General features: G+C 35.5%; 1 protein-coding gene across 1 annotated transcript; it reads left to right on the top strand.

Moving 5' to 3' along the window:
• The first annotated feature begins 26,529 nt into the window (after positions 1-26,529).
• LOC145693179 (dehydrogenase/reductase SDR family member 11-like) lies at positions 26,530-55,112 on the top strand. The gene is made up of 6 exons (XM_081768949.1): positions 26,530-26,706; positions 35,347-35,518; positions 39,729-39,858; positions 42,047-42,176; positions 50,525-50,677; positions 55,002-55,112. Exons 1-6 carry the CDS (start codon positions 26,575-26,577, stop codon positions 55,041-55,043), a joined length of 759 nt encoding a protein of 252 aa, XP_081625075.1. The 5' UTR covers positions 26,530-26,574; the 3' UTR covers positions 55,044-55,112.
• The last annotated feature ends 16,977 nt before the right edge of the window (positions 55,113-72,089 follow it).

Here is a 72,089-nt window from a genome sequence, read left to right as displayed (position 1 = left end):
TAAAAAAAAATATTCGACCCCTTAGAAAAACTAAGAAGGTTCGAGGACAGTAATGAAACTAGAATAGAAGTATTATCTAAGATATCCCTAACTAATGATTTGCCGAAATAAAAAAAAAATTAAATAAACTGAATTTTGGATCGGTGATTTCCATGCCAAACTTCACCGATAGCTACCCTGCGCAGACACGCCACGGTCTGGGATGTCGTTAATTTCCCTCGTCTAATTAAACTAAGAAAAGAAATGAAAATACTTAAAGGGACTAGGGGTCGACATCCGGGTACGCTAATGACATGAATATTAATTTAGTAGCGGTTGATTTAATCGGATAGTCCGAACTGAGTTATATGAACACTGCACAATAAATAAATAAGGTAAGCAACGGAAAAAAAAAATCTCGGAGAGGCTATGAATGTTAAAGGTACAAATGACCGAAACCTGTACTTTTCAATGATCACAGGAAATAGCAGTTATTTTTCTTAATTATCATTTTTGTCAACCTTTAGAAGTAATTCCCACATGATGCTACCCTATCTATTGAAAGGCTTAAGATCCGGGGCTGTTATTATGAGGTACTTAAATGCGAAGTAACACACAATTCCCAACTACAATTTACTATCCAAGTAGCAAACTCGGTTGGATGAATGTACTGGTGTAGAAGTCAAAACGCGAGAGATTTTTTTTTTCGTAAACGTATTCATATTTTCACTATATAACATACACTAGGCCTATCCATTTAAATGTAGGTGTCATATCATCTCATTCATATTATTTTATATCATATTATTAATATATCATTACATTCATTCATTATCTACTAATTTTTGCGCGAAGTAATATTTTATAGACACCCTATTTCATACATTTTACACGCAGGCCATACACATATTTACATTACACAGTAATAAATATATATAATTATCACAATCTATCACGCTCAAACTACTACACGATAACATTCATCGAACCACGTACTCTTTGTTTCGAAGCACCCAAATTGTATTTACTTCGCAGTTTTAAAAAAAAATCATACGTGTATTCACTGAAAGTTAAATTGTCAACGATTAATCTATTTCTGATTTTCTGATAAAACTAAAGCAACAATGGAATTTTCTACAGCCACGGGAAAAGAGAATTTAATACTACATTTTGAAACAAACAGTAACAGCATATGGGCTTTACTTCTATTAAGAAAATAGGCATTCTTTATTTTAATGGATATTTCGGGTTCTAAACGACATAGCAAGCTGTAATTTTCCAAATAGTAAGATCTCATGCTATCTTATATGAATGTATACTCATCTGAACCGAAAACCATGTCCACGGGATGTAATTTGAGAATAAATGTCCAAAATCAAACAATCTAGATCACTAAGTCATGCGATGTCGTAATGTCAACAAACAATTGACTACCGAAAACAGACACTATGGCGCTGTGGTGGAGGCATAATTTACCGTGTACTGAAATATATACACTTGTACTCATTAATCAGAAATTTAATATTTACACTGGTTTAGTATTCTTCGAGTTAGACAAATGGTACTAAATTAACGCATATTTATACACTGTCCTAACCGAAAATTCACACACTCACACAAAACTACTAACTACATACACCACTGTTAGTACTATACATAAAGACAACTAACTAAACCAAACATGCACCATTGAATTACATGCATATTGAAGAAAGTAACCTAACATATTAGATTTAAAATACATTACTCCCTCGTCGGTATATACAGTCGGCTCTATTAAACTTAAAGGGGGGCAAAATGAGAATGGTAACCCTAGGTCCAATTGACCTGACCAATTGTTTACATAATGGTTGCTAAAGATTGATGCCCTGGGGGCACCTTAACGAGGTTTATTAAGGGACCCTTCCCCTGAAAGGGGAAAAGGCCCTAAAACAAACAATAACTAACCCATTCCCCCGCTAGAACTGGTTCAATTTGGAAAAGGGGATAGGAGCCCTTTTAAGCTAGCTTAAGCTGCCATTATGATAATTAACATTGCAACTATAAAACCTACTGTGTACATGCAATTACTAAATAGTAAAAAAAATCACATTTACTATACACGCTATAATATATGTACAAAACCAGGTCGTATTTCCCTAATCCTAACTGAGTTTTAAAATGTCAAAAATTACTTTCCTATATTGTCTATTCTTTGGCTTGGATAACGAGCAATATGGCGTCTGTAAACACAAATCCTTATTTCACTGAATTGCAGCTTCTTTACCAATATTTGTGGATTTTCCGGGCTCCTATTCCGTTGTAAATCTTTAACTATTGAATTACATTATATGTTACCTTAGTTTTCCTTGGAAATTCAAGACCTTCCCGAAAAATATGTGGCACGAAACTCACAAACTGCGCCTTGTAAGGTGTCTTCGACTATTCTGATCACATTGCGCCGAAAACGCCAGAGGTAGGAGAATTCCTCCAATCAGAACGAAAACTTTAGCCGCGGAAATTACAAAGCAAATAGAAATTTGGCAAATCCAGATATAACCGGATCTGAAAGTGACTATGGACTAGTGAGAGGGGGTGAGGGAAAGATTTGGTACCTGACTAAATTCTACATTGGTCTGAAATTAAGAAAATTTATATCCAATGACGGAACTATGTTTCGGTATGACGTCAGAATGGTAAACCTTGTAACTATTCAACTTATATATCCGAAAATGGGATTTACACTTAATCAAAATATAAATAAAATATATTATTCAGTGGGAATATGGTTACTAATGAAACCTTTCGATTCATTATATTTAATTCGAAGTAAAGAGAGTAAATAAATTGTGTAACTAAACCGAAATTGAATAAAAAAAATTACTAGGTACAGGGTGCGTAAAAAAAATTGCCATTACTTTCAACTGTAATGGTACATTACAGTTTTCCCCGGCCCATTAACAAAATTTTGTTAGAATAACAAAATTTTGCTAATTGGGAATACTAACTACTGATGCTTGTTAAATTAACACACTCATTCATCCCATTCAAACGTTACCAGTCTCACTAGGACAGTATATTATATCTACTTGGGGTATTGCGCGAGTAATTCACTACGTTTATCTTCTGTACAATTGAAAATCTTTAAATTTCGAAAATTGTGAGTTCCGATACTTTCACCTTTGAGATTATGCAAAACAGCGCAGTTTTTTAGCAAATTTTTCACGACAAACGGGCCAGTGAAAATTTTCATCCATTTGGCGGATTCCTGCTTTATTATTGACGATAAGTTGTGTAATTTCAGCATTACTAGTTGACCTTCTTCCAGAGTAACAGAATGTGTTGACCGTTTACTAGAATTTCGCGAATTTATATCTACCTCCGTAAATTTAAACCTATTTTCAACGGAATCTAATTGTTTTGGCCATGGGAACACCTTCCGGTAGTTGTCAACAGCAGAGTAACTCAGAAAGCGTTCCGCCGGCGTGCAACCAATACTTGAGCAATAAGAATTATTAAGAAGGTCCTGTATTTTTACAAGATATCTATACCAGGTGGTTTGATCTTCATTACACCATAACCGAACTAACCTATTGAGCTCTTTATGGCTGCGCTCTGTTATGCTGTTACCCTGAGGAGAATAGCTAGCTGTTTTCTTGTGTTTAATTTTATACTTAGCACAGAAATCCTGCCACAGTTTAGACTGGAACTGTGGTCCCCTGTCACTTAAGAATTCTTGAGGATATGGTAAAAGGTGAAAGTATCTTCTCTCTAGTACCGTTATTATTTCTTTGGTATGAGCTTTTCTGAGCGGAAGAAAAGTAACAAAACGAGAGTAAATATCTATTAACGATAAGATATAATAGTATCCCTGGCTAGGTGGTAATTTCCCAATAAGGTCCACCCCCAGAGTCTCATGGGGTACATTTGCTCTTATGTGATATTCTTGCTGAGCTATGGTTCGGTTTGTGAACTTTGTTTCCGCACATTGGATACAGTTTCGGATGAAATTTTTTATGGTAGATTTTTGATTTTTCCAATAAAAGATTGCGCGACAAAAGCGATAACATTTTTGAACTCCAAAATGACCTGTGGAGTGAACAATACTGATAATTTGGTGAATACAAGCCTGAGGTATTACTAAAAGCCATTTTTGAACTCGCAACGGTTTTATGTACATTAACCCACAATGCATTGCGATTCTACTCTGATTACCACTATTTTCATATTGCCTTAAGAACGTTTGACATAATTCATCAGTTTCTTGATTTTTCTTTATATGATTTAAATCAATGTCAGCATATTGTGTTTTCGTTAGGAAATGCACATAATGGGTTTCGGGTTCAAGCAATACCTCAGGCGGGTACCTACTAAGTGTATCGGCGATAAGGTTCTCGCGGCCTGGACAGTGCTGAAATGTTAAGTCAAATTTCTGTAATTTAAGTAGGATCCTGGTGGTTCTTGGTTCAAGGTTCTTCTGAGTGAAAGCATGAGTAACTGCTGCATTGTCGGTATGAACATACGTGATACGACCCATAATATGTTGTTCAAAGTGCTCACATAGGAACAGAACGGACAGTAGTTCTAACTGAGAGATCGACAGAGACAACTCGTAAGGCTTTACCCGTCGACTAGCATATCCGATGACATTAGGATCTTCTTGACCTGCGGGATATTGTGCAAGATAGCCAGCCAGATTTTCCATACACGCATCACTGTGTATGTGAAATGGCAGGGAGAAATCTGGCTGACTTAGGGCAGGCGGATTGCTAATAAGCTCTTTTTAACTTATGGAAAGTTTCCAATGTTTCATCGTTCCATGTGAATTTTTGATCCTTTTTTAGTAGTTGATATAATTTAGCGGTAAGTCCAGAAAAGTTTGGTACGAACTTTCTCCTCCACCCTATGAGGCCTAGGAACTTTTGTAATGCCTTCTTTGATTTCGGAACCGGAAAACAACGAATGGGTTCGTTTAATTTAGGGTCGACTCTTATCGTTTTGCCACTAATGATATGACCTAAAAATTTTATCTCCCGTGCGAAGAACTTACATTTTTGAAAATTTAAGGAAAAATTTGCCCTCTTGAAAATTTCAAAGGTTCTTTCTAAATGAGATAAGTGTTCTTCTTCCGTGACCGATTTTACCATAACATCATCAAGGTATAAAACTACAAAAGAACGAGTTGAGTCGTTGAAAAAATTAGTCATAACGGATTGGAAAACAGCAGGACTGCTCTTCAATCCCTGTGGCAAAACGGTAAGGCAATATTGCCTTCCTTTATACACAAAGCTAGTACATTGATATGATTCTTTGTGTAAACTGATCCCATAATAAGCACTAGATGCATCAAAAGATGAGAACCAAGTGGCTTGTGAAACACGATGTAATAAATCGTCTATTGGTTCAACCTGTGCTTGAGGGGAAATAATTTTAGAGTTGGTAGCCCTGAGGTCCAAAACGGGACGTACGCCCCCAGAGGCCTTTCTGACAACATGAATAGGATTTCTGTATGGGGACATCTGTTCTATAGCAATTCCTAACCGTAACCATTTATTTAATTCGGCCTCAAACTCGGGTTGCATTGCTTGTGGGACAGAATAGCAAGGTCCCACAACTGGTTCGTTATCTTTTAGTTGAATTTTGTATGGAGGCGCATTAACACGACGTGGGTACTCGGAGAAGAGAGATCTGTACTGTAATAATAGTTTACGGAGACCTGATCTAATTGGTGGTGGTAAGTCATCCCGAGTAGTAATGTAAGTATCGATATCTTGTGGAGAGACATTGCATTCGGCATTCAGGAATGGATCCAGCTGATCGTCCCTGTTAACCTCTCCCCCATTGAGAGGTGTCACTGGACAGGCAGCTTGACAGATAAACCTGGGGTCAAGCATGGGCTGATCCATCACTGGCCGCCCTGACTCACCGATTGCAATCTCTCTTTCCGGTATTCCCACTAACATTACATTTGGTTTATTAGTTGAAACAGTAACTGCATTCCCGAGACTATCTTTCATACGAATTTCTTTCTTTTCACGGTCGATGATACAATGGAACTTATCTAAGAATGGGCAACCCAAGATTAAATCCGTTCGCAAGTATTTAATAACAAAAATAGCTATTTCAAAAATATGGTTTTGAATATTAAGATTGAAATTTTGAACCCCTTGAACTGAAAAACTTTCCTTCCCAGCAAATGCACCCAGTGTAAGACCCGTGTACGGCCTTAATTTTGCAGAAGGGAAGCGCTGTTTCAATCTTCTCCACACCTCCCAGTCCATTAGGCAGAGCTCCGAACCACTATCTATGGTAGCAACAAGTTCAACGCCACCGATACTTCCCTTTAGGCTGGGAGATGCCGAGAAATAGCGTTCTTCCCCCACCGCAAATGGCTCTTCATCGATTACGAATTTTATTATAAATTCTAAGGAATTCGGCGAGGGGTATTTTTGTATCTGAAACTCGGATTTACTATTATTAGAATATTGCATTTTGTAGTTAATGGGGTGTATGTACCCGCAGTTATCCTCCCCCATTTCATCAGGTAACTGCGGCGTTAGTTTGTCGACTTTACCGCAGTTTCGCGACTATCACTCCCATTTAATATTGTTCTAGGCTCACCGTTACCACGCACTTGCGAAGGGACTGAATTCTGGGGTCGATTTACATTATTGTTACTATTATTGTTATTATTATTGCCCTGACTATTACCGTTCTCCCTTCTTCCGTACGTCCTGTTAAAATTCCTCCTGATGTTATCGCCCCTATCCGGGTTCGATTCCATGTTGGTACGGTCATAGGGACGATAACTCCGGCGATTGTTGAACATGGGCCGATTCCTGAATAGTCGCCGGCCATTAGTGTTGTTTTCTGAGCCATACCCACTAGGATAACGAGATCCAGCTTGGGTATAACTCAGGAAATCTGTCTGGCAACTTGCCGTTACCTTCGTCTTCGTCGGTTTTAGAATCTTTGCCTGTCGGGCGAAGTATCGTTTTGGTGGACCACCAACTTCCTTGCCGCACAAGGCAGCTAAACGTGAGGTGACTTCTCGCACCGTTTGGCACAAGTGGGACGCTATGGCCCGGGACTCATCGGGTGGAAGAGCGTTAACTATAATATCTACCAGTTCGGCCTGAGAGGGATGTTCAGCTATCTGATAATATAGTTCGATGATTTTCCAAGCATAGTCCAAGAGGGACCCATACTTGGAGCGATCATACCGGAGTGATTGTAAGTTTCTCTTTTGGAGCCGCTCGATGTGCTCATTACAATACTCTTCTTTGAAAAGAATCAAAAAATCACTGAACGTCCGGATTTGGTATTTAACAGAGGCAAACCATGCGCCCGAAGCGGCGATCAAACATTTTTCGACTATTTGTAGGCGTTCCCCATCAGTAAGTTTGTACATATCTAGATATTGCTGCAATCTTCGCAGGAAAACTCGAGGTAACCCGTTAGCAATGTTCCCATCGAAAGTGGGAAAACATTCAATATCCCGGAGGGAAACTTTAGAGCTCATACTATACGGGGCAGGAAAAGAATCTATTGGAATCAACGCGTTATCCTGAGCGGTTGGGGTTGTCACCGGATTTGCCACCGACGGAGTGGTCACCGAACTGAACGCTCCCATATGACCAAGAGAGGTTTTATAATTAGTGTTGACCATGTGAGGTTCGAACTTAGGACCCACCACGGCAGTAACCGACGGTCCGGCACATCTCCTTTCCCCTCCTGGCAGCACGCTGTAAGATTGTACCATTCCAAAGGTAGAGTGAGCATTTACGCTAGTGACTGTTGTAGTCACAACACTCGACTGCATCGGTACATCGAAATTACTCAACCATGATTTCGAGGTTGGCTGATGCGGGGGACAATACATTGCTGTGTCCCGTGCATCAGGCAACACTTGACTCTTTCCCGGGAGGACGTTACTTGTTTCTGGGAAAATTTTCCCTGGAGAATCGCTATCAGGAAAAGGATAGGAGATATCAGACTTGACGAGTTCCAATTTAGTAATATTCCCCTTAAGACTGTCTACTTCGGTTTGAATTTGACTAATTCTTTGATCAACCGACTCTAGTTTGTTTTCTATTGATAGGTTAGATATTACAACATTTAATTTACTTATTTCAGCCTGCTGCTGTTCAACCTTTTGTTCGATGTCACCAAATCTTTTGTTTGTACTCTCAAACCTTACATCTATTTCATTTAATTTTTTATTTGTTTCGTCTCTGAGCTGCTCGGTAGACTGTTGGGCCTGGTATCTAACCTGCTCTAGTTCAGTAGACGATTGCTTTTTCAATTTGCTAATCGCAGAAGCAAAGTCTAAACAGATCTGGTCAAATTTATTGTTTAGTACCTCGAATCGAGCATCGGTCTCTCGTTTCGAGGTATCAAACTTTTCATTTATTTCACGTCTCATTTCTGCATTCTCACGCCTCAGATCTGCACTATTCTGATCTATTTTAACTTCCATGTTAGTGAATTTTTCGTTCATCATTTGCATCATTTGGCGAATTAATGCAGACGTGTCAGACCCTCCAGATGACATTCCTTCCTTCGGGTTTGCCGTCTGATCACGAGAATCATTGTGATTTCCATTCTTTTCTTCATCATCGAGGTCAGATATCTCCGCTGGAGATATTTGGCCTCGGTCCTTTTCACAATCCTCACAGTATTTTATTATTTCGCCGGTTTGAACCTTTTCTGCATTTTCAGCAGTATCATCCAAATTGGAGCAAGCAAAATGGATCCATTTTAGTCCACAACCGGTGCATCTTATTAATCTCCGCGGGGCGCGAGATCTTTTCTCTTTTTCATCTAATGTGCATTGAGTGCACGTGACTTCACATTCGCCCTGTGACACAACAACCTTTTTTGTTGCCATAGCTTTGAGACACTTTACAAAAGACAAGATATATATCAAAAATACACATATACTATAAAATACTTATTTGCTATCAAGACAAGTATTATTCATGAATTAAAGGACTCCCATTCTCTTTCCTTCCTTGAAACCCTTCTAGCGTTTAGTTCTAATTTAGAAAAAATTTTGACACTCCTTCTCTTTTTCCCCCTTAGAAAAGGAAACAAAAATTACAAAGTAGCCAACGACTCTACTTGTTTCATTTGACTATAAAATTTCTCTTATTAATTTCAATGTTGTAATCAATTCAACATGCCTTCAACCTCACTCTTTGACATTCTTAAAAAAAATTTCAAATCTATCGGTCGCCATTTAAACTGAGATCCGTTGCCATGGGAACAAACGTTGCCATGACAACCATTCTTGTCGCGGTTCACCAATTCAAACTGATTGGCATGATAACTGGTATTATTCAATAAGCATTTTCAGATCCGTTACCACAGCAAACATGCGTTACCATGGCAACAGTCTTGTCACGTGTCGCCACTCTAAAACTGAAAAAAGGAAGGGCCGTTGCCATAGAAACCACCGTTTCCATAACAACGAATCCTGTCACCGCTCGTCAATCTAAAACTGATTGAGGGAAGAAAGAATCTGCAACAAATGTGATGCACGGAATAAGTCGTGAGTGGGAACCCTTCACCCCTGGTGGGGATGTTCATGAAGCTATCAGCTTATGTCTAATTATATTGGACTATAATATCCATTTCTTAATTTCGAACATACTAGGTTCGATCGAAATAAGAAAACTTTTTATCGGACTTCTAAAGAAAATAAAATAAAATAAATAAATACATGACCGTGTTTATTACATATAGAATTCCCAGTCACGACCCCCTTTTCAGTTTTATTTAAAAATAGAAGAAGATGAAGAAAGGAAAAGGAAGATAGAAGAGGAAAGAGGTAAAGTAAGAAGGTGATAAAGAGGAAACTGTTACTGGATATTTTGAGAAATATGGTAAAGGGAAAGTGAATAATTATCGAATTGGGATTATTTCCGATAGCTATTGGGTGAATGTTTGGTATTAAGGTGATCAAAGGTAGACACATGTTAACCCATACATCCCAGATCTAGATCCATTTAACCCAAACTACCGAATTATCCCAATCTAGCTCTGAGATAGATGAGAAAGTTTAATTTAACCGTTTATTCAATATTTCCAGAAAGTTCTAGACTAATATCCAATATTTGAAAAATAAACGACGAAGTTGATGGCATGCTAGAATCAACCACAGAGAAAAAAAAATCAGAGTATCACATATTTGTCGAAGATTTTGACTTTCACAGTTCTCCCATGCTGATCATTCGTTCAGGCTACTTCGGTCCTTTTTACTTCCTTCATAGAGCCAACTTAAATTAAGTTAGTATTAACATTCAATGAGTTTAATTGCTAACTACCATTAATTATAATAAGTCACACATATATGTCAAAATAATGGATGCACTTAATACTAAACCTACATTTCACTCACACACACATTCATATAGGACAATGTATACTTCAGGTTATATTTAGTTGAATTAAACTAACCTAACTACATTTCTATAGACATTTATTACATTTCAATAAAAGAAAACTTAGTTTGACATAACAGGAAAAATTTAATACATGAAAAGAATGTTTCATAAGCATGCACAGAAATCTGCTACTTTCAACAAGATCAAATAACACATTTCTCTTTCTAGATATATTAAAAGTTGGATTACATAAAAAAGAATTCGACAAAAAAAACGAAAGACAGAAAATAAAGAAAGAGAAAAAAAAAGAAAATTCAAAGGTCGATATATTTAAGATTCAGTGCAATGAATACATATCATTGCGGGAAAAAAAAAGAAAAAAATATAATTGGTTAATCATTCTTTAAAAAAAAACACTTTAGTAGCATTTTATTGAGTCTCTGTCCCAAGAGGAGACATTTCGACAATTTTATGAGTCTTTGTTCTCACGTCGATAATAACTCCTTTTTCAACTCTCTTTACGCACTGTGATTTGTGTCCATGAGAGTATTTAATCGTTTTTTGTTTTAACTATAGACAAATAGTTGCTTCATATCACATATATATTTATATTTCTCATTTCGTCACTTGACGCACTTGATATAAAATTTAAAAGTTTATCAAGATTAAAGAAAAATTATCGAATCCAGTCACAGACATTGGGAACATATTTCCATATTCCGGTATTCACATTAAATTATTAACCAAATTTCAGTTCATTCAATTTAAGATCACTATTTTATTTATTTTTTTTTCTAGTATAGATTGTGTAGTCAAAAGATTCTAGTCACTGAATAGTTAGGTTTCCGATCGTAGGGGAAGGATTTGTTTCATAGTTTACTGATAGAAGGATTCGTTGGAGGGGCACACTGTTTCGTAGCTTACTGATTTCACTATGATCTCGCAAATAAATTTGGATAAGGATTAGGGTTATTTTTACTTATCTTACGACCTGCTACTTGTTTTATTTACATGCAGTATTTAACATGATATTTAACTTTAATAGTCACAAACATCAATAACAACTCAACAAAATGTCATTTATTACAATTTACGCGGTAATACTGTATATCACAAATAGTTGGTAAATGTCGGGTGTCAAAAATCTATGGCAACCTAAAACAACCAGGGTAAATACCGAGCCCTCTACATACATACTCACATATATATATATATTCATATAACTCAATATAATAAATTTCATTTTAATATCCATCTTAATATTTCGTCGACATTTAATATCTACATAACCTTTTTATATTCGATAAGTATTCACATTTTATTGGCTCAAAATAAACAAAAACCCTGACTATAAAAATTCACTTTTTTCCCTCATAAGGTTGCAACATTGTACTTTATATGTAAACCCGATAATCAATAATCATTCTCAATTTACTAAAGATCCGCGTATATAAAAAAAAATAGTTGGTATTATTTAATAAGTTGACATAAGAGGTGGAAATACAACAAATAGAGCAGGCACGTAACTTTTCAAACTATGTAAGTACATATATATAGATGTATATACAGAAAAAAAATCAATGTTATTCGAAACTAGTGGGCCCAAACTATTAATACATACACACTATATGACCAATCAATAGAAACAAAACCAGAAATCAGTCGTCAATGGGTATAATTTGTTCGATCAATGAATAACAAATAAGTTTCTAGGAATCTGAAAGCATAGTGTACCTTCTCGTCAGTTTCTCTCGTGGTGGATTGAATATCGCGAAAATGGTCCTGAGTTGTGCTGCAATACCTCCACGAATTGCATCCCTCGATGTCTCAGTTAGTACATACGATCGAAATAAGTGATATGAATATTGTATGTTTTCATGAGTTTCAGAAACCGGGGGGGGGGAGGTTGAAAAATTTGAAAAAAAAATCTCGAAGTAATGAAGACAGAGAGAGAGATAGAGAAGAAGGAAGACGAAGAATAGGGGCGCCAAAGACTTAAGTGGGAAATAACTAACGCTACAAAGATAAAAGTCGAATTTCGCTCTCAACAAAATCCATAGCCAAAATATTCTTAACATGCCAAAAGGGTGGTCTACTCAAATACGTAGACTCAAGGAGCGCCCTGCTGCCAAGGATGCAAGTTCTGTGTCCATCAGATCCCAATCCCACAAGAGTTTGGTTGTAAGATTGAAATCCGATCCCCGTATCCGGCCCAGACCAGCAGGATAAAAGGAGAGGGGGAAAGGGACCAGGTGACTGCGTCCCCAATTTTGAAATCTCTAAGTAAAAAAAAAATATTCGACCCCTTAGAAAAACTAAGAAGGTTCGAGGACAGTAATGAAACTAGAATAGAAGTATTATCTAAGATATCCCTAACTAATGATTTGCCGAAATAAAAAAAAAATTAAATAAACTGAATTTTGGATCGGTGATTTCCATGCCAAACTTCACCGATAGCTACCCTGCGCAGACACGCCACGGTCTGGGATGTCGTTAATTTCCCTCGTCTAATTAAACTAAGAAAAGAAATGAAAATACTTAAAGGGACTAGGGGTCGACATCCGGGTACGCTAATGACATGAATATTAATTTAGTAGCGGTTGATTTAATCGGATAGTCCGAACTGAGTTATATGAACACTGCACAATAAATAAATAAGGTAAGCAACGGAAAAAAAAAATCTCGGAGAGGCTATGAATGTTAAAGGTACAAATGACCGAAACCTGTACTTTTCAATGATCACAGGAAATAGCAGTTATTTTTCTTAATTATCATTTTTGTCAACCTTTAGAAGTAATTCCCACATGATGCTACCCTATCTATTGAAAGGCTTAAGATCCGGGGCTGTTATTATGAGGTACTTAAATGCGAAGTAACACACAATTCCCAACTACAATTTACTATCCAAGTAGCAAACTCGGTTGGATGAATGTACTGGTGTAGAAGTCAAAACGCGAGAGATTTTTTTTTTCGTAAACGTATTCATATTTTCACTATATAACATACACTAGGCCTATCCATTTAAATGTAGGTGTCATATCATCTCATTCATATTATTTTATATCATATTATTAATATATCATTACATTCATTCATTATCTACTAATTTTTGCGCGAAGTAATATTTTATAGACACCCTATTTCATACATTTTACACGCAGGCCATACACATATTTACATTACACAGTAATAAATATATATAATTATCACAATCTATCACGCTCAAACTACTACACGATAACATTCATCGAACCACGTACTCTTTGTTTCGAAGCACCCAAATTGTATTTACTTCGCAGTTTTAAAAAAAAATCATACGTGTATTCACTGAAAGTTAAATTGTCAACGATTAATCTATTTCTGATTTTCTGATAAAACTAAAGCAACAATGGAATTTTCTACAGCCACGGGAAAAGAGAATTTAATACTACATTTTGAAACAAACAGTAACAGCATATGGGCTTTACTTCTATTAAGAAAATAGGCATTCTTTATTTTAATGGATATTTCGGGTTCTAAACGACATAGCAAGCTGTAATTTTCCAAATAGTAAGATCTCATGCTATCTTATATGAATGTATACTCTTCTGAACCGAAAACCATGTCCACGGGATGTAATTTGAGAATAAATGTCCAAAATCAAACAATCTAGATCACTAAGTCATGCGATGTCGTAATGTCAACAAACAATTGACTACCGAAAACAGACACTATGGCGCTGTGGTGGAGGCATAATTTACCGTGTACTGAAATATATACACTTGTACTCATTAATCAGAAATTTAATATTTACACTGGTTTAGTATTCTTCGAGTTAGACAAATGGTACTAAATTAACGCATATTTATACACTGTCCTAACCGAAAATTCACACACTCACACAAAACTACTAACTACATACACCACTGTTAGTACTATACATAAAGACAACTAACTAAACCAAACATGCACCATTGAATTACATGCATATTGAAGAAAGTAACCTAACATATTAGATTTAAAATACATTACTCCCTCGTCGGTATATACAGTCGGCTCTATTAAACTTAAAGGGGGGCAAAATGAGAATGGTAACCCTAGGTCCAATTGACCTGACCAATTGTTTACATAATGGTTGCTAAAGATTGATGCCCTGGGGGCACCTTAACGAGGTTTATTAAGGGACCCTTCCCCTGAAAGGGGAAAAGGCCCTAAAACAAACAATAACTAACCCATTCCCCCGCTAGAACTGGTTCAATTTGGAAAAGGGGATAGGAGCCCTTTTAAGCTAGCTTAAGCTGCCATTATGATAATTAACATTGCAACTATAAAACCTACTGTGTACATGCAATTACTAAATAGTAAAAAAAATCACATTTACTATACACGCTATAATATATGTACAAAACCAGGTCGTATTTCCCTAATCCTAACTGAGTTTTAAAATGTCAAAAATTACTTTCCTATATTGTCTATTCTTTGGCTTGGATAACGAGCAATATGGCGTCTGTAAACACAAATCCTTATTTCACTGAATTGCAGCTTCTTTACCAATATTTGTGGATTTTCCGGGCTCCTATTCCGTTGTAAATCTTTAACTATTGAATTACATTATATGTTACCTTAGTTTTCCTTGGAAATTCAAGACCTTCCCGAAAAATATGTGGCACGAAACTCACAAACTGCGCCTTGTAAGGTGTCTTCGACTATTCTGATCACATTGCGCCGAAAACGCCAGAGGTAGGAGAATTCCTCCAATCAGAACGAAAACTTTAGCCGCGGAAATTACAAAGCAAATAGAAATTTGGCAAATCCAGATATAACCGGATCTGAAAGTGACTATGGACTAGTGAGAGGGGGTGAGGGAAAGATTTGGTACCTGACTAAATTCTACATTGGTCTGAAATTAAGAAAATTTATATCCAATGACGGAACTATGTTTCGGTATGACGTCAGAATGGTAAACCTTGTAACTATTCAACTTATATATCCGAAAATGGGATTTACACTTAATCAAAATATAAATAAAATATATTATTCAGTGGGAATATGGTTACTAATGAAACCTTTCGATTCATTATATTTAATTCGAAGTAAAGAGAGTAAATAAATTGTGTAACTAAACCGAAATTGAATAAAAAAAAATTACTAGGTACAGGGTGCGTAAAAAAAATTGCCATTACTTTCAACTGTAATGGTACATTACAAACCTAAATCACTTATCGTCAAAGTCAATGGACTCCGATACCAATTGTTCAGACTGAAGAAAGGTGAAATCGAATCTGGGCAGTTGTCACCACGTGCGATTACACTGTACCTTCACGCTAAGAGCTAATTATCAGGCAGTTATTTGGAAGAGAAAATTCGAAAAGTATACCAAAATTCTCACCCCAGATGGCCATGGATGACTATTCGAAAATGACGAACTACAAATTGAGTAGATGAAAGGTCCTCCAATTCTAGATGCAAGTTGGGAGTTCTTGGCGTGCAAATGTACCAAAGAGTGTAGGTCTTCTAGTTGTCAGTGTATTAGCAACAAAATGAAATGCACACCTGCTTGTAAATTTCAGGCATGTAGTAACATGTTAGAAGAGCATAATCTTTACATTCAGGAGAACACAGATGAGGACAGTGATGCAGTGATGGAAACATGTAACACGATAGAGTGATGCATCAAGGTATATACATGGGTCACGTAGAAGCAATACTAGATTTTACAAATGTGTAGATAAAATTTCGTATAGTAGCATATGCATATGTATTCTATTTTACAGATAGAGTAACCTATAAAATATGGTGTGAAACCAGGTATAGTAACATCCATATAATACAGGATTATTATAAATGATGGACCCATTTTTAAAAATTCGTAGTAATTAAAGTACAAATCCAAAATGAACAATCTTTATACCAATGGAAAGAGGAAGATTGAAAGTTTCGGTGGGCAATGATGGTTCCCGAAGCGGCCGGTAGAGTTTGCGCGGCAATAGGCCCCCATTCGTTTCCCTCTCAATTGTGAGTGAGATGGCTACCGTGGAGCACAAGGTTTTCTGCGTTCTTGAGCTCGCACCGAGATCTCCTGATCTCACCCTATGTGACTACTTCTGGTGGGATTATGTTAAGGAAACTGTTTACGTCCCACCTCTGCCAATAACTCTGGACGATCTGCGGAACCGTATCACAGCTGCCGTTCACTCAGTAACAGTAGATACACTTGCTCGTGTGTGGGACGAGTTCAACTACCGCATAGATGTTTGCCGTGCAGCAGACGGTGGACACATTGAACATTTATAATGTATTACAAAAAAAAAAAAAAAACTGAAATTTCTACTTTCCATTGGTATAAAGATCATTAATTTTGAATTGGTATTTTAATAAATACACATCTTTAAAAATGGGTCCATCATTTATAATAACCCTGTACTTACGAGGCATAGTAAATTAGATACAGAAAGTTTTCACGTATACTTTAAAGATGACTTCAATACCATTATTTATTTTTTTACATTATACAAATATTTTGGGTTGTATTAATATATTCTAACTATATATAAAACTATATGAGCTGACATAAATTATTGAGCACTTCCTGTAGGGCTACAATGATTAAATTTGGAATGATTGTAGCTTTCCTGAACTAACCCACCGGAAAATTGCCAAAAGTGAATATTTTTAATTTTTAGGGGTCTAAAGAGGGGATGAAGAATTTCCCTGTTATTTAAATGGGCCTTTTTTTGGATCTATAATCTCATGTTTTAGGTACTTAGAATTGGAATAAAAACTTGAAGTTTTCTATGCTTGTACGTTTTTGTTAGCACTACATAACTAACTAACTAACTAACTCTATGGCCTATGGAACCCGGACGTTCAATGCCGCGTTCACAAAAGCTCTCCACTGACTTCTATCCTTAGCTGACTGCAATCCAGTTTCTACTTTGGATTCCAATCTCTGCGAGATCCATCTTAATATTGTCCTCCCATTTGCGCCTAGGTCTTCCTAATGGTCGTTTTCCGATTGGTCTGCCAGTCAACACTTTGAAAGCGTTTCTACTTTCTTCCATTCTAGCTACATGACCCGCCCACCTAAGCCTCCTAGACTTGACGACTCTAACAATGTTGGGTAAACCGTATCAATTATGTAGTTCCTCGTTATGAAGTTTCCGCCATTCCCCATTCCCGTTTCTCTTGGGTCCGAATATTCGTCTCAGGATCTTGTTCTCAAATACTTTCAGTCTATGTTCTTCCCTTAGAGTAAGTGACCATGTTTTGCAGCCATACAAAACAACAGGCATGATTATCGTTTTGTATATTTTAAGCTTCAAATTCCTCGACAGAATTCGCGACGACAAGAGATTTTGAACCGAATAGTAACACAAATTCCCTGCTTTTAGTCGACATTTAATTTCTTCGTGGATATGATTTTCCTCTGTTAATATTGATCCTAGATATATGAAACTATCCACTTTATCAAAAGTATTATTTAATATTTTAACGCATCTATAATTTGCTGTATTACGGTTCCGACGCACTTCCATGTATTTAGTTTTCTCTGCATTTACTTCTAAACCCATGTCCCTGCAAGCGTTTAATAAGATCTCTGCATTTCTCTCTATTGTTCTCCTATCATCCCCTATTAAATTTACATCATCAGCATATGCCATAACCTGGTGAATACCGTTCAACTCTAGGCCCTGGTTGCTACCTTTGATTTTTCTTATAGCGTATTCCAGAACAAAGTTAAATAATAATGGCGACAACGCATCTCCTTGTTTCAGGCCATTTTCGACGTGAAAGCTCGTGAACAAAAATTTTCCTACCCGGACTTTACTTTGGGATTCATTTAAACATATCTTAATTAATCTAATTAGCTTTCTCGGTATTCCAAGTTCTGTATTCTTTTATGTTCCAGATAAGGAGAATGAGTTTGTGTATCCCCTATTAAATTTACATCATCAGCATATGCCATAACCTGGTGAATACCGTTCAACTCTAGGCCCTGGTTGCTACCTTTGATTTTTCTTATAGCGTATTCCAGAACAAAGTTAAATAATAATGGCGACAACGCATCTCCTTGTTTCAGGCCATTTTCGACGTGAAAGCTCGTGAACAAAAATTTTCCTACCCGGACTTTACTTTGGGATTCATTTAAACATATCTTAATTAATCTAATTAGCTTTCTCGGTATTCCAAGTTCTGTAAGAACGTTGTATAATGTTTCTCTCCTAACCGAGTCGTACGCCTTTCTAAAATCAATAAATAGTTGATGTACCGGGGTATTGTATTCCCACTTTTTTTTTTGAATATTTGGCGAATGGTAAATATTTGGTCGATAGTTGATCGATTTCGTCTAAATCCGCACTGATAATCTCCAATAATTTCATCTGCGTATGGGGTCAGTCTTGCTAATAGAATATTTGAAAGGATTTTATAGGATGTTGACAGAAGAGAAATGCCTCGATAATTATTACAGTCAGTTTTGTCGCCTTTCTTGTGAATTGGAACAACGATTGATTCTTTCCACTCTTGTTGCAATTCTTTTATGTTCCAGATAAGGAGAATGAGTTTGTGTATCTTGTTCCACAATTTTTCGCCTCCAGCTAAAATTAACTCAGCTGGAATTGCATCTTCACCCGGAGATTTGTGTTTCTTTAATTTCTTTATAGCGGTTTCTACTTCTATTCGGTTGGGTTCTGGAATATACGGTTCTGCGGTGTGTATCTCCTTTTCTCCACGTACACTAGTTTTTGGTTGCGTGTTAAGCAAGTCGTCAAAGAAATATTTCCACCTATTTAAGATGCTATCCGTGTCAGTGAGAACTGTACCGTCAGATTTCTTTAATATATAAGCACGAGGTTGATAGCCTTTCTTAAATTCGTTGATTCCCTTATACATGTCCCGGATGTTTTTATTTTTACTATTATCTGCGAGTTCCTTAATTTTAGCTTTCAGAAAATCGCGTTTCTTTGTTGTAAAAGTTTTGGAAGTTTCCCGCCTGATATCTGCAAAATTTTGTGTAGTTATTTCATTCGGATTTTGTAGCCAGCGTAATTTTGCCTGTTTTCTCTTCTCTGCTAGTTTTATGCATTCCTGGTCGAACCATGGTTTGTTCCTACGTATTTCCACGTGTCCCAATTTTTCTTTTGCTGAAATTTTAATGCTATCTCTAATTTCAATCCAGGTATCCTCAACACTAGTGCACTCCGGATCTTCTAAAGCCGAGAATCTATTCGAAACTTCAATCTGGTATTTCTCTCTTACCTGGCTCTCTTCTAATTTCTTTAAATTAAATCTCTCCGTTTTCGGACAATGAATATTACCTTTATTCAACGATAACCTCTCTCGTATTATTGCTGCTACCAGGTAGTGGTCAGTGTCACAACCAGCCCCTCTAAACGACCGAACTTCAATTATGCTAGATTGCCTTCTTCTATCTACTAAAACATGATCAATTTGATTATGTGTTTTCCCATCTGGTGATGTCCAAGTGTATTTATGAATGTCGCGATGTGGGAATTTTGTACTCTTCACGACTAGGTTTTTGGATGTTGCAAAGTTCACGAGTCTAACACCGTTGTCATTACTTTCCTTACTTACATTACTTTCCTTACATTACTTATGCAGACTTTCGTTCCCTATAATCGGTTTGAAAATATCCTCTCGTCCTACCTTCGCGTTGAAATCCCCTAATAGAATTTTCATATGGTATCGCGGGAATTGGTCAAATATCCGTTCCACTTCTTCGTAAAAACTGTCTTTTATATCGTCATCTTTATCTTCAGTTGGGGCATGTACATTTAAAACAATAATATCACACCACCGTCCCTTAAGAGTAATAAAAGAAAGCCTGTCAGTAACAAATTCAACCCGTTTAATTGCTGGTAATATACGTTTATGAACGAAAAACCCTGTTCCTAACTGGTGATTTTTATTTCCTTCCCCGTAAAAGAACGTAAAATTTCCGGAATTTGCAGATCCATTCCCATCCCACCTAACTTCCTGAACTCCTACTACGTCCATCCTGTATTTCTCTAACTCACTCGTTACGGATTTTAACGCGCCTGCCCTATAAAGACTCCTAATATTCCATGTTCCAAATCTCATGTCCATTTTCTTTTGCTGAGGTCGTGCCAAGTTATCAGTCCTTGTCCGAGGCTTTTGTGAATATTTCTGAACAAGTGCTTTATTTTTTTATTTTTTTATTTTATTTATTTATTTTTTTTACAGGATGAGGTTGTTAGCTCTACCCAAACCCCCAAGCTGGAGGACCACTCCTAGTCGGCTGTCCGCGACTGCTTATTCAGTATATTCGCAGCTAACCTCTATATCTAGAGGCCTTCTCCTCGATCCGCAACCTGAGGACGCGCCATGCCGTGGTGACAGGAACCCACGTTACACGGCACTACATAAATAAATCAGTAAAAATAAAAAAAATCCAACTTTAAAGTGGTTTTATAGGAAACTGAAAATTTTTTCCCATGTTATTTATATGGAACACCTTTTACACCCCCCAATTATTGAGCATTTCCTGTAGGGCTACAATGATTAAATTTGGCATGATTGTAACTTTTCGGGACAAACCCACAGGAAAATTACCAAAAATAAACATTTTTAATTTTTAAGGGATCTAAAGGGGGGATGAAGAATTTCCCCATGTTATTTAAATGGGCCTTTTTTGGACTTATAATCTCATGTTTTAGGTACTTAAAATTGGAATAAAAACTTGAAATTTTGTATGCTTGTACATTTTCGTTAACGTTGCCAAAGTAAATCATTAGAAATAAAAATTTCCAGCCGCAGAGTGGTTTTATGGGGAACTGAAAAATCCTTCCCATGTTATTTATATGGGACGTCTTCTACACCCCAAAATGTTTAGGCACTTCCGGCAGTATTAGAATGATGAAATTTGGCATGATTGAAGCCTTCCAGGACTAACCGACAGAAAAATTACCAAAAGTGAATATTTTTAATTTTTTAGGGGTCTAAAGGGGGATAAAGAAATTCCCATGGCGTTTTCTTGGGATACAAAATCTTATCTTTTAGATAGTTGAAATGGGAAAAGAAATGATAGAATTGTGGGTTCAAGAGGTGCGAGGCCGTTGGCCGAGCAAAGACTGTGTACGGGTGAAGCCCCCGGATGGGGAGATTCAGGAAATACGAAGAGCAAGTTCACGAAATTCAATGTTGATGCAAAGGCTGATAGATAAGAAATGCCAGGCCGTAGGGCGAGCAGATTCGGGGGTCTGAGAGCGGAGCCCAGCCAAAGGCTAGTCATCATATAAAAGTATTATGTGTGAAAGAGTAATTAATAAACAATCTTATGATAAAATATAGAAAATAGTTTTAAAATAGTGTATATACACTTTACAATATAACATATTACTTAAAATCAAATATTTATGTACTTCGTTAGTATAGATAGACCTATATACTGTATGTATGAGTTTATGTGTGTGCTTGTCAGAATGTAGAGTTTATGGTTATTCATATGAATACTATTCAATATGCCTCGTAAATAATATTTTGTATCTTCAGTATGAGTAATTATGTAATTTACAGTTACATAATCTATTCATACTCTCTTAGTAAATTTACTGTGTATGCGTGTTTGCTTAATTTCCTTCCATGTTTTGCAGCATATTGCAATTGTAAAGCTAGAAATGCAATAAAGGTTAACAACATATTTAACATTACATATCTCTGCCTAAATCAGTATCACAAATGTTTCATTCATATCGTGTAATAAAAGTCAGAGCCATATGTTGACAACGTAATATTTCTAATATTTGAATTCTTAGAAACCTACATCTAGAAGTGCATAAAATGAATTATTTCCGTTATTCGTAAAGATACAGTTATGATTTAGGTGTCGTTTGAAAGCTCTTGAAATGCATAACTTTGTTTATTCCATAGTGTTTTTGTGTAAATATAGCCGTGTCATAGTTATTCGCCATTAAATGTTGCAATTGAATTATGACAATGACATTTCTCCACTTTCAGGCACTACATTTCAAAATGGCGGCAACGTTTAGAATAGTTTTGGTGTTAAAATGTAGGCCTGGGATATATTCTCGACAATAAAGCAAGAATTAAGTTTCTATCTTGAACGATAGTGTAATTATAATCGTTTAAAATTGCTATAATGAAATCCGTAGGCGGCCATATTGATGACGTCATATTTGGCATAAAGCTGTGCCGGATGAAAGTGCACAAAGCAGTTTTGACATACTGAACCACGTATCTGTTCAAAAAATATTGGGGGATTTTGCTCCCCGAATGGTACCGTTGAACAAATTTTTGGGAGTCTGGCTCATGGACTATATGTTAATAAAATGGAACATGAAAAACTGCAAAGTACTACCTAAATAATAAAAAGAAAAGCGTCAAATTCCACGCTTCTAAAGACAAAGAAACATTCATCCTCACCAAACACCCGAACTAGTTTCACATCCGGAGTTTAATTATACCCAGTGCGTTTTCTTATTACTCCGAGCATTATCGCACTTGCTTTCCACTTGATCCAACTAACTTTCCTTATTCGTCTTCACAGTAGTACTTCAAAAAGTTTATATGACCGTGAAGCCTCACTTTTCTATATGATCCATATTTTTGCTCCATTTATTACGACTTTCACTATTTGTTTAGATAGACGTTTATTATTTATTATATAAATAATACTTATTATTTACTTATTTGTGACATCATTCCCGTCGAACTCGTCTACCAGTACTCTCACCTCTGTCACAAATAAGTACTTGATTCACTTATAACTTGCTGCAGAGTATTCGAGCCTTCCATTTAATTCAAACTTCTAGCATTGATACAATCAGCTACAAGACTCGGTCAAAAGCTTCACCTAGATCAAAAACAATATATAATGCCTTGCCTCTCCTCAGCGAACATTTAACTAACTACATTTAATAACCCTATAAAGCATTTCTAGAACTTTTATCTCTCTTTAACAAATAAATAAAATAAAAACTTTTTTTCTTAAATCCAATCTTCTATTCAGTATTTGAAGCATGGCAGTTATTGCGCACGATATGCGGTCAATGATACTGTAGTCCTCTGATCTTTCCAACATGAGTTGAGGGGCTCGGGGAAACGTAATGGCAAGATTCAACATTCTCATGCAATTCAATGCAATAACACATACCAAACAAGCTTTTCTTGTCATCTGCAGGTACATTTCAGAAATTAAACTACCTACATACTGTTCTATGTTTCTATCTCAACCCACTCCACTTAATAACTCAATTTCACCGGATGTGCTGCTTAACATCATGTAGGCCCAAATCGCTCATTTCTTACTAGCAATATCAGTCTTCAAAAAGTCTGTTAGTCGATCTACCGTTCCATACATGTTGTAGTACAAAGTAGGAATTATTCTTCCTTGCCCTTCTCTTCCATATTCTTAATGAAATAAATTGATAAAGTGTATATTTCGGTGGTCATTTCGCATCTTTTCTCGGCTAGCGTTTTCTGAGTTCACTTCAAAGTATTGTAAATCCTACGGGCATATTAAGTGATCACTGTTGTAAAATGGTATGCTTTCTCTGTATACTTCCTCTCACAAATTTGGATCACGGCTCAATGTCTGGTACCATTAATAACATTGGGCTTTATGCAGAGTTGTTCTGACACGTTATTAGTGAAATACTAAAGAGATCGACTAGCTCTCTGCAGTAGTCAGGCATTTAGTATGACGCTAATCATATGTCAAAACGACTCTGCATAAGGTGGATTGAGTCGTGCACCAGTTTAGTGTGAATGGCTATCGAACATAGAAAGCACGTAAGGAAATCGACAGGCGAGAACACATCAGGAACATAACATATGCGAAATATGTTAGACATTAATGAACAATAGTAGAAGAAATCTTTCTATATTATGTTGACTTTATTACAACGTTACGTAGCTTAATACTGGATTTTTACATCTTACCAATGCATGAGCACACGTGTGGAATAAGTCATAAAGATAGAACTTGGCGCTATGTACAGAGCATAAACCATTAACATCACATCCTATTTCGTTCATACACAGCACCTAATTAAGCACATTGCCATTTCATAATCGCTGTAATAAACTCAAAGTATTTCTTTATATGCTAATAGTATTTCATTGCAGCATTTAATATATCAACACTTTTCATATTTCTTAAAATATCATTATCATAATAATACGAATAATGCCTAATGATAATTACATAGCGACCAAGAGAGCAGAAGTGAGCAATGTCATTATATGCCAATATTAGAAATTAAATTAGCTGCCCGTTTATAGTTCCGTGTTTGTGTCTTATATGTATGTATTTAGCTTCGATACTAGTATCGACTCTTGGAAAAGCATACGATTGCGAACAAAAATCTCCTTATTACAATACATCAACATTAAAATTAAAGAAACATCATCAGCAGTATTCCCAAGGATCTTAATCCTTTTGAAAGATGAGCGCCGGGCTAAGGCCTGGATTTTACCCAACAACATGCAAGTCTGACACGTCCGAGTTAAAATGAGTTTTTCTTTCTTCACAAAAAAACACTAATTAGCAATTTATCCACACGAATTTCTCTTACTACTGTCATGAAGTAACAGTACATAGGCTATACAGGGTGTTTCAAAACAACACCGACAACCTTTAGGAGGTGATTCCTGACACCAAGATAAGACGAAAAGTATAGACCAACCTGGGTGCACAAATGCTTCCTTTCGGAGTTATAGGCTGCCGAAAATATGAAAAAAATAAATTTAAAGGTCCATAGCTCCAATACTATGAGACCTACCGTAGTCGGGTCAAGACTTTATTTAGGAACTAATATGTGCCCTATCCAAATATTCAAGTTTCAGAATCCTGCGGTGCTTCCTTAATATTTTTTATAGAGGTAGCTGATGAGTGCTTCAAACTACATAGCCGTAGCCCAACTCCCTCTATAAAAATTGTTACGTCGAACTCACAAAACACTATAAACAAAACTCATCCGATCAAGACAAAACTTGACTTTGACATGCTATACAAACATAATTAAATATTATGGTGAATAGATTTGTAGTTCAGTTCATCGGGCTTATTAAAAGGTAATGATTAACAATTAACAATTATCATCGGTATTCTTCGTCATTATTGGCAGGTCACGTGCTGCAACTGAGAATCTTCCATGTTCGACGATCTTCCACTAACCTCTTCGTCTTCACGTACGTTTGATAACGTCCATCAATTGTACTTTCCTTCGCCCCTTCCTCTCTTTCCTGCTACCATACCCTCTAAAACGTTCTTCATGATACAGTTCCTTCTTAGCCAATGTCCCAACCAGTTTCTCTTCCTCTTCTTAATAATATCTAAAATCGTTATTTTCTCCCCTACCATTTCTAAGATCGTCTCATTCGTTTTCCGCTCGACACAGTTAATTCTCTCCATTCTTCACCACACCTACATTTCGAAAGTGGCCCCGCGTAGCGTAGTCGCTAACGCTTTCGCCTTCGGTGCGAGCTGTCCCGGGCTCGATTCCCGGTGGGGCCACTCGGTCAAAAATTGTACCACGATTTTTCAGGCCAGCCACCCTGAATGAGATTTTCCTGGGTTTTCCTCATTCACACCAGGCAAATTCCGGGGTGGTACCTACCTTATAGTTCCCTGGCCGCTTCCTTCCTTCCCCAATCTTTCTTCCTTCCCTTTCCCAGGATAGTGTGCTCTCCGAGGGACGTCATCCCTCAAAACGTGACGGGCTAAATGGCCATAGATGCTGAAAGTCCAGAAATCTAAATTCTAAACCCTACATTTCGAAAGCTTTCAGTCTTTTTTCATCATTATTGCTTAATGTCCATGTTTGCTAACAACGGAAAAAAGTCACTTTAGTATAGAAAAAAATTATAACAGTGAAATGAAGAACTTTTATCTTGCGACTATGCGTTTTTTTTTTAAGCAATAACTAGGACTCAAGACTCTAAACATTTTAGCCCACTCTCATAGCTTCGTTATGACTTGACTTTTAAGCATATCATTGTTTTAATATTTTGTAAAGTAGATATTTCTACTTCCTTTCTAACTATTTTTATTTTCTTATAAGTTTTGCTGTATGAGATAATGTAATTTACACTATTCATGATTACTAAGCATGTGGACACTTTATATCCAACAGCGACAACAGGAATTCATTCTTTAATGGGTTACGTAATACCTAAGATGAGGCATCTTTATCGTATAAAGAGGCAAAACAGCTCGTTGTGAAGTTTCATTGCACACAGTGTTGAGATGGAGCGTTGGAACGGCCGAGTGGCCTTAGTAACGGGCGTTAGCTCTGGCATAGGTGCAGAAATAGCAAAAGAACTAGTCAAACATGGACTCAAAGTTGTTGGATGTGCAAGAAGGGTAGAAAGAATCGAGGTAAATATCTTTACTTTCTTCTACTTTCGTATATTTATTTATTTATTTTGTTTTAACAGTCTGAGTTACTGAATCCACAATCTCGCTATACTGTTTCTGTATATTTAATGAAATAATCTCTACAAATGTTATAATAGTATATATATACGTATATATATATACCCTAGCAGCACACACAATAGACTCAAGAGTATAAACGGTAGCCTAGCACAGTGATTCCCAACCGGTGTGTCGCGCTATCCCAAAGGGAATTTCGCGAAATTTTTGAATTTAAAAATCATCAATGATTTAATATTTAGTGAAAATCAATTTTGAGGCAGACTGTTACAGTTAACGCCGTTAAGTGCAGCAAGAGCGCTTAGTAGCATATTATAGAGTAACTACTTTATAGAAACTCATAAGCTTACACCAGTGGCGTGTGTATAATGTTATCAAGGGGGTTCAAACATACAATTTCATATCCTTTCAGCATAAGCATATTTCGTAATATACAGTGGTGAACAACATCGTGTCCGTGAGTTTTCTCAGTAGGTACTCCCTATTCCGCCCACATTCTCATTCCACCAATTCTTTCATCATTCTCTTGTAAAATATTTCATTTTTCATTTTTTAATATAGTAAATTCTTGTTTTCCATATCTTGCTCAAGGAGAAGTAAAACTCGCACTTCCCCTTGCGTACGACACTGGTTTACACTTAGTGTTGCCACGAGACGAGACATTTCTCGTGTCCCGTCTCGTCTCGTCTCGTAAACGAGACGAGACGGAGCCCTTTTAGACGAGACACGAGACGGGACAGACTACTTGTCCCGTCTCGAAAACGAGACAAGACACGAGACGAGACGGGACGTCTCGTGAAATGTCTCGTCCCGTCTCGTGTCTCAAAAATGCAAACGCTGGCGGGAATGACCAAGATTGAAATTGCCAGTGGTCATATAGATTGCAAAAGGAAAATCCCCTTCGTGAGAAAACATGTTGGAAAGCCTTCATAGAAAATTGTCCTCTGTCTATTGAATGAATCAATCGTGATACATGAGCTTCCAGGAATATCATCCTTAATGTCTTGTCCCCAATTCCCCTTGCTGTAAACTGAGGAATTCTCTTTTTTTTTCATTTCTGGCTGGAATGATGACAAACAAAATCAAAGACAGGGAAGATTTTTACAAGGTCAAGAAACCGAACTACCACCCCATCTATTCAATTTGAAAACTGGATAAGGTCTACACTCATTACAGGCTGTAGTTGAAAGTTCTGGTTGAGATGGCGGATTCTCTGGTGGCGGTATTCTTTTTGCTATATGAACTGAAATTAACCGAAAACGGCAATTGAAGTATGTCATCTTGCAACTAAAATTTTGTCTTCTCTCTCTCTCTCTCTCTCTCTCTCTCTCACACACACACACACACACACACACACATACACATAAAAATACACTTTTACCATTTTACCAATCGCTCGCTTATTATACAGCAGTCATGTTGTAAAATTCACCTCTTCGTTTGGAAGGCGGGCGCAGGACAAAAAAAGCAGATATTATCGACGAACCCTTCAAATTGTTTGCTTTCAGCAAATTTATGATACTAACAATAACACTTTAAATGAAGATGTTTTGCAGGGGGACCTTCGTTTTGTTACGCGGAAATGTTTGATCTGACCAGTGTGCGAAATTGCCCTCTGCTTCCAAGGTTCGCCGACCCTACTGTTCCTTTCCTCTTTTAAGGTCGCGTCATAACTACCCTTCTTTGAAAACCGAAGATGCAGTAAAATTGTGACGTCACGGCGGGAGCAGAAACAGCTTTCGCCCAAGGTCCTTGTCATTCACCCTTGTTTGTTTCTTTGATTTTTGCAGGAAAGTGAGTGATTCTTGCTTTCCTGTATTAAGAAAACATTAATTACTGTAGTGCTCGTGTTAGCCTATAAGCATGTCGAATTCTACACTAAGTATTTGTGTAGAATTATAGTAGAAATACTACGGGTTCCAAAGTTATTTATCATGTATTTCCCTCGGTTCCTTTGCGGAAAGTTTGGCGAAAGAAATGCTGTCGGAAAGATATCTTTAAAGTTGAAAACGCCAGCGTCTATTCCGATCATGTTATTGCCGAAGCTTATGGACATAATTTAAAATGTGAGCTTCTAAATATTCTACTCAAGAGAAAGTTTAAACAAGACGTGCCTTCACTAAACTTACCTTTACTATACGGAACCGTGTTGATGTAAATAATGAAAGAATTAAATGTACGGAAGTTAGGTGTTTAAAGAAAAAACAAATCAGACATTGGGGTGCAACCAGATGAAATAACTATTGTGACTGAAATAAAAAAATAACTCTTTGTTTATGTTATTTTTCGTTTGTTTTGTGGAGAGTGAGGGGCATAAACCAAAGGAAGAGCTCTCCTTTTTGCGTAAAGAGAACGAAAAACTGAAGTCTAACAGTATGTACAAAGCCAAAATAATATGTTTACAAACGAAGTTAAAAGAATTGGAAAGCAAATATAATAAAGAATTAATTTCAAAGGCCAGTTCTAAAATATAATATTGTGATCGTTTCAATAAAGTGGTTAATAACCGGTGGTGGATATATTACAAAAAAGTTTTATACAGGGCCAAGTAAATATGCTAATGAATGGCAAGAAAAAACTAAGATGGATTGATTAAGATATCATTCGTGCATTAACACAACATGCCTCATTGATAAATTATACAATCATTTGCGGTTACAAGTTCGAATCCCCGTACCCAATGTGTCAACATTTCGACGTTGTATGATTGCGAATAGATCACGACAATATAAGAAACTTTAATCCAAAATGGCCACCCAAAAATCAACTTTTTTTAGACCACTAGCTAATCTGGGTGTACTGTCATGAGTTTGTTACACAAACGGGGCAACCACCATATAGTGGCACACACCCCGCGGTTATGGGAACAGATTTGTACCATGGAGGTGAAGACTGGCCCCAAGCATTCTTTGGTCCGATGTGTCGTTCAGCTCCCATTACTATGGCACTTTAAGTAGAGCTTACTGTGCAGTAACATATAAAATTTCAATCAAATACTTTCCATTACTCAATAAAATTATTTGGTTCCGAGCTTTTTTTTAAAAAAAAAAAAAATAATTGCAACAAATCTAAACATGCTAAAATGAAAAGTAGTTTTTGGATTGGTATGGAAACCTAAAGGCTGGAATATATGAAATCAAAGTGTACACACATATCTATCTCTCTATTTATCTATATATCTTTCCATCTCTCTGTCTCTCTCTCTCTTTCTCTCTCTCTCTCTCTCTCTCTCTCTCTCTCTCTCTATATATATATATATATATATATATATATATATATATATATATATATATATATATATATATATATATATATATATATGTATGTATGTATGTATGTATGTATACAGACACTATAAAGCAAGTGGGCTGATAATATACGATAGTGTCGTGGACGGTGACACCTTTACATCGAACTTTGCTTGTCGTGTAAACAATATTTGACATTAGTGTCTTCATCTTCAACGTACCTATGAGCAATTTACTGTATATTCGTGTATTGAAACTGGTGAAACAAATTTCAATGTTTCAGAATGTTTAAAAAAAAAAAAGCCAGGGTCGAGAAGCCTCAGACAACTAACAGCAGAGGTATATTATCTTGTAAATTATTTGTCCTTGCCTTGTGAGCTTATTTGAATTTTATTTTAAGACCTTTAGGCAACTTTGGCCCACCCCGAATGGATGATGATGGGAAAATTAGTGGAATGAAGAAAGTGGTAGGATACTAGACAACTTCGAGAAAACACACACATTCGAAAAATGAAATGAAATATTTGAGTTTTAGGTCCCACGGTAATGCCGGTTAGGCTAAAGGAGACGGTGATGATGAGTAATGAATGAAATAGTGGAATGAAGAAAGTGGGATGAAACGGGAGAACCCCGAGAAAACCCACGCACACGGTGTTTGTCCACCACAAAGTTCACTTGGCAGGGGCTGGGATCGAACCCGAGACCCCAAGCGCCAGAGGTGAACGCTCTACCACTGAACTACCGCGGCCCCCACACACATTGATGTTTGTCCACCACAAAGCTCACATGGCACTAACCGAGATCGAACCGACTACCACATACACCAGAGGTGAAGGCTTCACGGTGTAGTTACCGTGACATTTCTTGTCTTTGTGTTCTGGTTAATACTTGTAACTTAGTTGTATCTTGATTAGCATGGTGCAGCCTGCTACATTTAACTTTCGTTCCCATGGTATGCTGCTATATTTTTTACGAGACAAGACGAGACAAAACGAGACAAACGAGACGAGACGATACGAGACGGGACAGAACCTTTCGAGACGAGACACGAGACGGGACGAGCGCATTTTTTCGAGACGAGTCACAAGACGAGACATGCTTTGCACGAGACAAGACGAGACAGCCTGAAGTCTCGTCTCGTCTCGTCTCGTGGCAACACTATTTACACTATTATAAGTTATGAAAAATAATACAAGTATGGCGCGATGTTGTCGGCCTTGAGTAAAATGTGTCAGTTAAAAAAAAAGGTTGGGAACCACTCGTCTAGCCACTTGCTAACGTTGACCCGACAATCTGATTAGCTACTTTGTCGACGATTTGCCAAACGTAAGCTCCTACGGAAGAAGTAAAATTGCAGTTGGGAGTACGAGACCGAAATTGTTGGACAAATGATGGCGAATTGTTGGTTGACTAACATACAATATTGGGTTAACGTATTTTTCAACTTTAATCTTAAAAGCATACGGACTATTAATCCACGTATTCTATTTGTGTTGACTAAAAATAAGGTTTTTCGTCTCTTTTCGTCTCAATTCTAAAAAAAGGCTTTTCTAGTCTCGTCTCGTTTAGTAAATTTATATACAAAATTTATTTGGTGCTTGGGGTCCCGAGTTCGATCCCAGCCCCCGCCAAGTGAACTTTGTGGTGGACTAACACCGTGTGCGTCGGTTTCCTCGGGGTTCTCCCGTTTCATCCCACGTTCTTCATTCCACCATTTCATTCATTACTCATCATCATCGTCTCCTTTAGCCTAACCGGCATAACCGTGGGATGTAAAACTCAAAGATTTCATTTCATTTTTTCCCAGACCTTTTTCAGATCCAACAAAGGATGTGACATAACAGTATTTAAACCATATTTATTATTAGACTATTTTTAGCAACGACTTAAATATCTTTAAAGGTTGATAAATGTTGTTTATTCCAATTGTATAATAATTTTATCTAATCATGTACCGTTAAAATAGTGTTTGAGATCTTGCTTACGAAACTCGCGACCTTTCTCATCTTGTGGTCAGTATTAGCTATCATTTCGCCCCTATCACATGTTTGATTCTTTCTCAGGGTATAGATGTTGTGCATTGTCCCTTAATTAATTATTATTATTAATTCATTCTCACCATTGTATGTAGCCCAGGGGCGCACCCACAGGAGGGGGTCCACCAGGTCCAGACCCTCCCCCATATTTGCTAATTCAACATACATTTACATACTTTCTCAATGAGACTACACTTGTTTATACACATACCACATTAACTTGATCCCTAGTTTTCCTTTGCAAGCGCTGCCTGCTATCGGCTGAAGGAACTCCACGCGCTTTCTCTCGCTTAGCAACAGCTGAACCCTTATTGGCTCAATACGGGGGTATGTGAGGGTGTGAGCTTTAGTTCGCATTTTTGCCACGGTTCAAAACATTTTGGCAGCAGAATAACAGGGAAATGATTGGTGTAGCATGAAAATTTGATCTTACACTTCATCTGTTTTCTTTTTTTTTTTTTTTTTTAAACAATCTAGTTCTAACATTTTTTTCTGAAAATGTGGGTGGAATTATTTTACAATTACTTATCGTCTTTTCGGGCGCAGTATAATACCCGTTCAATACTACATACGTAGTAGCTTGTAGTATTGGACGCCTCCCAATAAAAATTTCTGCTATAGGTGGGAATTATGTTACGTAAAAGTATATAAAAAAAAAGCCTCTCTAATTTTTCAAACCACAGACTTCAAAAAGGGAGTACTTCGAGCGTAACTTTTAGTGTTATTTATTACGTAGTATGTTCTTTATAGCCTTACGCTTCTTTCGTATATCTGCAGTTCACGAATCTTCCAGCAATAATCAAATATAACAGTAAAAGCAGGCATAACAATAGCCCGTTCAGAATGATTTGAGTTTGAGACACTGAAATAACTGTGTAGTTTATAAGCTTACGCAAATTGCATTGGTATAAAGAGTCTGTACCTGGTATCTTCTACACTTTTGAGTATGTAATGGCTTCTTATAATATTTTAACTTTAGTTTCAAATTCTGTCAGTGATCAAGACATTGTGGTTAAACTATAGACTACTACTTAAAAGAATAGTTTTATGGTAAAAGTAGTGTTGCCCATGAGACTCGTGAAATTTCTCGTTATGCCTCGAAAACGAGATGAGAAATTTCATGAGTCTCGCGGGCAACAATAGTTCACTCAAATACTGTTTTAAGTGTTATGTGGTTGATAAAATGAAAACTATAAATTGATAAAATAGTGTAGTACAAACATAATGAACAGCATTAAAACTACACAAATCAATACACAGAATATTTCAATAATATATGTTCTAGGGTGAATATTTTTCTAAGCGCTAGTTCCAGTGAAATTGAGTTATTACGTGGAATGAGTTATGATCGAACCACAGAAAAATATGTGGGTAGTTTTAGTTTAGGGAATGTACCTGCAGATGGCAAGGGAAAGTTGTATGATACGTGTCATTCCATTGAATTGCATTATAACTAATGAATTAAGAGAAATCTTGTTCAACGGTTCTCCTGTAGAATTTTCACGTAATGCCTTTGTATATAGAGGTCTGGAGTATGTCCAGTTTTCCCCTAGAAATGAATGAGTTTTAACCGTAACCAAGAAAATATCCGTGTATAGATGGTAGGAAATAGAGAACGTTTTAGGCATTGCAGATCCTAAGTTCTTCCAAAATGAATCTCTTTTAAGTTGAAAAAAGCAGTTAGTGATCTACTTCTATGGTCGGCTAGGAGCTAAGAGAACTCAGGTTGTACCCAGGGTTTTGAATTTGTCCTGAGTGAAGGAATATTTTTGAATGCAGCATCAATTGGATTTGATTCCCATATAGGCCGTTTGCATGAGCAGTGCAGGCCTATTGGTTACTTAGAGTTTTCAGACTGCAACTTCCATGTAGAAGAGTTTGAGTATGTTATGATCTTACCCATGATTCCTTCGCCTTGAGTGCAAGGTGGTTCGATAAACTCAGCCAGGAGAGAAGGCTGTTGCATCTATCCTAGTAACCAAATCTATCTTTAATTTTAGTTAGTCCCTTGACGAAAATCTCTTAGCTCAGAGGTTTCGAACACTGTGAGGTCAGATTGTTCCAGAGATCAATTGAATAGTATTTATAAGTAAGGAATATGGAATCAAAGTAGAGAGAGTACTGGCTTTTCGTATATCCACAGGACCCAAGAAGTTAGAGCGAAAAATCATTAACAGGAAGTATAGGACAATTAACATAAATTGGCTCTTTGCCCTCTCTTTATCAATAATTGGTGAAGGTGAGCAACTTATTATTTGGGCGAGAACTAACTTAGGTTCTCCATTGATACTAGTTCTTCAAATCCTAAAAACCGAATTTAGTGAATTTTAAGTTGTAAATAAAACATTACCCTCAGCTTGAAAGACGTAACATTTTCGTTTACTTTAAAGATATTTGAATCGTTCAGAAGCCTCCAACGAAGCCAGAAGATGTATTATGCTGTCATACCTTTTCTCCCAATACAGGAAGCGATCGTAGCAGAGCAGGGCCCGTTTACTTTAAAGAAAGAATTCATATACCAGTTTTCATGCTTCCAACTTTAGTAGTCCACTACATTCCTTGAGGACTGGAATTTCTGGAGGAGGATTTTTTTAGTGGATCCACACGTTATATGAATAAAGCACACCGAAATTTGGTGTCTGAAAGTTTAGTGCTTTAGGGGCAGACAAGGCGCCACTCAGGACTTCATGTTGCAAAAAGTGTCAGTTTTTTAATCAATACTATTCTCTTTTTGATATTTCAAATAACAATCATTGAATATAAAATAGTAGTAAAAATACCTTTGAGGTCGCAAGTCACATATAATGGTTTCCCAGGCCTAATGTGACTGGCGAGCCATGGATTGGTAGACTGTTATATTTTAGTTAGTACTCTTACTTTAATATTGATATGCAGCAGTCATTTAAGTTTTTCCATTTAAGGCGTATTTCACAGGTGAAGTAGATTAAATTCAACAGTTGCTTTCTTGACCCTTAATCCACGCGAGAAATTCAATGAGAACAGTTGTTCTCATGTGGAGGAGCTTCCGAGTTTTAACTTCCTCTCTTCAACAACATATTATGAAAAACTGTATTAAAATTACCCACTAAGTACCTGAAAAGATATGAATATGGGACACTTGAAATTCCACCTCCTTGATGAAACTGAATACTTCTGAATGAAAGTAGCGAAATGGTTTTAAAGTTTTTTTTTTTTTTTTTTTAATAATTATACTGTGTACTTAATTTTACTAAAGCTTAAGTCATGCATATTATAGTTACAGCAAATTATAATAGAACTGGCTTTATACATATTTTTAGGCCCTCGCACAAGAATTAATAGGACAACCAGGGCAATTGCTCCCACTAAAGTGCGATGTGTCAAAGGAGGAAGATATTCTTTCCGCGTTCCAATGGGCGAAGCAGAGGTTCGGAGGAGTTGACATTTGTATAAATAATGCAGGAGTTCTCGACGTAACTGACTCACTCACAGGTGAGTTGAAGGAAAAGGAAATAGACAAACTAAACCAGAACATAAATCAGGGGCACACCACGAGGGGGTCTACCAGGTCCAGATCTCCACCAAAACTTCCTAACTCAACATACATTTGTACACTTTCTCAATAAAACTACTTGTTTAACAGGGAAATTATTGTTGTAGCATGAAAATTTGAGCTTACAGTTCATCTGCACTCTTTCTCTTAAAAAGCAATCTAGGTCTAAGGTAACTACAGGTATATACGCCAGTGCAGCTAAATATGCCAAGTGTTCAGTGCTGGGACGTTTCTGGTGAAATCAGCTAGAATGTGCCTTTAATATGTACCACGGGCTTGGACAAGTCCGGTTTGAAGAATACTTCGGAAGACCGCGCTGAGGTCGCCACGCCGTGCAATGTTGTTTGCTTCGGGAAGGTTTCGTGGAAGGACAATATTATTTCAACAGACATAAGAATCCGTTAGAACATTGCCGATTGTTTACAGCAATGTACGCCTTGTTTAGTGTCAATCTAGGGACATTTAGTTTTGTAAGTGTAACCAAAGTATTTGTGATTCCACGGCTACTAAATCAATGCCAAACATGGTGCAGCAAAATACACCAGGACTTGTGTAGGACTGACTGCAGAAGACCAAGATCTTTTCATTTGTCCACATGTTCCATGTAATATCATTGTAGTTTTTTTTCTTACGTCACAGTACAGTGACACTGTTTGTTTATCTTCATATGGACTAAAACCTTTCATTTTGTAACTTCATTTCAACTTTTGAGATTATCGATTTTACATTTTATCTTTTTATCTTCATCTTGCACTTTGGTGATTCTATTTCTTCCTTCAGTCATGTTGTGTAGTATACCTAATATTTGAGTTAGTATAATACAGATGATGTAAGCACTTGCAAGATTTATTACAGGTTTCTAGTAGTATCCTAGACTTGGATTAATTACCTGCACGTGTTGGTAAATGCGCCACTTGGTAACACTTTTTTCTTTTACCTTGGGTACAAAACAAATGTAAGTGCCATCATTGCCACATTTTTTCTAACGAGAGAAATGTTACTCTTCAACGCACATGTGTTGTTCTTTTGTACTTCATAAAAATTAAGACCTTAAAAAATCCAACACCCTTAACATGGCGTATTTACCTTTACCTACCTTATCATTTTCTTCTGAAAATATAGGCGAAAGTGTTCACAATTACTTATAGTCTTTTTGTGTGCAAGTGCCTCATGGTATTGGGCCCCTCCCAACAAAAATTTTTGGGTACGCGCCTGGCATATATATATATATATATATACAGGCGCCGGATCCAAGGGGGCTATAGGGTCCTGGATATACCGTGCACCCCTCCTTCGTTGTAAATATACACTACCTAAAGTGAGAAGCTGGCAGTGAGTTTTTCAAAAATCAATAGTTTCAGTCGATTTTCTGAAGGTTTGAAGGAAAATGATTCATCCAGAGCAGACATTTAGCATTTCCAGGGCAATTTCTCATTCACACCACAGATGCCTAAAGGCATCTAAAAAACTCAATTTAATTCAAAGGTACCTGGCAGTTATTTGATGCACCCCCTCAGAAAATCAAGGATCCGGTCTTGTATACATACATACATATATATATATATATATATATATATATATATATATATATATATATATATATATATATATATATATATATATATATATATATATGTGTGTGTGTGTGTGTGTGTGTGTGTGCGTGTGTGTGTGTGTATAAATATATGAGTTCAGTATGTCTTTAAAGTTATTGTTTTAGAAAGCTCGGATGAAATTTTAGAAGACACTTCGCTATTATTATTATTAAATATTCTGCCTTTCGGCAGGTCCTGGGACTAATGAGGATTTTTTTTTTTTAATTTTAGATTTGGTCCTGGAAATGTTTCTTCCACTTTTGCCGATCTTCAGCTTCCTCTTTTAACTCGCAATATTTTCTCCTATCTGTCAAATCATCAATCAGTTGTGTTCTTCTTCTTAATATTCCTCGCTTACCTTCAATCTTTTCCTCTATGGCGGTATGAAGAAGACAATTTCTTTGCAAGATGTGTCCAATCCAATTGGCCTTTCTACGAAGGATGGTGGCTAGAAGTGTCATCTTCTCTCCTATCTGTTTTAAAACATCTTCGTTTGTTGCTCTCTCTCAGTCCATTTTATCTTCTTTATGTTCCTCCAAAACCACATTTCCCCTGAAAATCAAGAAAGAAACAATAAGAATACTATGAAGCAAGGACCAGAGCACAACTTCAACCAACACAGTACAACTTCAACAGAGCCGGATTAACCCATCTGGAGCTCCGGAGCTAGAAAAATATATGGGGCTTCTGCTGACTTCACCTAATACATTTCTGTGAAAATACAATAGGAAAGTTAAGGGAATACGCGCAGTTCTACATCAACCATGCCAGATGCATATTATAATGGAATTTTATTATAATGGAATCTAGATGATATTATAATGGAATTTTCTAAATGCATTAAAAACATACAAAGTTACCCTATTATATAGATGTAGTAAAAATACGAGTACCTCCAAAATTTATTTTCTTAGTTTTCGTCCTAGTGAAGTTTTCTGTCACATCCTAGAAGTCAACGAAGAAATTTGTTATATATTTTTGGTCATATTTTATTTTACGATGATGATTATTATGTCTTGTATGGTTCTTTTTAGAAAGCCAGTTGAGATTTTGATCAGGGTGGAGGTCCTCGTCCACCTGGAGGCCTGGGGCCAAAACCCCCCAAGCCCCACTTAATCCGGCCCTGAACTTCAAGTATAATACGACTCCAAGTTTTCTAGATAATCTTCGTGGGAATAAAAATATTCAGCATAAATTACTGCAGACATTTTGAAAGTGTTCGGTCTATATAATGGAAAACTTATCAACTGACAGCTGTTGTTAAGATCTTAATCCCGTCTTTATTATACTGGTGGTTATTATTGCTTATTTAGTACCCTCGTGGTACATTCAAATTGAACTGAATACCCCATGGAAGTATAGTGAAAATAATTTCATTCTTACCAAATTTTGCGTGTCAGTCAAATCGAACCATAATGACAAATTACTATTAACTATCTCCTATATATATGACACATTCAGTGCAAAAGGTAATCAAGTCGTGTTTTGGTCTTTCCAGACATAACTCACCTTTAGGATGTTCATCTCAAACTTCTTTTAGAGTTTAAAAGATTCATATCTAGATATTGTTAATAACTCTTTTAACGTAAAAAGCAATGTTAACTTTTCTATGTACTTAAGATTACCGTGCAAACTCTCTCTCTCTTCCTCACAACTTTGGTTATTGGACTTAATTCCATTGTGCTCTAAATACCTGATACGTTGAACCTTGACGAGTCACGGAACAGCACAATAAGATCACGGGAGCGTAATATAGATGATACAGTCATATGTGGTACGAAATAAATAGTTTTCTTAAGTGTAAATTGCTAGACTTTGATTATAATCAGTGGCGGCTTTAACGGGTAGGCCGGGTAGACACTGGTCTATCCAAAAATTTTGAAAAATATATAAACGTTGAAAGATACAATAAAGAGTAAATATATTTTCCATTATTTATATTAATGGTACATAATTATTTAACAAATAGCATCAACTACTACTGTAAACGTAATTTCCAACTGCCATTAATCAATCAAATGTGTACTGTATATGTATCCATAAGCGAGGGAGCGGGCCTATCCAAAACTAAAATCCTAAAGCCACCCCTGATTATAATACGAGTGTGGTTTTACGAAACTACTACATTTATTACAGAAATATTGTGCTACCGGGCCAATATAATTTACTACCTCCTGATCATACGACAAATGAAGGTATACGGTCGGCCAAATACAGAACTCTGAACGTTGTGACTGATCAGCAGGCTGCGTGTGTGTACAGATCCAAATACTATTACTTCTATTTTCCTTGACTATAGTTCATTGGTTCTTAATACAAGTAATTTCTAAATTGCCTCACCGTGCTGAGTTAATATCAAAACTCTTGTGTGCTGAGTTAATATCTTTCACAGTAGTCAAATCAAAGACTTGAACAGACTCGAGTTTGTCTTAAACGTTTTGCTTTGCTTTGTGTAGTGATCTATATATTTCTAAAGTTTCTAGAGTATATTTCTGTAAGAAATATAGATGTATGCATACTTCTTAATAAGCCTTTGATTATTTCTTAATTTTAGATGGAAAGACTGAATCGTGGCGTAACACTTTGGATGTGAATGTCTTGGCTCCCAGCATCTGCGCCAGAGAAGCCATAAAATCAATGAAAGACAAAAATGTGGATGATGGGCATATTATTAATATTAGCAGGTAAGATTTTCATTTTATTCTAGATTATTAATAATAGAATCTTGTATAAGAGCAAATAATAATAATAATAATAAATAAAAATTAAAAACTGTATCACTGAATATATTAGTCCGACGACTGCACTCTAAAAGAAAATTAAGGCAAAGTTACAAATTTTTATAAAGGTAAGTGTCAATTCAAATATGACAAAAATAAAAAAAACAATTAGAAATTATCATAGAAGTGCAACACAATAAGACAAAATGCTGAAATGCGTATTGTTAAAACGAAGACAGAAACAGAAACAAATTCTACTAAAAAAAAAAAAAAAAAAAAAACGTGATAATGTGTATAACGGATCAAACTAGATTAGATTAAAAATAAGGTTTCCTCGTCTCTTCTGGATTCTTGAAGAATTATTTCTTATCTTGTCTCGTTTCCTAAATTGAATTGTACAAATTTTATTTCTGATTTTTTTTTTTTTTTCAATTTCATCCAGAAGCTATCAGAATACTTCCGCATCATGAGAGATGTGATATAACAAACATTTAAACTATATTTATTATTAGAGTGCATTGTCTAATGACTTGGGTATCTTTAATATGTTAATAAATGCTCTTCATTGTATTCGTACAAGTATTTTATCACTTTATAATTTTTATATAATAATTCACATAAAATTGAAACACCGTTTCAGATCTAACACTTGGATGAAGTAGTGTTGCCCACGAGACTCAGGAAATGTCTCGTCTCGTATCGTCTCGAATTTGAAAATGTATTACTTGTCTTGTTTTCGAGACGAGACGAGAAATTTCTTATCTCGTGAGCAGCATTAATAGAAAGTATTAGGATGATTAATTCCTAGTTTCTAATCTCAAAGTGAAACTGCAAAATGTTAGAGCAGCCTTTCCCAACCTTTTCCAACTTGCGATACACTACAGGTGTAACTTGAATTCTCTCTTATAGAATTATTATTATTATTATTATTATTATTATTATTATTATTATTATTATTATTATTATTATTATTATTATTATTATTATTATTATTATTATTTGTAAATATAAAATATCGTGGTAATTTTTTCTGTGATTACAGACATCCTTCTCACAGAGAAGAAAGCTCGATCACTGTTTTTCGGCCGTGGTAAATCATTATGCTTATTTTCCATTTTAATTTTAAAATAGAAAACAATTGCAATGAGATATAGGACTCAAGTTTTTTTATTTTTTTTTTAAATTGTATCCAACCTTTCACTAAGAAGGAAGATAACTAAATAACGAACAAACAAACAAATTTCATTTACTTTTAAAACAAATGTAGGTAATTTGATGTAGGTAAAAGTTACGAAAGCTTTATTAATACATATAACGGTAAAAATATAATCTGATAAATTTTGAAAATTATTATAGTATTTTTAAATAGAAATGTTACATGAATATCTGGAAATTGGCTGAATTTTGGCGTTAAAGACCAATATCTCATATGATTATACTATAAATGTCGAGTCAAAAATAATTTTTAAATAAGTATTACTTATTTTAACACTAGTATCCTGTTGATCTAACATTCGTAAGAAAGTCCCTCCTAATCTTCAAAATAGGTTTTATTGTGCCACAAGTTTAGCTATAAATTTTATCCATTCTGACTACTATCCTAAAACTCCATTATAACTACCCCATAGAGGAGCAAACTATAAAGTTGCTGCAAAGCGCAAATATGTAGCGTTTCCGGAGCTGGTTGTATATATATATATATATATATATATATATATATATATATATATATATATATATATATATATATATATATATATATATATATATATATATATATATATATATATATATAAACATCTCCAAATTATTTAGGCTATTCAGTTTTAATTTTACCAGGTGTTGCGCCCTCAAGATAAAGTATCTCCTGAGTCCCATTTCCCACGTAACCTTTTCAAAATATTTACAACATCAAGGAATAATGTTATAATTTCTCCTTATGATTTTCTAAACAGTGCAAAGTACAACTTATAATAAACTAGTTAGTAGTTATGAGGTAGTCTTCAGTCTTGCTCAGTATATGACGTCATAATTCGTTTGAAGTGGGTGATGTCGGACAACGAGGAACATATCGACAACAACTAGTAAATTATTTTACAGAGATAAGTTAGTATGATTAATTTAAAATTATTTTTTTGCATTATAATTACAGTATAGCAGGCTTTTATGTGTTCCCGTTACATGCAGTCCATTTTTATTCCGGGAGTAAGCACGCTCTTCGAGCCCTGACTGAAGGACTGCGTCAAGAACTAGCTGCGATGAAAAGCAACATTAGAATAACGGTGAGTTAATGAACAGAAACTGCAGGTGAGTTATTTCCAATTCAACGTAAATCGTTGCATACGTAATTATAACTCTTTAGTTTTGTATGACGTGTAGAATAGAAAACGAATGAAAAGTAAGACCGGTCTTCTTTTCAATTAATTTTCCAATTCAGTGGCGGGTCTAGGAGGTAAAAACTGGAGGGCACCCAGAACCCAGACTCCGATAGGTATCGTATATCATGAGTTTACTAGAAACTTTCAAAAAATTACAACGAGATACTTTGTATCGTTTAATAATTACCTGTACCTTGGGCAGAAAGTGCTCATACTCAAGCACTATACTTGATATAATGTTAATTTAAAAATAACAAAAGAAGAATGTTTTTAATATATGTAAAGAAATATACATTATTGTATAATTCGTTGCTATGTAGTTGTTTATAGATACCTAATCAACATGTATGTTCGCAAGACAGTTTGAGTGAAAATACGTTAAAAGAGTATCAACTAATAAACCATTTAATACCGATCATCGACTTGTAATTTCGATAGAAAAGGTGAGAATAATAGTGTATATAATTATTGAAGATATTTTTATGTGTAAACAATTACTACCACTCAAGATTTACTTATATCATTAGCCGAACCAGGTTGACGACTACCTTTGGTGAGTCGTTGTAAAATTTTTGGTTTACCTCACCCGGGAACTTTGTAAATTCATATCCTGAAGTACAAAGTAAGGGGGAATTTACTTCTGTAATAAGGTTCATGACTACGAACTTTACTATACTTCGAAGTGGTAAAATAATCACAAGAAAAATGATGATCGGTGAGGCAATGGAGAAAGAAACTGGTGACAGTGGTAACGAAGAACAAAATACAGCTCCTGTTGTACCCGAAATGTTATCGTTAGAAGACAAAATCTTAATGGCTTTACAGAGACAAGAACAACGATTGGAACAAAGTTTAGCCCAGATGTCGGAAAATTTAAAGCAGACTTCCAGTAAACAGTATGAGGAATTAAAACAGACGATGGAGCGGAAATCCGAAGATTCCAGTAAACAGTACGAGGAATTAAGTAAACGATTGGAGCAGACATCCGAAGAAACGAAACACTCTATTATCCAGGCGGTGAGTGACATTACATCACAGTTCGATGAAAAGCTAAGAAGAGTATCTGAAGATTGCCAGGATAATTACAACCATACAATTCAAGAAGTCAACTGTGTAAAAAAGGATTTGGAAGTAATAGAATCTTCTATACGGCAACAAAAGATTCAGGTCACGGATAATTCTACCAAAATACGTGCGAATACTCAGTTGATATCTGCATTACAAGAGGAAATCAGGATGCTACAGATTAAGGACAACGCATACCACAACGACATGGTTAATGATCATTTGGAGTTCCCTTGTTCACAGGAGATGACCTCGCGTTCACCCGTAGCAGATCAACGTGGACCTCACATTATCTCATCTTCAAGTAACCCATCCGATGAGGACATTATTTTGGAAGAAATTCATCCAAGGAATACAGATGGGCGTAAAAGAAATGGTAGAACTACACATCATGCAGTAGGTAGGAATTGTCACTCAACACGAACACGGAAAGGTGAAAGAAAGGTAAAGTTAAGTGTAAAGATGAGTGAAATACGTGCTATGAGTAAGTTCAGTGGTAAATGTAACGAAAATGCTACCTCTTTCCTAGAAAAATTTCAGGATGAGTGCAATATAATGTGTATAGATAAATCGCAATATATGAAACTAATCCCTCATTTATTACTCCCACCATGTTCTTTATGGTTTAAAGCAGTACGAGATCACGTCAATACATATGATGAATTTAAAGCTGCGCTGATTGCAAATTACGAAAATGACTTTTTGCTTGCAAACAGAGATGCCACGATTAGAAATCAACCTTTCAATCCTCGTTTGCACAAATCTGTTGTTGATTTTGTTGTAAATACATATAACGAATTAAAAGTCGTAAATCCGTTGCAATCGGAATCTAGAGTAATTGCATCAATTCGAAATTTGCTACCGTTTAAACTACAACAGATCCTGTTTTCTACCCAGTGTATGAGTTTTAATCATTTATTAATGCTTGTACAATGTTATGAAACTCAATACCACGCTCAGAATCATCAAGCGGGAATAGGTAAAAGTAAAAATAATTCAGATCACTTTGTACCTGTTCGTAATCTAAATATCCGTAATGCGAACGATACGGAACACAATCTAAATCGAGTGAATTTAAGCAATCCGAACGAGCAAAATAGGCAAAGATATGTTGGGAATCCACCTAACCTAATCAACCGTGGCAATCCTTATGTTAGATCATATAACCAAAATAGATTCAAAAATAGACGTAATACATGGCGAAATTCAAGGAATACAGTAAACTACATGGATAGACGTAGTCGTAATTCAAGAGATGGCACTTCGCATCAAAATCAAGAGAATGACACAATTCATGTACAAAATAATGCGGAAACTAATCACGATTGTGCAGTACAATGTACTTTATTAGAATCATATGCAAGTACGAATGTAAACTGACTGCAGTTGATGAAGTAAGAGTTAAACCCATATCAGCTACTGATTCTTATGAATATGTTTGTGTAAAAATAGATTTATTTTCTTCCTTTTGTTCGTCTGAACGTAGGTTACGTTTAATTTTTGATTTTTACTCAATTTAATTTTCTTTAATTCTCATTAACCAATGATAATTTTCAAATGATTTTAATTCTCTCTTGTTAATGTGAAGAATTATAATTCGATTTATAATTGATTAAAGACAAAGGTTATTTATATTATAGGTATTTGTGTTGAGAATTTGTTGTCAAAGATTATGTTAAGAATAAGGTTCATTCTATTAAGCTATTTATTCGACGACTGTCTTTATGCGCTACTTTATATATTACCCGAATAAGATTCTTCTATATTCTGATGCCTTATGGATACAATGTATATTTTAAAACATCATCTAACGTTGTTATTATATAATGCGCCCTGGAGAGATCAAATATTATTTTCTTAACATCACCGTTTTAATAATGATTGAAACTGCTAATCATTGTGGTTTATGTTTTAAAAGGTAATTTGTCTCTTACGATTTTTAGCTTCGCACCCTTCATTAATTATATTATTAAGCGACGACGTTTTTGTAATAAAAGATAAATGATAATGGAATAAAAGATTTATTATAAATGTATTTATATATATGAAGCTTGATGAAGATATATATATATACGATGGGCGATCAAAATGTAAAGGACATAAGTAATGTAACATCATTATTGTAAACGGACCAGTGGTTCTTAAATATAAAAGCTAAGCTCGCTTGTAACTTTTATATTCAGTCCCATCGTCGGGCGACATTTTTATACAACGAGATACTTTGTATCGTTTAATAATTACCTGTACCTTGGGCAGAAAGTGCTCATACTCAAGCACTATACTTGATATAATGTTAATTTAAAAATAACAAAAGAAGAATGTTTTTAATATATGTAAAGAAATATACATTATTGTATAATTCGTTGCTATGTAGTTGTTTATAGATACCTAATCAACATGTATGTTTGCAAGACAGTTTGAGTTAAAAGAGTATCAACTAATAAACCATTTAATACCGATCATCGACTTGTAATTTCGATAGAAAAGGTGAGAATAATAGTGTATATAATTATTGAAGATATTTTTATGTGTAAACAATTACTACCACTCAAGATTTACTTATATCATTAGCCGAACCAGGTTGACGACTACCTTTGGTGAGTCGTTGTAAAATATAAATAATAAATTATTTTTGTCTTTCAAAAAACTGGTGGCCTATGCCCCCGGCTCTGGGCTAGATCCTCCCCTCTTCCAATACGTTTCAATTTAAATGAAATAAAAGAAATATGCAAAAATATATATTTAGATAAACATGCAAATCTATGCACAAATCAAATGAAACATTAAAACGATAATTACGTACATGAACAGCAAATTAATATAATTAACCTTACATTGTATTAAAGATAAAACATTAACAAATACATGTGCATCGACTGTCATACGCCAAGGACGGGTTATGCTGTTGATTTAGGGGAGGGAGTTTAATTCCTCATCTACAAAATTATTTTTAAAAAAAATCAGTTATGAGTTGTAAAATCGCGCGTGATCTTCAGTTCAAATACTTCTTAAGCCCTCGGTGGTGAAAATAAAATGAAATAACAAGCATGTTTTGAAAAGCAGAGATACGTATATATATTGGTGACATAAGTGTTTCCGTTTTGATTACTATTGTACTTCCACATTTTTATTTTTATTTATATTTATACATATATTTATTGTCCTAAGAATATTCAATAAGAAGCACGACGAACAACCATGGTTGCACATATTAGATTGGTGCAAATGAAACGTCTGCCCCAAGAGCGTCATTTTCAAAGCCAAAAATCAATCAATAAATAAAAATGACAACTACAATATTTGGTTAATCAAAATAGGCACCCCATGCAACCACATACTTCAGTCAACGATTACATTCCGCAAAGCAAAAAGTCTGAAGCCTGCAATGTGAAGAAGTTCTCCATAGTACGACTGCCATATCGATAATCAGGAAAGGTCTTCCCTCCCAAGAAGTGATCGAGATGCCAGAAATGGTAGTCATTCGGAGAAATATCAAGGAAGAGAGCGAGGTGAGATGATTTTGATTTTAACGTCCCTTTCAGCAGCGAGGCTATATGAGACGTGGACCTACTGATTAACGTGGAATCCGATCCACATGAGCTCCAGCCGGGAATCGAGCCTGGGTCTCCCACGCCAGAGGTGTGTACGCTAACCGCTTAGCCACGAAGGAGCTCTGGACGAGGAAGAGTTTCATACTGAAACTTATGGAGGGCTTGCCCAAGATGTGGGCGATGTCCATTATGAGAATACCATGACTGTTGACCATATTAGATACTTGTGGATAAATTTGCGGTAAATTTCATGGAGTACAACACTGTAATCATCTGCATTGATACTTTCATCTCGTCTGAGAAAGACATAATGAATCACTTCCACCATGGACCACATACAGCAACAACACTTTGGGTGGAGAGGTGGTCTAGGAAACCGTCCTGGACGTTGATCAAGACTCAACCATTCACTGACCCTTCATGATTGTCACAGCATATTCATTTTTCATCTGAAGTAACAACCTCAACAACCTGATGCAGGAAACTTTACCACTTACTCCTTCTACTCAGAGAACTGCTCATCTCCTGACGACAGTTCTTGTTGATCGGTGTCAATTCATGTGACATCCATGAATTGCACGGAGCTGCCGAGCAAAAGTAGTATGGTGTATACCTTACTCGTCTGCAATGGCACTACCAATTTGCTGAGGGTCTGCTTACACGATGTTCCTTCAAAACTCATCCGAACATGGTTTTAGTCAGTCTTTACAGGTGGACCATGACATATACGTTCATTCGCTATTTCTGGTCCAAATGCACTGTTAATATTTCTTTTAATTTATTTTATTATATTTTTATTTATTTATTTATTTATTACTTTCTGTGTAGACTCCTGACGATCTGGGTATCCCAGATTGTTTGCAGGATGTGTGCAGAGTTTGTGACACAATAGTTAAATTCATGACTTTAACCCTAAATGGGTTATGTTGCTGAGATGAGTTTCCCAACAGACCTCAAAGCGGTGATGTCATTCTCACCAACATAATAGTTAATTTTCCGTCCTAATAGTATTCTACAGTTGGTATGAGCAAAATGTAATAGTTTTATTGTATGAATAATGTATGAATATAAAAATCATAGTATCTTTATCTTCTTTTATGCGGTATCTTTAACTCCTGGATTAATTAAGTTCTTGCATAATTGGTATTGTAAGTCTGTATTTTTTTTAAAAAAAATTATAGTTAATAAAACGAATACCATGATTATTGCGTAAAAAATGGTGCCGGGCAGATGCATTATATAATGTATATTATTAGTATTTAAGTTATGAGAAATATGAACTTGGGTGCTTTTACCGTCATCTTGATGTAATTCTGTGTATGCCACAGCATGCAAGCGTACATCAATTGGCACAATCGAATTGTGATTGATGTTATATTCATAGATGAAGGTCTTACTTATCCGGAATACATGTCATGGCTCAATAGTAGAGCGCTTACGTCTAGTGCGTGAAGTCCCTGCTTCAATCCTCGGCCAAGTAAGTTTGTGGTGGACAACATCGTGTCCGTGGCATTTCTCGGAGTACTCCTGTTTCCTCCCACATTTTCATTCCACCAATTCTTCCATCATCGCTCACTTGCCTTAATCATCCATTTAAATTAGCCTAAGAGGCATAATCGTGGGACTTTAACCTGAAATATTTCATTATATTTTTCTGCCACCAGGAATCAAACCTTGGATCACGTGCACCTAAAGGCACACGCACTAGCCACTAGATCAGTGAGAAGGGCCAAAAACAGTTCAGAAATGATAGAAAAATATAATTTCTTCGTGTAATTTTCTAGACTATACAAAGCACTAGTTAGTAAATTAAGCATTGTTTTGGAGATGATCTTCGTTCTTCCTTAGTTCGTCATCAAAGCGAATGAAGTCATATTTGAATTAAGGAGGGGGTCATGGAGGCTCACTGATAGAGCGTTTCGGGTTACTCCTGTTTCTTCCCACATCTCATTCCACCAAGTCTTGCCTCATTCACTTGCCTTAAACATCCGTCTCCCGTAGGCTAACGGGCATAATCGTGGAACATTAAATTGAAATATTTCATTTTTTAAATTTATGACATTCTTTCAGCATATGAGACATTGACAATACGAACTATTGCATTGACTAGTAGGAAAATTATAATAATTTTACGGTTATTTTTTACTTTCGCAACATTCTATAAAAAACGTGCAAAAGGGGGGTGATTGGTGAGGATCCAAGCATTAAATTTCACACGGTATTTAATAAAATGATCTTAGAATCGGATAAATCTTAAAGATAGAAAAATAATTATCTATTGACTAACCGTTGTCTTGCCAGGGCACGAGTTGCTTGCGCTGCTACATATTGATAAGAATTTTCCAAATTTTCTTCTTCTTCTTCTTCTTTTTTTTACACATTTTATTTTGTATTATTTTCGTCTCGTCTCAAAAAGGAGACGATAACCTTAGGTCTCATCTCTTCCGTACTCTGATATTTTCATCTGCTCAAATCAAGTAGATTGAGTGTTCTGTGGACCGATTATGTTAACTATATATGCTTCACAATTCATGTTACGGCTGTCGAACTGATTATTAATTTTAATGATAAATTCGAATAATGTGTATGTGTTGTTGAATTGTGTATCTAACCATGTTAATTTGCCACACATAGCTGTCACAATTTAAAACCGGCAACCCAGACAGTATTGCCAGAACACAATTTCGAAGTCCTGTTGTTCTTTTTGGTAAACCCTTTACAATTATTGGTAATAGATTCACAGACCTATATAGTATTGTAAATATAATATACATGTGGGTTTCCATAACGATTCCCTAGGGAGATTCTTGTTCGTATTAAATAATTTAATCTTGTAACCAAACGATTCATGAGCTTCATTTCACACGATAGAGAATTGTTCCAATATTTGCGACAGTTCATGTTATTTTGTTTGTGCCTTGTTTCCTGAACATTATACTTATGGCTGCTATAAACTCCAATGTGAGTAGGATTGACTCTTCTACAGTGCTAGTAATACCTTAATATTTAACTCTCTCGCTGCTATCGCACGCGTCATCGACGCTGGAGACCCAGGTTCGATTTCCTATGGAAGCTCGTATGGTTCGGAATCCGCGTTAAGGTGTAGGTTCAGGTCTCAAATTCTTGATGCTGAAACGGAAGCTGAACTGTAACTCAATCAACAGCATACTTGTTTCTTTATAGTAAAATATTTGTTTTACCATCGAGTAATACGAAATAAATTCATATAAGAAAGGAAGGGGGTAGTCTTGTATTATCCAAATGTATTCTTCATGAAATTCGGTATTTAAGAAATTTTATTGTCTAATGAAAGATTAGGACAATTTTTCTATGATATACATGAATATCTACTTCAGAATTTAATTTTTAATGTATTATTATACATAGTTTTCAAATGTTTAAATTTTCCTTTTTTTTTTTTTTTTTTTTTTTTTTTTTTTTTTGAAAATACCTTGTTTGACATGTTTAGTATGTGAATATTGTCATATATTATTTTGTTTCATTTACATAAGAGTATCTGCAATGTTTTTCGTTATGTTACAAAAATTTTTTAAAAATGTAAAAAAAAAGATATTCTTAAAATTATTTCGTTCACTTTTTTAATATCTGAAAATTAAATATTTTTCGTTTTTGCAGTCCATTAGTCCAGGTGGCGTTGAAACAGAAATGGCGGCTCGTTTTATGGATCAAATGCCAACTCAGGAAAGGTCCCAGACCTTCAGAATCTTGAAGTCTCAAGATATTGCAGACGCTGTTGTCTATGTACTGTCAGCTCCTCCTACAGTGCAGGTAAAGGATATTTTTTTTCTTTAAAAGAAAAGTTATTGACTCGTGTAATTCAAAGTCTTTCGATCTTCTTTGAAATCTCGGCAGCCTAACACTTCCCGATTACAGATATCTATTTTTATCTTTTCTTTCTTTGAAACAGCAATTTACGTGTTGGGAACGAGTTGAAAATTTTCAGATGGATTTCGTTTCTTCCTTCCTTTCTTTTTTCAACAGCTGTGATTAACAATAGCAACAGTGCTTTTAAAATTAAAAGTTCAACTCTTTGAACGTAGTTCTTAAACTGAGAAGCCAAATTTCAAAATAGTTTTTTTTTTCTTTTTCTTTCTTTTCTTTTAATGAAACACTGCACAAATTTGCTTTGGTAAGAAGCTACACGTTCTGAAAATATCCGTAAATAAGGTCGTAAAGTTATGATCTGAAAACAAAATGACTTATTAAATAGTACTTAAATACATGAAAGAAAAATCACACGTACTGAATTCGCTCATGACCAAAAAAAAAAAAAAAAAAAAACTTATACAAGTAATTCGTTACTCAAAGGAATGAATCATGTTCACTTCTTTGATTTTAAAATACATATCTCAAAGCTTTTGTTATTGAAATAAATAATTGTGTAAACCCTCGGCTGATATGTTTTCAAAAGGTTAACACCTTGACTGCCGCCATATACATATGTTGACCTTTATCACCTGTGCGCCACCAACAACAGTTCGCCAGTATTGTATTTTGTTTCCATCTTTGTTTTAGGCATATAAATGTATACTTTCCTCTGTGTATGATTTTGTATACACTCGGCATGGACATTAAATATTGACTTCTACGCTATCCGTATGAAATTGCATACACACATACAGAGGCGTATTTACGATTTTGTTTCGAGGGAGCTTTACTAACTTCAGCCCTGGAAATATGAAAATTCTGCAAGATATTTCATTTATTTGAATATTGTAAATAAAATTTCGGGGGGGGGGGGGCTTAATCCCGGAAGCCCCACCTTAAATACACCACTGCACATATATAAAACAAAGGCGATAGAAATGAAATATCTTGTTTGTGTATGGAAAATCATACACACGGAAATAACCAATGTTCCTTAAAAGTTAAGTCATAATTAATGTCCTAGCAGTGCTTCTATGTGTATTTGAAACCCAGACCTTGAATGCACAAACAATCTAAATATTACACAAAGGCAATGGAGAGACTCAGGAGTAATTAGAAGAAATACAAAAGCAAAGGAGTGTATTTGCTCTCAGATAATGACAGATCATATAATCGGGACTCCGAAGATACAAAAATATAGATGACAGCTAATGTAGCTTGGAAGAGCAAATGGAAAATGAATGGCATATGTCCTGCATTGGATCCCACGAGATAGAAGTGCGTTAGGAGGATAGCAAATGTAAGATGAGAGGATAAAATATTGCATTTTACAGGAACTGAAAAATTGAAAGAACATCTGACATGCACAGATGGAAGAAACTGCTGTAGGCTACACGTACACCCAACAGAGTGGGTTTTTACCGCTGAACGTGTGCCGTAACTTAGACTTTCTTCTGGAGAAGGTGGCAAGCATTAATAGCCTATTTGGACCCCCTAGAAAAAGTGTTTTTCTAATTCTTGCTCCCCTTTCCACCTTTCTCTTACTCTTTATGGGCCCTCCGGTGCCTGTGGACCCTCTCGCACGGCAAGATCTTCGGTGCCGTTACTTACGCTCCTGGGCCCGTTCCATAGAAGAAATACATGACAAGTTAATTAAGGGGATAATATTGACAAATCTCAAAGCCATATGAAGAAATATTATTTCTAGGGCCCCTAACAGAAGACTTTTTTGTTGAAATGGGCCCACGACTCATTTTTGTTTTATTTTCCTTTTGTGTGCTGTTTTGTTTATGTAATGTAGTGTACTCATTTGATGAACATATTCGTATCGTATATGGAGTAAGAAAATTTTGTCTTAAAATGCCCCCCCCCCCCGAACAGCGGGGAGCTTCCCTGGGGAAGGGCAGTTGCCCCTCCTGCCCCCCACAAGTTACGGCCCTGTTTTGCACCATTAGTAAATAACGTATAAAGGAAAAATGTCCATAGATGAGACATATTCCATTCCATAGAAACTCCTGGAGATAAACAAAATTATAAGAGCGAGATTTCATGCGTAATTTTAGAGAAAATTTAGAAAAAAAGAATTTTTGTTCACCTAAAAGTAGATGCTCTACGATAACCATACTACCCGTTAAGTTGCTACTGATGCTGAAGTAAATTCTAATCAAGGTTTTCATTATGAAACTAGCAAGGTAATAGTGCACAAAATGGTTAATGACATTTAGTCCAAAATCATGAATAGCTGTTACACTTTGATTTTTATATAACTATAATATTTAGTGAAAGATGAGACATATGATAACATCGAGTTAAATGAGATGTAATGCTTGAGGATAAATTCTCTCTCATACACAATTTTTGAGCAAAATAACATTTTATTTGCCGTAAACAGTATCTTAATTTCCAATAATAATTGAAAGAGTTCCCTCTGTGGAAACAGATTGTTTATTTGTTTATGTATTGTATATGTAAAAAAAAAAAAAAAAAAAAAAAAAAAAAAAACCAGAGCCTACACTATTAAAATGTGTAACTGTATCTATTGTTTCTTTTTCTAACGGTTACGCACACATCCAACCATGGGCGCAAATCTGTCTCAACATTGGGGGGCGGGACGGGTAAGACCATTCCCATATATATAAAGCGATGTTCAAAATATTTATGAAGCAAAAAACAATGTTGCGGAGGATCAGGGGAGAGCAGAGTTATCTTCAACATTGGGAGGCAGGAAAATTTGAGGCTTATTCTAGAAGAGAGGGGAGATGAGAGACATATTACTGTAGATGAATATGATTTCTGAGGTTAACCTGTTGCATATTATACAGGAAGTGACATCAATTTCATCTCACTTTCCTTTGTGGCAGTCGGACAATAATCATCATTTTTCTCTCAAAAAAAGCACATTTCAAATCAGATTATTGGGGGGACAGTCCCATCCAGTTCCAAGATTGGAGGGGACATGTCCCACTCATCCTCCCGAGATTTGCGCCAGTGCATGCAACTAACACGTATTATAGTGATACAATGTATTACTTCCACAAGGTGTAATCAAATTCATTTCAACTAGTAAGCCCAGTAGCCTAAACCTTTGGTACAGTCGGTGTCGGAGTTTGTACAAGTTGTTACATGTTGGTTAGCTTCCAGAGGCAGAAGAGTGAAGACGTGTTAACAATGTCTGTCACGCGCTAACAGTAAGTTTTCTTCTAAGCTGAAAAAAAAAAAAAAGAAGCTGATGAACTGTCAAAATCAGTGTATGGCGATGAAGTGGTGGCAGAGCAAATAGTGGCACAAATAATTTGTTCAAACAGAGGAATGACTATTTGAGAGCTTTCCAAAGAACTAAACATCTCGTATGGGTTCGTGGAAAGCATTTAACCACCGATTAAATGGGCAAGTGGTTTCCTTCTTCACCATGGAAACGCACCGCGAGTTTCTCGCCGGAAAAAAATATTCCTATCTGTCCACATCGCTGTGCTCTCCAGATATAGCATCATGCAACTTCTGTCTTTTTTCTAAAAATTAAAATCATGCTTAAAAAAACATCATTGTACAAGCCAGGCAAACCATCAACATCAACTACAAAGTCGAATATTGATGTCGCCAAGGTCATGCTCTGTATTTGGAGGAATCAATTGGGTGTAGTGTATTATAAACTACTCCAACATAACGAAAGCTAGCAACAATAATTGGTGCACATGTCCCGAGAATTGAAGTGACAACGGCCAGATTACACAAAAAGACATGACAGCCAGACAGAGTTATTTACTAGCACGACAACATTACTCTGCCTAATGTTGTGAAAGCAGTCAAGGAAACCTTAGAAGCTGTTAACTGAGATGCGTTACAATTACCCACCGTATTCACCAGATATTTCTCCTTCCGATTGCCATCTCTTTGAATCGATGACTCATGACTTATCTGAGCAACGCTTCCATTCATTTGAGAATACAAAAAAAAAAAAAAAAAAAAACTGAAGATTCATAGATAGCCTCTAAAGATATGTCGTTCTTTTGATGTATAATAGATCTGTTACCAGGAAAATTGTAAAAGGCAGTGGCTAGCAATGAATAATGTTTTGAATAATAAATTTGTAATCATTTTGTCACAATAAAACCGTATTGGTACCAATGAAACCCATAAAATTACTACACACTGTTAATAACTCATATTCCTGCAACTTATTGATAAACGTTTCTCTTATTTTCTTTATTTTTATTATTACTTTCAGGTTCATGAGATTATTATACGACCAACTTGTGATGCATTCTAACTTTTTTTAGTGAAAAGGAAGTTTTTATATATATATATATATATATATATATATACATATATATATATACATATATATATATATATATATATATATATATATATATATATATATATATATATATATATATATATATATATATATATATATATATATATATATATATATATATATATAATTGAAAGTAACCTTGAACCCTTAACTCTTCTAAATTGTGAATATGGAACTAAATTGTGAACACTACTTTTTATCAGAACAATCTAAAACACTAATCAGAAACTTACCTGAATAAAATGTTCTTTTTTTGTACTCGTAGAATCTGAATAAATAAAATTTTAATTAGCAGTTATTGTTTTACTTTATTTCTTTTGTTTTGTTATAAAATTGTAATATCTTCTGATTCTTTACATTCCAACTAAACAGTTTCATTCATACTGATTTTGTGTTAAGAAATAGCTTTTACGAAACTACAGCTCTTAAGAAATGCCACTGGAATACCTACAACTCAGAAACGTAGATCTCATTTATTTATATATACATTAATACGGTTACGTGCTATATTAAACAAGACGAAATGCTGAAAGAATTGGTGGAATGAGGACGTGGGAAACGGGAGAACCCTGAGAAGATCCACAAACACGATATTACCCAACTCAAATTCACATTGCTGGGATCGAACCACGAATTCGTCATACTTAGGTTGAGAGCTACCACTAAGTCACCATGCCCCTTCGTAAATTTACGGTACATTCTTATTAATAATCATGGTCATCGGAACCTGAAGGCTTAGGTACTTCAAAGGTAATCAATTTTTTCCCTGTGCCTATTCTCCTCTCGAGCTTACTTCATTTCTTGTGAGTTCGGGGAAATCTATTTATACATTCGAAAGACGAGATCACGTAATTTTTAAGCGATAGATTCATTTTTTACTGAAATTGGAGATCTATAATTATGAATATCTACTAGCATTAAAAAAAATTATGAAGTGTTTGCGGTATTCAAACTTATGGTAAATTAACAAATGCGTGCAGATCAAAGGTATTGCTTTCTACTCCACGAAACTAGAACTGTAAAAAACTGTCTCTTTTCCTTTATGCGCAATCTGAGCTCTCGATAAGCTTGCATTACATGTATTATCTTACATCTTTTCTCTCTACGCCACGCCAATTGACAAATGTTTCATTTTTTCGCTAATTTTTGTGTTAAATAGTAGTTTTTGTGATATTATAGCTTTCAAGAAAGGTCATTCACTGACTTTTAGCAGCTGCAACTTGGAAATACATATCTCATATATAATTATTTACATATAAACGTGAAATCTTTCTGTTTTACGTCCCATAGTTATGTTCTGTAGCCTAAAAGATACGGATGATTAATGAGAGTGGATAATTATGAAAGAATTAGTCGAATGAGGACGTGGGAAACTGGAAAACCGTGAGGAGATCCACGAACATGATATTGATTACCATCACAAACTCACATTGCCCGGTATCAAACCCAGACTCGACATGCATGAGTTGAGCAATAGATAACTTATTTGACAGTAACGTGTAGATGGTCTTCTCATCTTATACACTGTTCATGATTAGGGTTACCAGATTTATACAATCAAAATGGAACAGAGTTAGAAAATGTGATGCTTCAACTGCCGAAGTGATAGAGGAACCATCCTTAAATGATAGACCTGGGTTCAATTCTATACCAGTTGAACAAGGTTTCTGTTTGTAATATATTTGAATTTTCTAATGAGTAATCTGTACATTTTCTCACTCTTATTAAACAATTACGACCAGAAGTACAGTATTTCCAGATACAAATGTTTTTCGAACTCAACGATGTATTTTTCGCAAAATTTATTCTAAAACAGGAGCTAGTTACTAAATACGCACTTCAAAACGTTACCACAACATATTTTAATATCGAAACTTGATTCCACTTCATGAGTAAAAGACTTCTTTTTGAAGATAAAACATGCTAAGTGTGTGATTGCATAATTCTTGAAAACAATATTGGCTACTAGTATATACATGAAACGGAAAAGTAGTTAGGCATTTTCAATTCCTAACGGAGAAATGAAATTACTTTTAAATGCCATTACTTGAATATTTTCATTTATCTTTAATTAGGACTTAAAAGTGTCTCCCCGTACCCCAACTTCCTGTAGCCTATACAACAGGAACCGGTACTACAGGGTTCTGAAACGTGGGTATTTAGATAGAGAGTTCCTGTGTAATTTCATGAACCGCTTGCAATAGAGTTCGCAGTTCTCGAGCTATGTAGCTTTAAAGATTATTTTCAGTCGTTTTCAACAGCTCGCAACTCTGAAGGAAGGCATTTTCCCCACCCATTATTATTACTTTTTTTTTTTTTCATTTGTTGTAAGAAATCACCTCCCGGCGTTTGGTCATTGAACTTTTAAGCATACTATATAAAACTAAATTTAAAATAAAATAATCAGATTAAATTTGCTTAAAAAGCTACTGGATGGTAACAGCTATATGAGACATGGACCAAGAGTTTAAAGTGATATCCGACTCACATAGGCTCAAATTGAAAATCGAACCTAGGTGTCTCCAAGTGAAAGCAGTTGCGTTCACTATTTAGCCATAAGAATATCTTTCGCTTGAAGTGCAATTTGCATAGAAAGAAGTTCAATACTTCTTTAAATTAAGTACAAAATATTAATTAGGAAGGGATACAGCAATATTATCACGTTAAGATCTTGAATACAAAATATGCATATATTACTGTCATGTGTAGAAAACACACTTTTCTACCACAGATTTCTATATGTACCATCTTTCCCTATGTTTTTTGCTTTCAAAAGTCATGTCTAACATTGTGTTGCAGTTTAGAGCTGTCTAATTATTAAGTAATTCTAACATAACACACTAAAAAATATCTTCGAGAACGAATTGTATTTGAGAAAGAAGAGAATGAATGAATCAAAATAAATATGAAGGATATATTAAAAGTAAGAAAAGACAATGAAATCTTCGAGCATTAAAATTAAAGTACATTAAAGGAATAGAAAAGAAAAGGGAAAGAAAAGAAAGAGAATAAAAGAAATGTAAAAAAAGGAAATCAAAGGAGAGGAAAGAGAAGAAAATTAAATTCAGGAAATACAAATTAAATTAACTGAAAAATAAGGGGAAAAGTGTAACATAATGCAAACAAATAACAATACTGAATTCAATAAAGAGGTTCTAAAACAACTTTTAGAGTATTCAACAGATTTCATAATACTCATAATTGTCTTCTTGGTCATCAGTAAAATCTTTTACAATTTGTCGCAACAACTTTTTAAGAATTCTTACTTGTATAGTATACGATATTTCTAATTCTACCTCTGATACCTATTTTCCTAGTACAAAAGAAAAACTTACGTAAGTTTATAAATAAATAAGCAATGACAAATATTTTATTGTAAGTTTGTGAGTTTCACCATTTTATACATGATGAATTTCAACCGTCCTGATACTGAAGGTGTACTTATAAGCCTTCAAGAAAATGTATAAACCCCCCTCTTTTTTTTTTCTTTACTCTTTAACAATTTACTGAGGTGATTTCAAACCATTTACTTGTGATTGATATTAATTCATATTTTGAAACTCAAAGTAAAGCATATTCCATGCTCTATGAACATTTTTATTAATTTTAGGAAAGTTATACTTAAATATTTCCTTAAAATTGAGATGAATTCACCCCCTAAATTCTGACAAATTTCAGCCCCTAACAAAGGGAATAGGTCTAATTCAAATGGTTGTTGGAGCCGCGGTGGCTCAGTGGTAGAGCGTTCACCTCTGGTGCTTGGGGTTCCGGGTTAGATCCCAGCCCCCGCCAAGTGAACTTTGAAACACCGTGTGCGTGTGTTTTCTCGGGGTTCTAACGTTTCCTCCCACTTTCTTCATTCCACCATTTCATTCATTACTCATTATCACCGTCTCCTTTAGTCTAACCGGCATAACCATGGGACGTAAAACTCAAAGATTTCATTTCATTTCTAACTTGTTAAATTCTCTCCTCGTTAATGTCAACCTGAATAAGATATTTTCTTTGAGGATTTTTAAAGAAAACATATGCTATGTTTAATGGAAATTGGAGTACTTTTTAAAAATGAGCTTCATGGTTAAACATAGTTTCGTCCTTCACTTTTTTTTTTTTTTTTTTTTTTTTTTTTTAAGGAAAGATAATAGCTACATATTGGAAGTGATTAATGGAACATACTCAATGTTGTTGACGAAACTTCGTATGGTGGAAGATCTTGACGAGCTAAGTACACATGTAACACATTATAATGTGCCTAACTCGGCTTTTTGCTTCCTGAGTTGTTGTGCCTTCGAAGTCGGGGTTCTCAAAATTTTTGAAAGGGAAAGAACTCTAAATGCTATTAAGAACAAAGACACATCAACAAACTTGTCATTAAACGATAATTAGAGGTTGGAGAAAGTAAATGGTGAGATCATTGAGTGGGAATGCAGAGTTTCCTTATAATAAACATTTATTAAAAAGAACGGGTAAACGGCACCTGAACCGGACGTCTTATTATGATCATGATCTTCAAATACACTCTCAATAATTAGTCAGATTTATAGCTCAGCAAGCCACTATCGCACTTCAAATCTCTCAACGCAGGCGTTTCATGGTAGAATGAACTTTCTTTTTTTCCTGAAATCAGCATTGCAACATTTTGTCTTAATTTTTTTTTTAAATCTAAATCTTTAACAGAGTAAGGAGATATCACTAATAAGTTTAATTTCGAGAGTACACTAAGTAATACGAAGTACATTGCACATAATCTATAAACATGATTCAGATATATTAAATTATTATTAAAGAATATATGACGCATTACAGATAAGAGCGAACTCACCGGCGAGTCTTTTTCATTATTTATTATTATTATTATTATTATTATTATTATTATTATTATTATTATTATTATTATTATTATTATTATTATTATTATTATTATTATTATTAACTTCCTAGTAATAATAGGAGACAAAATTTGGAACTTAAGCTTTTAAAAGATTCATGAGTAATTAACTCTTGCGAGTGACATTTTTCTGGACCATCTTCTCAAACGTGAATCAGTTTTATCAAAAACGACAGGTGATTCTGCTTATATTTCATATATAAATATTTAAATCCAATAACCCAAGAATAATGTGTAAAAAAACATTCTTATATTAAAAATATGCAGGAAAGGTAGTTTCCTCGTGTGGGTGAGTTTTTTTTTTTTAATTTTCTCTAATACGACATGCGATTTTATTGATACTTAATTCAACTTGCAGAAATAGCTCTGTTGTTTGGTGTTGCAATACATCAAGTTTCATGCTGTCTTTCAAGCTTTCTTTTATTCTTTTTCAGCAGCGAGGCTATATGAGACTGTTACCTACACTTTAATGTGGAATCCGAACCACTATCGTTCAATAATCTCCTACCGGGAATCGAGCCCGGTGCCTCGTCCACCTAAAGGGCTCATGCTAGGCATCGACCAGCTAATAGGGCTTTCCATCCATAGGAGTAGCCAGAACTTTTCGTATGGGTATGCACAAATATAATTAAGGCCTACTCTATATCTCACTGTAACGCTCTTACGTGCTCATTTGATCTAGAAAACATAAAATGTTATTTTAAGGAATCACAGATATAGTTTTCAAATGCATGACGAAAAAAGAGGAGAAGAGAGACTATTATATTTGGGTGTACCCATGCACATCGCATTGCGACAACTATGGATCCATCTTCGTAAAAGAATCATTACCATTTTTTTAACCTCAAAGCATAATCTTGGGACATAACACTAAAAAAGGCGTGTCAAAACAAAATTGGCGATGCTTATTATTATTATTATTATTATTATTATTATTATTATTATTATTATTATTATTATTATTATTATTATTATTATTATTAGTAGTAGTAGTAGTAGTAGTAGTAGTAGTAGTAGTAGTAGAATTAGTAGTAGTAGTAGTATTAGTAGTAGTAGTAGTAGTAATAGTATTATTATTATTATTATTATTATTATTATTATTAGTAGTAGTAGTAGTAGTAGTAGTAGTAGTAGTAGTAGAATAAAAAATACTTTCTATGGCTTGCTAGATTAATATTCGTGTATAATTTAGCATTTTAAAGAAGTCCTTCTTCCTTGGGCAGACTTTTCAGGGGTTGCCGCCTTAAATTTCTTCAAGAAATTATTCAGTGTGTTAGCGGCCCCGCGTAGCATAGTCGCTAACACTCTCGTCTTCGGTGCGAGCGGTCCCGGGTTCAATTCCCGGTGGGGACACTCGGTCGAAAAAGTGTAAAACGATTTTTCAGGCCAGCCACCCTGAATGAGGTTTTCCTGGGTTTTCCTCATTCCCACCAGGCAAATGCCTAACTTATAGGTCCCAGGCTGCTTTCTTCCTTCCCTTTCCCCGGATTGTGTGCTCACCGAGGGACGTCATCCCTCAAAACATGACGGGCTAAATGGTCTTAGATGCCGAAAGTCCAGAAATCTAAAATCCTAAAATCCTAATTCTATTCAGTGTGTTATCACACCCTAGGTAAAATATTGCTGATTAAAATATACAGAAGAATCTATGACACGCGATATTGACATTTATAAAATTTTCCGAAAAATTATAGGTGCTGTAGTAACTTATTCTATCTAGTTATTTACTTCTAACGCTAGTCGAACCTACTAATAGGCTACAAATTCGAGGTGCAATGCCACCTTCCTTCTTACTCATCGATGCATAGAACTGACAATGTAATTGTATTGTCTATTTGTATAATTTCTTACCATTAAATTGGCATGTTTTACATGTTGAAAAATTGTAAATGAGTCGTTATTTTCATAAGTAGCCTACACAATCAAGTATATGCCATTTAATCCATAAATAGCTTATAGTCTTCTCTTGGATATGTGTCTAAAACCGTATATAATAATTTAATCAGTCAACAATGACAACCATAAAGGTTCGCCAATTTTGTTTAAAGTTTCTCTTTATTCATCCGTTTCCTGTCTCACTTTCAAAATTTCTTCTAGTTAATATTGGGTGAGGCTGTAAGTCTGAACGTAAGGAAAAGCCATATGAGAGTCTGTAGTTATGAGAAACAGTCAGTTTGTAATGCACCGCTATTACAGACCTGTGCTATAGCGCATTACATCATCTTTATTTATTTAACAATCACCAGATACAGCTCACCATTTTATACTGGATATCCAACAACAATAACAACAATGTAAAGGATATGGGAAGGTATCAGACAGGGCCTGTTTAGTAGGTACCATCCCAACATTTGCCTGGTAGGACTAAGGGAAACCTTGGAAAACCTCAGTCAGATTGGTCGGCAGCGGGAGCTATATTTAATTTTTCTGAATCGAAATCAACAAGATATATATTCTAGAAAGGCAATCCTTCCTTTTTATCTAGGTGTGTGTGAATCTTCACGATAATGAGGTCTCATAAGATCGGAATAGAAGTACTGTGGCAAAATCGTGGCAAACAACACCAAAATCGAGACGTGGCAAACAACACACCATCATTTTAACTGCATGCATTGATAGGTTTATTAAGCCGTAAACAAACTATACGCTTTACTATGTCAAAATCTAGCAATTTTGGCGAATGTCTTCACAGAAAATTATTTTCTTATTATATTATTTACAATATATTATTTAGTCGCTGGGTTTCACTGGAAAATTATTTTGTATGAGCGTGGTCAAACGTGCAACATAGGATAGAAGTTACCCCTTTTTCCTCACGTAAACTTGATGTATTGCAACCCCAAACAACAGAGTTATTTCTGCAAGTTGAAGGAAGTATCAATAAAATCACATGTCGTGTATTAGAGAAGATTTTTAAAAAAAAGTCACCCCCAAGAGGAAACTATCTTTCCTGCGTACTTTTTTTTATATAAGAATTTGTTTTGCACATTATTCTTGGATTATTGGATTTAAATATTTATTTACGAAAGTCGTTTTTGATAAAACTGAGACATTTGAGAAGATAGTCCATTAAGATGTCACTCGCAAGAGTTAATTACTCCTTAATCTTTTAAAGGCCTAAGTTCCAAGTTTTGTCTCCTATCATTACTAGGAAGTTAATAATAATAATAATAATAATAAATAATGAAAAGACTCGCCGGCGAGTTCGCTCTTATCCGTAACGCATCATATATTCTTTAATAATAATCTAATATAACTGAATCCTGTTTGTAGGTTAGGTGAGATGTACTTCATATTACTTAGTGTACTCTCGAAATTAAACTTATTAGTGATATCTCCTTGTTCTGATAAAGATTTAGATTTGAAAAAAAAATATATATATATCTTAAGACAGAAGGTTCCAAATGCTGATTTCAGGAAAAAGAGAAAGTTCATTCAACCATGAAACGCCAGTTGTTGAGAGATGTGAAGTGCGATAGTGACTTGCTGAGATAGAAACCTGACTATATTGAGAGTGTATTTGAAGATCACGGAGATAATATGACGTCCCGTTTAGGTGACGTTTACCCAAAAGAACAAATAACCATGCGACGTATACACTACGTGAAGGAATTTGGTTTCTATGAACTGATTTTTTTTTCTATATTGAAACCGGAAATGGTATTAGGTTTCTACCACTTTTGGTTTTAGTAGAGTTATAGTAACGATTTAATATATTCTTGGAACCCTTTAGTTGATTCTAGGAATCTGTTTCTCGGTATATATTATTGTGTTTATTTTGGAGCGATCGAACGTTTTAACACCAGAAAGTGATTTCTACTCTTCGGTTTGAATATAGATTTAAAAGAGAAGATGGTACCTATTAATAGAACGCTTAATCAATTCCTAAAGAAAACAAGGTTCAGATTACCAAAACAAAAACCAAAAATTACTAACATAAAAATTGTAGGAATTTTCCAACAATAACTAATTAATATGTGCTGGAATACATAGTTCACCTCCAGCTGTTCTAGTGGCACCCTAAAATTAATCCCACGTATTATGCCATGGCCTTTCTAAGTGTTCCTTATGTGTCAATGTGTGAAAATAATACCTTAATTTAAACTTAATCAATGTCTAAGATACTCCCCACCTTTGTATTGCTTTGATTAAAATGTGTTGTTCTTGTTTAATTTATATTTCTTGTGGGTTTGAATTTGAGTTTAGCGTTTAGTTCTGCAGCGAGGCTATGTGAGCAGTGGACCAACGTGAAATCCCAACTACATGAGCTTCTGCCGAGAATCGAACGCTACTCCCACGTGAAAAGCACGTACGCTTTATCATACAGTTATGGGAGGAGTTTCTTATACACTTTTTATAGAAACTTTTAGTTGGAAGTTGGTTTAAATGTCTCAGCTATATCTATTCGAACCACATTCCCCTATAATTTCAATGACGCGATTTATGTCCTGACTCTCTGGTGTTGCCAAGGGCGGATCCAGGACCGGCTTCTGGGGAGGGGTTGTCATACTGCTACTTAGAGTTACTTTTAACAGCTTCAAACTCTGGGGTGGGTTTTATTTATATATATAAAATAAGAAAATTTCCTCTTCTGGGGGCGGGGCGATTATCCCGATCGCCCCCTCTGGATCCGCCACTGGCTATAGCTTCATCTAGAGTGTGCCAACTATACTACAAGCAAGCGTTCTATCCAGTAGCGTCTTTTTAAGTTCTGTTTGGGGGAAGAGGGGGGATAACCATCAGCGATATACGTAGAGTTTCGCGTTTTTCGTTAATATATTATTGTACTATGTATTAAAACGTATTTACCTAATTTTGGAGAACAATAGCTTTTCCTGACCCCAAAATGACACCCAGGCTCCATTTAGCAGATATGCTCTGAGCCCACATACTTAACATCAAAGACATTCGTATTCTTTATCTCATATTACAAGAATGTAAAGTAATCAAGTGATAATCATAGATTTTGGTATGTGCATTTGATTATGTTACATAAGCATAGGATTTCAGAATTTTTATCAGTAATGACAACGAAATTCTTTTAGAAGAAGCTTTATCATTTTATCTACTTTTCCAATTCGTGATAAGAACAATATAGGAAACTATTTATAATGGTATAGCACTAAACAGTTCTTCTTCTTATTATAAGAGCAATTTGGATTCAAATTCTGAACTACATGCTTCAATCTGAAGTGCTATTGTCCTGTTCTTCAAGTAGAACTTCAAATTGTGTTGTATGTTTATATAATGTAATAGTATTGAGTAAAACGTCGAGCAGTATTGTGATTTCAGATGCACCAATGGATAATTAGTTAACCAACTTAATGATCTCTATATTACGCATGGACCAACATGGGCTGGGATACAATTTTCGGGGGCGGTAAATTTTGTCGGACTAGTTTTGTTTTTCCATATTCTAGGAAATTTCAAAAGTGCGCATATGCGCAAATGCATATGACATGGGATTCTAACATTAACAAATATCCAAGCAACAAGAACCTGCTTGTCTAGGAAGAAGTAATTAATATTTTATTTATGAATTTATACTTATCACTTGCTGAAATGCCCCGTCCTCGCAGGGAGAAAATTGGTTTATGGAAAGTATATGCGCCCCTGCCTCCTTAGGATACGTATTTGAATGAAAGCGTAATGATAAAAATCCGTAATGTCAACCCCTTCCCAACCCTACTTCTTACTCCCCATGCCTTCCAAGTAGCGTCCCCACGGCTTCGTTGAAGTATAGGAATGAGTGCAACAGATAATAAAGAGCAGCGTTTTGGATTTTGCTACACATGTCGATTTCTAGGTCCGCTACGTCCACAGGAAAAATAAGGTATCCTATGTAGTATGAGATAACTAATAGGATAATAGGATAGATTCTAAGAAATATCTTAGGATTTATCCCAGGAAAAATGTTACGATATATCTCGTAGGAAATCTTTCCCTTTTGTGCCATACACTTAACTGCACTACAAATTCTGTTGATATTGATACCAGGCGTTATATTGTTAAATTTAACACTTCTAAAAAAAGCATAATATCAGAAGATAAATTAGCAAAACATACGTCATCAGTCCCTACACCACTCATCATTTTGTCGAATAATTGTGCTCTTTCACCCAGACACGACTGGCGGGGAGAAAACAAATTGTTTTCAGTTTTTCTCACTTGATGTCGCTTAAATCGAAATCTTACAAATTTTCTTTCCGAAATAGAGCGTGCTCTAAACAAGAGAAATCTCATATAGTAGGGACGTTAACATAAAAATTGTGCACTTCTGAAAAAGAAAAAGGTGAAACTTTCAGGAATACTTGTTTACACTCGGTAGAAGAAATCTAGAGGTAGGGCCTAAAGTTTTTGGTCGCCATATTGGAAAATGGCTGCCATTTTGAAAAATAGGGCTATTTTTTTAGAATATCCATTTTAACTAGCTACTGCTTCAACACTATTCATCCGAATTTCATGGTTGATACGTCATTCTCTTCAGAATAAAACAGGATGTTAAATGCACATGGTGCATGTCCGTATGACGTACCAGGAAAGGAAAATTTGGAGGAAATCGGAATTTTTTCTTTTAAAAATATCGTTTTTGGAAGTTTGAGCTCCATTCCCACAGCGCCCCAGGTGAGAGTACGCGATTCCAATGTACCCTAAAATAATACAAAGGAATTATGGTATCTCTTTGCCAAATAACATTGGAATATCCTACATAATGACCTAAAAAATTATTTCCTAATCCTGTTTGAAAGTAGGAAATTTACACTAACAAGTAAGAGGGAAAAATTTTGATCTAAAATTTCTGGATAAATTAATACTCCAACGAATTTCATGGCTAATAATTTTCTTTAAAATGATACAATTTCTCAATTGCAATACTGTCCATGCTTCTGTGAGGCATGGAAAAAGAGAAATTTGGAGAAAATCGGGAAATATATCTGAAAATCCTTTTTAAAAAGGTTTCTTCTCCTGAAATGATCCTGGGTAAAAACATGTATCTTTAATGTACCCTGAAAAATATATTTGAGTATTAGTAATGTTTCTGCCAAATACCATTCCGATACCATACATAGTAACGTTGTGAAAAGTAATTTCCCAATCCTCTTAATTATACAATTATACATTAGGCTGGTTCTTTTGACACCCTTGAAACCTGTATTATATAAAGGAAAATTATTTCATTTTTTTGTGTTTCATTTAATTTTACATTATTGTACTTTTTTTTTTTTTTTTACTTCAACACAACAAACACCTTTACTCCTATCTGACACTTTAGAAAGAAAACGTGAAGAAATATTAGATATTTAAAAACTTTTAACATAAAGGTAAAACTGATATCTTGTAACAAACCACATTAAAATCATCATCACTACTGTCAACAAAAGTAGGAAGCTCGAATTGTTTACGTTCATTTTCACAGCCAGTACACTTGCAAAGCATTGTACACTGCATTTTGTACATGCAACGAGGAGTTTTGCACTTTTTGTAAGAACAACTTAATAATTCCCTACATGCCCGAACTGCTTCAGGAAGAGTTGTCCATGTGGGCTCAAACTCCCAGTTACATTTCTGTGCCAACCCCAAGGGCCTGGATCAGATATGGTAGGTTTAAAAAAACAAACAAACACTGTCTCCAACAATAGCCAGCTTAATAAGCACTCTTCAAGATGTGTTAAAATAAAGCTGATTTGTTGGTGGTATTCTTTCCATGGATGTTCTTTGTTTGTAAGGAGTTCTTTCCTACATTCATTAACTGTGCTATGACATGATGACTTATCATATATCAATACAACAAATTTGTCAACTTCATTCATAAACATCTCAATTTCTGCAGGTTGCTGGGACAAAATCTAGAATGTTTGTGTGATCTTCGGGAGATTTCTGTGTGTTTCCCAAGCGTCTTTCCATAACCAGTAAACGAGCATGGAAAAATGGAAGGGAAGTGGGTTTTCCGACTCCAAGCTTGCTAAATAGTAGATGAATTGGGGTGCTCTGAATTCTTTCCAGTGCCAAATGCGATCCATAAGAAGTCTGCTTGTAGTTGATTAAATTTTGACAAAGAAAGCACTATAACATCAGAGTCTACTGTTCGAATGATGATAGATTTGTGTCTAGCTTGATACGCCTCCTTAGCATAAAGCAAAATTCTTGTATCCGCTTCCTCTTGACTGCATGGCTGATGATCTTCATGGGTACATAATGGTCTATTGCATAATATCGCTTCTCGTTTCGTAGTCATGACTTCTTTCCCGACTCGAGATACAAGTTTAGTTGCAAGTAGATCGAAGAGTTCCTAATGAACAAAACGTTTTTTTCAAGTTCTAGGCACAGGCGTATTACTACAAACTTTTCGTCTTATGCCAGTACCTCTAAACATCGTGGTCTCAGCTTTCAAGCTGTCAGGTTTGTAGTCATCCCAAACAATGTAAGTTCTATTTATATTGTCCCATTCGTTATGAACTATCCTGGCAAATCTCTGCGTACACATCAAAAGTCTTGGCGTCTCCAGGAGGTATCATGTGAACTAAGGCTGGGCCATCCAGTATGGCACATGATGCTGAAGGTTTGTCGCTGGGATAGTCAAAACATTTCTGAAACACTGAAGATCAGATTTCTTAGATTTTCGAAGACGAACACGGTCCGACAAAGATGATGAAAATGGCTGATTTTCACCGGTTAAAAAATTCGTCAAGATCACAACCTCGTTGCTGACACCCGATATACAATTTTGAAAAGAGGCAGGCATCATTCCTTACTCTTCGGATCAGCAATTGGGATTTGCTCTTGGTTGGAGTTTTGTTTTGAACAACTTCACTTGATTGCGTTGGATCTGTTTCTCAATTGGTACATACTACCTGCTCTTCAAGTCTGTTATTGACAAATTCTTTAAATTGATGCGTTCCAAGGTCTCTTAGTTCTCTTAAATTCGAGGTTCCACTTTGAGAAACAATGACTTTATTATGCACATTTCGCAAGTCTTTTCTGCTGTCTTAAGACGGAGTGCCTAAATCTTCAATAGTGTACTTCAAAGTATTTACATGTTTGAAAATAAAGACTGGATTTATGATGAGCATTCATGGTGTTCCTTTGAGCCTGTGTTAGGGTTTTTAAACCCTTCTTCAAATTTTTGTATCAATCTTGTTACTTCAGGACCAGCTACCATCCATCGCCTCAAAACGTCTGGGTTTTTTGTTAATCTCACTGCACCTCCATCCCCCTTAATATAAGCATTGCTCTGTTCATGCGCCTGGTCCAATGTCATTGCAAAAAATAATCTCCCACTAACGTTAGCAGTAAACTTCCCAGCTAAAAATTTCTCATGTATTCTCGAGTGTGTCTCTGGTAGATTTTTCATGTCACGCCAATGCACTGGAAGCCATCTGGCATAGTTTTGGTGGTTAAATAAAAAGTACCAAGGAGCTCATCTTGTCAGAGAGTTCACATAGATCTCGAAGTTAGAGCTTCAGATTGATGTCAAAAATTTCAGAAGCAAACTCTCTAGTTTCATCATTGTATTCCCATATGCGAAACTTGGAATTATTACACAATTGTCTTTACACCATTTCTTAAACGGAAGATTCTCACAAGTACCATGTTTTTCTTCATGATCATTAATATATTGAATATGAGAATGTTTTGACAAGATAAACAGAGCATATAATGTCACCTAAATTGCCCTTGAAATATGATGCACTTTGATATAAGACTGAAGTCTACCCGAAAATGTTTACTCAGCTTCAATGATATATTCAACTCATCCACTGCCATCTAAAAGATCTACGAGTACACTCATGATAGCCTTCTCCAGATGTAGGGCCCCACTGAATGCGTTTTGCAATAGCATATAGGGTAACATCACAAGTAATATCGGGTGTTTGTCCTTCATTGGGATAATTTACAGCATCTACTACTACTGGCATTGAATGTCTAATCATAGTAGGTAGATGCGCAACGTCTGCAAACATAGGCAGTAATCCACAATGAGTTAAGTGTTTTTCTCTGCTTAACGTCAGAATTAACTCATATGAAATACTGCTAAAAAGTGATATTTCATTCAAGTAAACAAGATTAGGAAATTGTTTTCACAACGTTACTATGTATGATATCGGTATGGCAATTGGCAGAAACATTACTAATACTCAAATATACGTATTTTTCAGGGTACATTAAGGAAACGTGCTTTCACCCGGGATCATTCTAGGAGCAAAAAACGTTAAAAAAATATGTTCTTATATATGTACCGATTTCTCCCAAATTTCCCTTTTTCCATACCTGACAGAAGCATGGACAGTATTGCAATTGAGGAATTGTATCATTTTAAAGAAAATTATTAGCCATGAAATTCGTTGGAATATTAATTTATCCAGAAATTTTAGATCGCAATTTTCCCTCTTACGTGTTAGTGTAAATTTCCTACTTTCAAACAGGATTAGGAAATAATTTTTCTTAGGTCATTATGTAGGATTTTCCAATGTTATTTGGCAAAGGGATACCGTAATTCCTTTGTATTATTTCAGGGTACATTAGGATCGGGTACTCTCACCTGGGGCGCTGTAGGGGGCTCAAACTTCGAAAAACGATACTTTTAAAAGAAAAATTCCCGATTTCCTCCAAATTTCCCTTTCCCTGTACGTCATACGGACATGCGCCATATTGCATTTAAAATCCTGTTTTATTCTGAAGAGAATGACGTATCAACCATGAAATTCGGATGAACAGTGTTGAAGCAGTAGCTAGTTAAAATGGATATTCTAAACAATAGCCCTATTTTTCAAGATGCCGGCCAAAAACTTTGGGCCCTACCTCTAGATTTCTTCTGCCGGGTGTAAACAAGTATTCCTGAAAGTTTCACCTTTTTTGTTTTTCAGAAATGCACAATTCTTATAAAATTGCCCACTTAACATCCGCACTAATAGCATCGTTAAGAACATGAGGAAATAATATGCGATCTGATGCCATACACGTTGAGATTTTTGAACACGTTGTGGCGCCTTAACAAACTTTTTTTGTTTTGTTTTGTTTTGTTTTCGTGGAAGAAACAAGTTGATTTACTTCTCAAAAGTTGTCTCTCACCTCTTCAGCAACACGCTGAAGAGCATGGGCCATACAGGTGAAATAAATTAAGTGAGGGTAAAAAAAAAAAAACTGTAAGTGTTCTAGCCGCTTTTAACATGTACGCTGCACTGTCTGTATAGAAAACAAGGACTTTTTTTTTCTGAACTCCTCCCGGCCACAACACTTTAAGACCATCGTCTACAAAGCAAGCAATCGTGCAATGATTCGTGCGTTACAGCAATTTACTCGCAATAAAATAGGATTTAGATGGAGCATCTTCACTTCACTTTCAAATCACTAAATTTGCTACATAACGTCCCAAAACGTCTGTTGTTTCGTCCACAGAAATACAAATATATGAATTACCTATTTCTGCCCTAATGGTATCTATAGTTTCCTTATAACAAACTTCGAGATAACACTTTCGAAGAATGAATTCGTCAGGAATTCGACGCCCTCAGTACTTCTCCAGCAAAGCACGGTATTTTGGCACTTGAACTTTGTTCCAAGGAATGTTTGCTGCTATCATTGTTTGGCACAAGTCTTTGAAAAACTCACTCACTGAAGTGTCTTGATACATTTGTGTCAAGAGTACTTTTTCTTGCAGTTCGCAAATTTTTATTTCTTGCATGGAGTGCACTTCGTACATGTTGTTCTAACTGAGATTTCAATGAACATCCATTTTTTTATCACACACTTGGCACAACACCACTTTACCGTCCGTAGTAAACGCATCATTGATGGTCACCCACGACCGCAATTTCGCGGATAAAGTTGAGGCAACTGGAGTCATTGTAACTTCGACGGTCAATGCAGAACACGTGCGTTTTGCAACTACAATACTAGAGTACTGTCCTCCTGTCATTCAGTTGAACAAGCAAAGTTCTTTGAAAGCTTAGGTTATCTGCTATGATATTGCCATTGTCGCCAGCTTCTTGGAACAAACTCTTGCAGTAAATTCCTGGAAGCACACTAGCATACAGTTTTAACTTGAATTGCAGGATTTGTTTTCATCTTTTTCCCGTCCGACCTCCGATAACAATCAAATAGACTTC

The sequence above is a fragment of the Thermobia domestica genome, chromosome 8 (assembly GCF_964235325.1).
Source record: "Thermobia domestica chromosome 8, izTheDome1.hap1.1, whole genome shotgun sequence".
In the NCBI taxonomy this organism is placed as follows: domain Eukaryota; kingdom Metazoa; phylum Arthropoda; class Insecta; order Zygentoma; family Lepismatidae; genus Thermobia; species Thermobia domestica.
Note: the sequence above shows the minus strand (reverse complement) of the source record. Positions and strands in the feature narration are given on the sequence as shown.

What these genes read in the sequence shown, in the direction of transcription:
- LOC145693179 (XM_081768949.1), top strand. Translation starts at nt 26,575, where the DNA reads ATGGAGCGTTGGAACGGCCGAGTGGCCTTAGTAACGGGCGTTAGCTCT. An exon ending in CGTAACTGACTCACTCACAG is followed by an intron (nt 35,519 to 39,728) that starts GTGAGTTGAAGG and finishes TCTTAATTTTAG; the next exon opens with ATGGAAAGACTGAATCGTGG. An exon ending in AAAGCAACATTAGAATAACG is followed by an intron (nt 42,177 to 50,524) that starts GTGAGTTAATGA and finishes TCGTTTTTGCAG; the next exon opens with TCCATTAGTCCAGGTGGCGT.